The following is a 72089-nucleotide window of genomic DNA, read 5'->3' on the forward strand; positions in this document are numbered from 1 at the left end:
GCAGCTCCATGATCCCTAAAAACATAGAGAAAGTAGCATATTGACAAGTAAGACCATATTAGGTATTATGGTAAAAATCTCGCATTATGGGAATCTTCAAATCAAGCATATTCATGTAATTTGGGAATTTTGCACTTAAAGTGGGAAAAAATGAGGTAACTATATTCATCTATGGTTGGTAGCTATAGATGATAATCTTGTAAATTGTGGTGTTGTTAAACACAAAAACTTAAGAGAATACATAGGAAGGAACTAGAAAAAACCATGATTTAATTAAAGCAAAAAAAATACAATTATTGATCTTGGTTATAAATTGAGTAGTACAATGACAATATAAATTCCCATATATTTATTCCTCATTTGATGCCATATCAAGCCTTTGATTCAACATGGTTGATGTGCACGGGTTAGCTCTTCTTTGGCTTTTAGAGCATGCCTTTCAGGAATTTTAATTCTAGAAAATGTCCCTTGTTTGTTTGGTCTCCAAGATTAAACAATTGCATCAAAATTTTCCCACACTTGTGGGTCCTTGTAGTTTATAGCCCAAAAACCCTTCCAACAATTGATGTAAGCTTGAGCATCAGTCATACTACTCATTCTAGCACAAGATGCCCAATATTGAATCAAGGGCTTTCTATATTTTGGTGATGTAGGCTCTTTGTCAATGCGTGACAAAGCTATGGCAAGCCAAACAGGATATATTTCTGTGTCACTTGGAAGTAGCATTACAAAGTCACCCTATTGCACATCAATCATGGGGTCAAATTCTTCCCTTGTTTTATCTCGTTGAGGTCCACAAAAATGATTATTCAACTCTTCCAAGCCTAAGAACCTCTTTGTCCCTTGTTAAAAATTCATCACATTACTTTGTAATTAATGATGTTCTTGAGTTTTTGGCCAAAAATGTTTATACAACAATGCTTCTGATCAGATTTCTTTTCTAATCTCATCAATCACCTTACTCCAATAATCTATCATGGGTCTATAGTACCTTGGCACACTTATACCACGTCTTATATTTTGCCAAAACCTTATGTAATTCTTTAGTCCTAGAATCACTTCCTCATGGGCCTTAACATATTGCACCATTGGTACCAAAGTAATATTTCCTTGTGGTAACATTGGATTCCCTTCACTGTTTGTTTTCAAAGACAAATACTTCCACTCCAATCTGACATGTGCCTTATATTGCATTATTGGTGTTTTCTCTTGCATAAAGAACCTAAATTGAAGTGGTTTGGAGTGACCAACAAGTATCTCCTCTCCATCACATTATTTCTTGAAATTAGGAACCTTAGTGAGCAAGAATGGAGCTGGAGATGAAGATGAGCTATTTCTTAGTGTATCCATTAAATGTGACAAAGTATAAGTTTGTGTAACTCTAAACTTCTCTAAAAACCTGCTAAACATAGCATCTATGTCCTCATGTGTATGTCCAACCATTAAAAATCCTAGCTGGATGGTTTTGAAGACCATCCTTGCAACAAGCAATGGCAAGTAAGCAAATAAATATCGGTTTTTATTCTCCCCAGCACAATTATCCAGTTGTAGCAATAAATTCTCTGGCAACTTGCATAATGTTGACCGCAAATTATCATCTTCTACAATTTCAGGTGATTGAACAATAGGCTCTTTGCTGACACTCATGTTGTGGTAGTCTAAAGCATCCCTTGTGTTCAAAGCATGTAGTAGTGAAACATTGCTCTTCAAAAGTCCATTTGTTACCAGATCACCAATTGGATGCTTATCCATCCTTTCTAAGTTGTGTAAACAATTACCAATTGACCCAACTGTAAGATTTGGATCATCTGGCCACATACCATTCAAAACAAAGTGTCCATAATGACCTTCTCCATGTCCATGAGTGATCATGCCAATTAGTGCCACCTGCAAATTGTAACCTGAATCCACACCCTTGGGAACAACGCATAGTCTTGGAATTGATGTCTTCTTTTGATCCATCTTATCATGAATTATGCATACATATTTATCTGGTTGAGTTTTTGAAAATGTGAGCCATGCATAATATAGGCTTTTGCAACTCTTCTATTGTGCCATGTGAACTTCTCTCTCCCTCAAGAGGAAAGCTCTTTCTTCAAGGTTAGGTTTGGCTTCCAATCTTGCTTTGATTGAACTACAAATATTGCACTTAGAGAACTCACTTGTCTTTGTTAAGGTGACATGTGGGTACTCTTTGTTCCAAATTTTACCAAAAGAAGACTAGGAAAGCTTCTTCTCATACCCCATTTGTTCAAGTTTTGTGTTGATTTCCCTTAAAATATTCAATTGTTTGTATGTTGATAGAATTACCAATTGAGTGTCCCTTGAACCATCCAACATTGTTCTACTTCTATGCGGAATCTTCTCAGAGTTGCTATCCACAAAGTCATTGAGCAGTGCTCTTGCTAAGCTAGTATGTTGAAGTCCTCTTCTCAATGTACATGTGTTTCCATGCACATATTGATGCACATCGTTCTCAAAGTTTTCCTTGTAGTGGTAAAACGATGGCTTTGGTATTCCATGTAGCTCATACCATGCCCTACAACAAACAATAGTCCCATTTATCTTAAATTAGTACCTCGCCTTCTCATCTTTTTGGTAGCATATGGAGAGAACATCATAAACATGGTTTGTTCATGTCTTCTAAGATTCTACCCAAAATTATTTTTGTAACCTCAACACCATATCACGATTTGCATACTGACAACATTGTTTTGCACAACAATCAATACATGAAACCCTTTGAACCAATTCAGTTAAATAGTTAGAACCTAGAAGCTGGTTGTGCTTTTTCTTTTTAATCCCATTGATGAAAGTGTATCGTCTCTTCCTTGAACATTGAACATCATTACCCTCATGACTCATTTGAGCATTGTCTTCATCGGCATCTACATATTCACTTTGAGTATGTATTCCATCAATGGGAACAAAGCGTTGCAATGGGCTCCCATCCAACATTGTTGTGTGTTTGATAGGCCATTTCACTAATGTAATACTACCCACTTCAACTACATTCTCATTTCTTGCATTTGATCTTTCAATGGCCACACCCACACAAGCAAGGCCAAGTTCCTGGAATTTGACATAATCATGTGAAAATATATATAAAATGGCTCCCTCATTGACAATTTGCATCATTGTCTCATCCTTTAAAAGAACCCTTTGATTTTTCCAAGATTCTCGTATTGATGTTTCAAACTATGGGCTTGTAATTGGTACTGCATTTGTAGCTTGTGCATCCACATTCTCCTCTTCCTCATCACCATTGTAGCTTGTTATTGATATTGCATTTATAGCTTGTGCATCAACATGATCGTCTTCCTTATCATTGTATGTTTGCATTGGTCCAAGTAAGTTGGCATTCACTAGTGTATACAGTATTTGAACCTTTGGCCACCGAATGGAACTCCAAAGTGAGCCTTGGAGGGAATTAGTATCCATTGTAGGAAAAGGAAGGACCACATCCTTGAAGCATTCCTCTAGTAGTATGGATACATTTCCTTGGCCTATCTTTATACCACCACAAGTGGAATCTTCATCGGTGCTACACACACAACCAACACCAACAACTTCATTTTCAAATATCACATGCACTTTATTCTCAGATTGAAATTCCATTCTGCAAATGAAAAGATTCAATTCTTAATTGCAAAATCAAGTAGAAATTATATCAAAATTACATACAGAAGAATGTTTAAAAGTCAAAATTGAAAACCACAATTTATGTATTACAATGCACTCTAGGTTAGAAAAGTGGTGGGCGATTGCAACCAAATAATCCATGATACTTTAGGTGGGAGAAAAGGTGTGGTTGATCTTGCAATGGTTGGGAAAATAATCCATGATACTTATGGTTGGGTATATAATGAAGCTTGAGAGCAATGATTGATTGATATTAAAGATGATAAATTGGAGATATGATGGCCATACAATGTATCTATCTCTATTTGTATGCTTGAATATAGCAGTTTGGACAAGTGGTGGACCTTATGGCTCTTTATGATTCAATGGATAATAACTTGTACAATTAGTGGGCGACAAACATTATGACTCTCTATGCTTCAATGGAGATTAGCTTGGACAAGTGGTGGACCTTGTGGCTGTCTACGCTTAAATGGAGCTCAACTTCAACAAGTGGTGGACCTTATGGATATCTATGCTTGAATGGAGCATATCTTTGACAAGTGGTGGACCTTATGGGCCTCTATGCTTGAATAGAGCATAGCTTGGACAAGTGGTGGACCTTGTGGACTTGTATGCTTGAATGGAGCATTGCTTGGAAAATTGGTAGACCTTATGGATCGCTGCTTAAAATGAGCATACATTGGACAAGTGGTGGACCTTGTGGCTATCGATGCTTTAATGGAGGCAAGTGGTTGGCGTTATGGATCTCTATGCTTCAATAGAACAATGATTGAACAAGTGGTGGACCTTATGGGCTTGAATGGAGTATAGATTGGACAAGCGATGGACCTTATGGTTCTCTATGCTTGACTGAAGCATAGATGGAAAAGCGGTGGACCTTATGGTTCTCTATGATTGAATGGAGCATAGATTGGACAAGTGGTGGACCTTATGGTTCTCTATGCTTGAATGGAGCATAGATGGAAAATTGGTGGGAATTATAGCTCTCTATGCTTCAACAAAAAAAATATTCAACAAGTGGTGGACCTTGTGGCTCTCTTTGATGGAATGGAACTTAGGTTCAAGTGGTGGACCTTGTGGCTCTCTTTGATGGAATGGAACTTAGGTTGGACAAGTGGTGGACCTTTTCGCTCCCTATACTTGAATGGAGCATAGCTTGATGGACATTATGGATGGAGAGTAGCTTGGTGGATGTTATGGATCCCTATGCCTCAATAGAGCATAGATTGAACAAGTGGTGGACCATATGGTCCTCCATGCTTGAATGGAGTATAGCTTGGATGACTAGTTGACCTTATGGTCCTATATCCTTGAAGCAAACATATCTTGGACATGTGGTGGACCTGATGGCTCTCTATGTGTTGATCGAGTATACATTGGACTAATGGTCGGCCTTATGGCCCTCTATGATTCAAAAGAACTTAACTTAGACAAGTGTTGGACATTGTGGCTCTTTATGCTGTAATGCTTGGACATAACATGTTTATAACCTTGTTTCATCAACTCCCTATGACTAGCTTGCATAAATGGTGGACCTCTTTCTATGTTTCATATTGAAACCTATCATAGGATATTTCCTATCTCTAGGACTCAATTGAATTTTTATTGCACATGTGGCCAAGTGGTTCATCTTGAAACTTAGCTTCAACATAGAAGCACCCATTGTACAACTTATCATAGATCGAACACATCAACTCTCCATATTCAACACCCCAATGATGGGCGCAATGGGGATTCATGCATAACATCCTCAATCGGGGTCTTAAGCCAACGTCCTTGAGGGGGTACAGGGGCAACGCCCCCCGGTGGCGGGGTTCGAGGGCTGTCGGTAGACCCCAGCCCATACGATAGACCCTCTTTTTTGTTTTTTTTTTAAATTGCCAACTCAAAACGTCCAATTTGAAAGAAAACCTTTCAAATTTTAACCTTGGTTTCTAAGTTAAAAAAGCACGCGTTATAGATTTTTAGATAACCTAGTGTAAGAAGATAATGGAAAATAAGGAAACAAATTTTTTTATCAAAACAATAGAATAGAGACGAATCGCAAAACACAAGTGAAGCAGTAGGACAAAGGCTCTTTGGACAGAACAGATGCAATTCAGTAAACATAGAGGCGATTTAGCAGTACAAACGCGATTCAACAGTATAAAGGAAATTTGGCAAACACAGAGGCGATTCATAGCAAAAAGGGGATTCAACAAAAACAAAGGTTAATCAGTAGAACATAGGCAAAATAGAAGAAGATTTCACTCGCGACTAAGAGAAGATTTGAGCTCCTGCAAACTAGTAACCTGCACCTTCCGGATAGTCCTACATGTAGATCACATCAAAGCTGAATTGCACAAAGATTTTTCACATTGTCACACAAACAACATTTCTTGTTGTGTAGAGATCGAGAGTTTGGCAAGGTGCATGTATTACAAATCTCTCTCTTTGTCACTTTGTCTCTCTCTTTCTCTCACCCTCATCTGCATCGATTTTAGGGTTTCAAGAAACCCACATGGTTCTTTTCTTCTGTGTGCCTCCTTTTACGCACACACACAAAACCCACACATATTCTCTTTCTCTCAATATTCTCTTCACTCACATGCTTACCCACACAGACACATAAACACGCATAATCAAATACATACTCTTTCTCTCTCACACAAACATTCAGATGAAATTCAAAATTTTCAATTACGGCTCTGTCTATCCTTCTTGTGTAGGTACACCCATTGTGTTGATAATATTCATGCATTGTATGTATAGACATACGAGTGACTGTGCGATTATTTTTCCTATGTAAAGGTTCTATGTACATACTTAAACGTACATACTGATAGGTGAAAACAATAATGTACACGATAGTGTAAGTTTGAGTAGACTTACTTGTGAGTTTCGGTGAGGTTGATTCTTGCACTGAGGTATGCTTTGGTATTGTTTTTCTTCTTTCTGTCCAATACGTCTCAAACTTTGACTTCCATTCTTCTTTCTCAACAAATTTATTATAGCTCGGTGACAAAAACCTAGTGGGATAAAATGAGAAAAGATCTATACATAAAGAAAGACCAGCTACCATATTAATTTCACCTAGGCTACTAGTTGGCCCTAGGGTTTAGGGTTGAGGTTCGGGTTGAAATTGAGATTAAACAAATGGTGGAACTTGCTCTCGTGTTGTAATATCTCTGTGAGGCATGGTCTCATATGTTTTCTTCACAAGTGCTTGTATATTAAGGTTGTTCAAGTTGTGGATCTCGGGTTTGAGTTTCACTCTGTAAGAAACTTTAAATTTAGGCGGGAAAATTAGATTTCAAGCAATAAAATTCTAGCAAAAAATTTTGAATTGGAGCCGAGTAATTTGAATTCAAGTGGGAAAATTCAAATTATGGCGAGAAAATTTGAATTCGAGCAGGAAAAGTTAAATTTGCGTGAGAAAGTTTGAAAGCACTTTGTTCAAAGTTCCGATAAGGTGGATCTAGGAGAAGAGCTATCATATTAATTTCACCTAGGTTGCTAGTTGGCCCTAGGGTTTAGGGTTGAGGTTCGGGTTGAAATCGAGATTGGACAAGTGGTGGATCTTGCTCTCATGTTGTAACTTCTCCGTGAGGCATGGTCTCATATGTTTTCTTCACAAGTGCTTATATGTTAAGGTTGGTCAAGTGGTGGATCTCGGGTTTGAGTTTCACTCTAAAAGAAACTTTAAATCTAGGTGGTAAAGTTTGAATTCAAGTGGCGGGAAAATATGAACTAGAGCTTGGTAATTTGAATTTAGGTGAAGAAATTCGAAGTGAAACGGAAAAATTCAAATTGAAGCGAGAAAATTTGAATTTGTGTGGGAAGTTTGAATTCACTTTGTTCAAAATTCGAATGAGGTGGATCTAGGAGACACCAACCATTGCATCTACCTTCCAACACTTGGTTAAAATGGCCAAGTGGTGGATCTAAGTTCAAGGGAAGAGTGCTAAGAATGGACAAGTGGTGGATCTAGGGTCTAGTTATCCCGAACACTTTATTTGAAATTGGAAGGTGGTGGATATAGAAGATACCAACAATGGCATCCACCTTTCAAGACCTAGCTAGAATGGCCAAGTGGTGGATTTAGGATGTACCATTTTTAGACACTTTATTTGAAGTGTCAAGAATGTATCTACATTTCAAGACTTGGTTAATGGCCAAGTGGTGGACCTTTAATGCACCCAAATTCAAGAAATCATTAGATTAGCTAAGTGGTGGATCTTGGATGCACCCACCTCCCATACTTGGTTAGCATGGGTGAGTGGTGGATGTTGGATGCATCCACCTTCAGGGCTTGGTGAGAATGGCCGAGTGGCGCATCACAGGCTTACCTAGCCCACATATTTTGTTTGAAATTGCAAGGTGTTGGATGTAGGAGAAACCAACCACTGCATCCAGCTTGCAAGGCTTGGTTACAATGGCCAGGTGGTGAATCTTGAATGCAACTACATTCAAGACTTGGTTAGAATAGCTAGGTGGTGCATCTAAGGGCGACATATCCCACACGCTTGGTTTAAAGGTAGAAGCTTGTAGATTTAGGGGACATCCACCATTGCATCCACTTTCTAGAACTTGCTTAGAATGGCCTAGTGTTGGAGCTTGCATGCAATCGTCTTCTAGGACTTGCTTAGAATGGCCAAGTGGTGCATATAAGACCTAACATCTTCACACACTTTATTTAAAATTTCAAGGTCACAATAGTTAAGTAGTGGATCTAGAGTTTACTCATGTCACAAACTTTGTGTAAAATAAGAAGTGTTATGATGTTGAATACCATTAACTTTAAGACATGGTTAAAATGGCCAAGTGGTGGGTCACCCACCTACCAATACTTGGTTATAATGGCCAAGTGGTGGATCACCCTTCTACCAATACTTGGTTAAAACTTCCAAGTGGTGGATGTATGGTCTATGTTTCCTATAAACACTATTTAAAATTGATAGAGGGTGGGCATAGAAGAGACAAACCATTACATCCATCTTGCAAGCTTTGGTTGGAATAGTCAAGTGGTGGATCTTATAGCCACCTTTAAGACTTGGCTAGAATGGCCAGGTGGTGGATCTAAGGTCTATATATTGCACACACTTTTTTTTTAAATGGGAAGCTGATAGATGTAGAAGAAACCAACTATTGCATCGACCCTACAAGGTTTGATTAGAATGGCCAAGTGGTGGATCTTAATTGCATCCACCTTTAAAACTTGGCTAGAATGGCCAGATGGCAACCTTGCAAGACCTGGTAAGAATGGCCAAGTGGTGGATTTTGGATGCGACCACCTTCAAGAACTAGCTAGAATGGCCAAGTAGTGGATGTAAGGTAGACTACCTTTCTCACACACTTTGTTGAAAGTTATAAATTGGAAGATTTAGGAGACACCAACCATTGCACCCACCTTCTAAAACTTGGCTAGAATGTCCAAGTGTTGGATCTTGGATGCACTCACCCTCTAGGACATGGTTAGAATGGCACAATGGGGAATCTAAGGTCTACCTATTTCACACACTTTATTTGAAATTGCAAGGTGGTGGATCTACGAGACGCCAACAATTGGATCCACATTTCAAGACTTGGCTAAAATGGCCAAGTGGTGGATCTTTGGTGGATCTAAGGTCTACATATTGCACACACTTTGTTTAAAATGAGAAGTTGGTGGATATATGAGAAACCAACCATTGCATCCACCTTACAAGGCCTCGTTATAATGGCCAAGTGATGGATCTTGGATGCACCCACCTTCAAGGATTGGCTAGAATGGCTAAGTGGTGGATCTAAGGTCTATCTTTCTCACACACTTTTTTGAAAGTTGTAGGATTTAGGAGACGCCAAAGATTGCACCCACATTCCAAAACTTGGCTAGAATGACCAAGTGTTGGATCTTGGATGCACTCACTCTCCAGGAATTGGTTAGAATGGGCCACTGGTGAATTGAAGGTCTGCCTATTTCATGAACTTTATTTGAAATTGCAAGGTGGTGGATCTAGGAGACAGAAACAATTGGATCCACATTTCAAACCTTGGTTAAGATGACCGAGTGGTGGACCGTTGATGCACATACTTTCCAAATCTTAATCTGAATGGCCAAGTGGTGATCTAGGGTCTACTCATCCCACAAAATTTGTGTAAAATTACAAGTCTTATGATGGCCAAGTGTTGAATGCACCTAACTTTAAGACATGGTTAGAATGGCCAAGTGGTGGATCATGGATGCACTCACCTACCAATACTTGGATCATGGATGTACCCACCTACCAATACTTCATTAGAATGGCCAAATGGTGGATCTAAGTTCTACATATTTCACACACTTTGTTTAAAATTGGAAGTTGGTGAATGTAAGAGAAACCAACAATTGCATCCACCTTGTAAGATATGTTTAGAATGGCCAAGTGGTGGATCTTAATTGTAGCCACATTTGAAACTTGGTTAGAATGGCCAGGTGGTGAATCTAAGGTCTACATATTGCACACACTTTGTTTAGAATAGAAAGTTGGTGGATGTAGGAGAAACCAACCATTGCATCCACCTTGCAAGACGTGCTTAGAATGGCTAAGAGGTGGATCCGAATTGCAGCCACCTTCAAAACTTGGTTAGAATGGTCAGGTGGTGGATCTAAGGTGTGCATATTGCACACACTTTGTTTAAAATGGGAAGTTGGTGGATGAAGGAGAAACCAACCATTGCAACCACCTTGGAAGACCTAGTTAGAATGGCCAAATGGTGGATCTTGGATGCAACCGCCTTCCAAGAATTGTCTAGAATGGCCAAATAGTGAATCTAGAATCTACCTATCCTACATACTTTATTTAAAGATGCAATGTGATGGATCAAAGATACACCAACAATTGTACCCACCTTTCAAAGGCTTGCTTAGAATAGCCAAGTGGTGGATCTTTGATGTACCGATCTTTCAAGGCTTGGTTAGAATGGCCAAGTGGTGGATCTAAGATGGATAAAGTCTTGAAAATGTATTTCAAATGGTTTATTTAAAGGATTCAAAATAACCTACCTTGAAACACTTATTCTAAATGACTTATGGGATCTAAGATACACCTACTTTGGTTATCAAATATCTAAATTGGATCAATATTTAATTTTAAAATCTAAAAGTTTTTGAAGTGTGTAAATAAAATTTTATGTGTGAATTAAGTTTTATACGCTTTCAAAAATTTATTACATTCAACATGTCATTATAGATTCTAACTATTTATTTGTGTTTTCTTTGATTTTAAAGAAAAAATGGTTCAAAATGAAAATCTGTGACGGTTTAGGGTAATGTTGACTTTGCAAATGATGATAAGAGAAAATGGTACTTAGGCGTTTATGGAGTGCAAGGTGCACAATTTCAGAAAGTGCATGTCTTTGTTGCTAGTGACGAAGATGAGAATAGATTTGATGATCTAGGGCAGTCTCTGCAAGTGTTTCAACAATTGAAGGACGTCCTGACATTGAGTGCATTAACATTGGGATACCTGAAAATTATGAGTACCAACTATTGGCAAATTCCTATGTCGTTGAAAAAATGGTCAAAGACAAGGAAGAGACAATGTTTTCATACGGTTGGGATGTTAATGAAGATTTAGTTGATATCATTGCAGATAGGCTACAAGATGCAATTACTATTGCTTTAAAAGGCAAGCAAGTGAAGAATAAGAAATCAAAATTGAAGACCACAACCAAAAAGGCAAGGGGTGTTACAACAACTGGTGTTGCAAATGTAGATAAGGCCATTTTGAGATCAAAGGACACAAGCAATCAACCCTTATTAAGGTTTGTGGAGCCTGATCGCTTAGAGAACGAGGTCCAAAAAGCTAAGAAGAGTGCTATAGGAGGCATGGAAAAGTATTCCGCATACTTCCCTTTCAAGTATAAGGAGTACGAGATTCCCGTCACTAATTGTTTTCTTTCTCCTGATCATTATAATTGTCGCCAGCAGCTAAAGCCTGATCAAGTACAAAATTTTATGCTCTTCTTTGGAGCAAGTGCAAACCGGCCTTCATTATGTGCTTATCTAATTCCTGTAAAGAATTGTGGCCAAAATTATGGAGTTCCAATGACACGAACTAAGGTAGAAGAAGAAAGACTTGTTGAATACAAGTTTTGGATCATTAATGGCCAACACTCAATTTATGCAGCCAAAATGTTAAGATTTCATGATAAAAAAGGATGGTGGCTCCTAGGATCTAATACAAGTTTATGAGAAAAGAAAGGCCCAGATTGTTGTAGATCCATCCCCACAAGTTGCAACAGCCATATCAGCCATAGAAAATGAGGAGGCAAAGGCACTATATGTTAAGCAACCTTACAATGACATTCTCAAGCATCTTCGTAGTCAATGGATATTTCAAAAACTCCCATCACATCCAAACATTGGAGAAAAGGAAGGTGCAGAATCTCATACACCTTGGGATGTAAGTTTTCTTTTCCTTTCTCTCTCATGGTTATTTAATGATAAAACAACTAAAATTCTTATGTTTAATTTGTTTTTGGTTTTGCAAGCATTTCTCAAAATGTCAAGGATTTCTACTGGTGCATCATTCATCACCAAACAAGCTCATATGGTCACTTACTCTGATCCTATTTATGATGATCGATGGCTGAAGATCATAGAGCAATTAGAGAGAGAGAGAGAGGGAGAGAGAGAGAATAAGAAGCTAGGGGGTACAATTTTTAGATATTTATGTGATCTAGACAAAGATGAAGTAGAAAAGATTCAAACAGAAATAGAGACTGGAATGATTGTGATGTCAAAATTGCACAAAAGCATCAATTTTACAAAGAAATTCTCTGTGAGAGTAAAATCCCCTTAACTCTCAATCTACATGTCCAATAACATGAAATTTGGTGGGTTTGGTCAATACAACATGTAGAAGATGGGTATAATGCTGCTAGAATCACCCTTCAGACATCATACGCGTATGATGTCTGCTAATAGATTTTTGGACAGAATTCATTCACAATCATATCCAAGCCTCTAGCACTGGTTTTCAAGCACTTCTACCAATTTTTATGCAAAACTATGCTCAGAATCTCAAGTTTCTCTTTTTTCCGTTTCAGACACTCCGTCTTTTGTCTTTTCGGTGTCAAGAGGTAGTCAAAACTCTAGTTTCAATGTGTAATCAGGGTACAAACCCCCTTTTGAACATAGTGGTGCAATCAAAATTTTCAAATTTGGTCTCTAATGCCCCTTGAGACATTATACGCGTAAAATGTCCAAGTTTACAGAATGTTAGTTTTTGTTCACAGAACCCTTGCACATGCCCTCTTATATGCTCAGCACCAATCAGTCATGCAAAAATATCAACATAACTCCTTTTATTGCATTTTTTCTCAAAAGCAGACTTTTCAGAGATTCTAATTGCAAACAAGTACTTTAGCAAATAAATCAATCATGAATAGCTCTAGATTAGAATCATATTACTTACCTAAAGCTACTCCTACAAATCATATAGGGTTTTTCATCTATGAGTAGAAAAATGCTTCAATGCCACACATGCACTAGCAAACACTTTTATCACCTCACAAACCACTCGACCACCAAAAACTACTCTAATCTACAAATCCTAACTAAATCTATCTAGTTGCAGACCCTCGGCAAGACACATGCTTCCTAGCTATCCACTTGATCTCGGAATAACCTCTTCCAGATCCACTTAAGAAAAATGCTTTCTTTAGCCGAAACTAAAGCAAGCAACCATCACACGAGTGTTAATAGGAATACCTACCTAAGTCCTTGTATCCTCGGCAGCGGCGCCAATGTTGCGGGAGTGAATCACACCACCCACAAAGTGCATGCAACACAACCTAGATCAACATAATGTCAATCGAGGACACATATGATATGATAGGCACACAGAGGAAATTTATTTATCTTGTCAGGCTAAGACCATCCTACACATACAACACTCTAGAAGGCTAACTAAACCACAACCTAGAATCTCACTACTCTCAACTACACCACCCAAGCCACATACAGACAAACGGAAGGAAAATCACTAAACCATGCCAGAATCATACGAAACTTATGGAGCACCATCCCCTCACTAGGATACACCTGTCCCTAAGCCTCTACACCCAAAACCCTAGCTCTAAACCCATATGCGGTAAGACATAGCAAAATTTTGAAAGTGCTCGAAATTGAAATCTATGAGTAACTATGCGTAGCTTATGTCGCTACGATTCTAACGACTACTTGCAGGCAGAAAACAAAACATCATTTGATATACTTACAACCACAAAGAGCTTGTAGACGCATCAACGCACGTGCTCCATTCCACAAGGAATGCTTGGCGTCGATGTGCGTAGCTCTTGCTGAGGCTACAACAATGGTGCGGTCGAATCTCCAATGTGATGACGAGCGGGAAGTAGCACCAAGATGATGAAGCTCACGCTCTCTCTCTTCCTCTCTCACGCACAGTAGACGACAACGCTCAACTTATGATTATGATTAAGTGTCTTTACAAAAGTGACCTAGGTACCTTATATACTAAGGCCACCTTAGGTAAACCAAAAATAGAGTTTGAGGGGTCAAATGGCTTGGTATTTACAATCTGGAAGTGCCATTGCACCTCAGCTTCTGCAACTAGACTACCTACTTATTACAAATGATATTTATGAGACCATAATCTGCATCATTCCATACCTCTTAGAAAATAAGGCTTTGTTGAGTTATGTCGTGTTGTTGAACCAATCGTCAACACTGGCACAACTTTTGGTAGTCAACTCTCCTACTTACCATTCAATTTTTACAGTAAAATTGGCCAATTGAACAGTATCTGACCAACAAATGGAACCTTAGATAGACTAAGCCGCACCGTAATGTCCCGACATGATTATGACTTTCCTGTACTGCCCCGACGTATTTACGATATCGCTTTTTATAAAAAATTTCATTGTAAAATTCCCGTCTGGTCCCGTTTCTGCTCCAGCTGATCATTTTTAAATTCGACGGAGACTAAAATTAATATTTTTATGTTTAGGTCATCATAAAAATCACATTGCTTTTCAAAAACGCCGAAAAGCGCGAAAAGCTAAAAATAGCGTAAAAAACAAAAAAAAAAGAATTTTCTAAAATTGAACCACAGGTTCCACTCTCCAATGGAATAAGAAAGCGGACTCGCTTTTCACTAAAAAGCACTAAAAATAATGAAAAGCTAAAAATACGTGAAAAGCACTCAAAAAGCAATTTTTTATAAAATTGAACCATAGCTTCCGTGGAACACATAGATCAAGGATCCGGCCTTGCTTTTGACAAAAAAGCACCTAAAAGCATTAAAAAATGAAAAAGCTAAAAATAGCGGATTTTTCCAAAACTGAACCAAACGTCCGTCTAACCTACTGGAACATGGAAATGACCTTGCTTTTTACTTTAGAACCTTTCAATACTGTCAATTAAGCATCTTAAATCAAAATTTGATAAAATAGATATTGAAATCTAATTTTGTTATTTTTAAAAGAGACCCAAAAATTGGGGATCTTACATCCTCCCACACTTGAAAAATTCAAGGTGTCCTCACCTCGACATGAAATCTGGATAATTTAGTCTCATTACATCATCATGTTACCAAATGGCTTCTTTCTAAAGATACGTTGACCATTTAACATGGTGTTCGATAATGGTCAATTACGTAGAGGCTTAGTTCAAATCTCCTTCCAAGAAGATAATGTCGCCATACTTTAAGAGCATGCACGACGGCCAGTAATTCCAAGTCATGTGTTTAACTCATGTATACATAACTTACGAGATTAATAAGCTAGTGGTTTTCCTTCTTGAGATAGAACACCACCGATTGCTTGTCCACTTGCATCGGTGAGCACAGTGAATGTCTTTGAGAAGTCTGGAAGCTGTAGTATTGGAGCATTCACCAAAGCTTCTTTGAGTTTCTCAAAACTAGCTTGAGCACATTCATTCCAAGTAAACACTTTAGCCTTAAGTTAAGCGTATTAGTCAATGGATATGTAATCTTATCGTAGCCTTAAATAAATGTACGATACCATCCTGCTAGACCAAGAAAGCCACGTACTTCTTGTATTGATTTCAGTGTAGGCCAAGCTATAGCAGCTTCGATCTTACTTGGGTCAGTAGAAACACCATTTTTGGATACAATAAACCCCAAATATTCCACCTTGTCAATGAAGAAGGTGCATTTGCTACGTTTGGCATAAAGTTGATTTTGACGAAAAAGTTCAAGTACTCACCGCACATGTTGTTCGTGTTCTTCTCTGCTTCTTGAGTAAATCAAGATATCATAAAAAAGACAAGAACAAAATCATCAAGATGCTCTCGAAACACGTCGGTCATAAGACAATTAAAAGTTGCAGGAGCATTGGTAAGTCCAAAAGGCATAACTGTAAATTCATAATGTCCAAAATGAGTATTATCTTGTCTTTGGTATGTTCTCCTCCTTGATTTGGATTTAATAATACCCCAACTTAAGATCAATCTTTGTGAAGATAGAAGCTCCATGTAATCGGTCAAGTAGTCCATTAATCCTTGGTATTGCATACTTATTCTTGATTGTCACTTGGTTCAATCCATGATAATCAATTCAAAGACGTAGAGTACCATCCTTCTTCCGATTAAAGAGATCAGAAGTACTACATGGAGAAACGCTCGGTCGAATAAAGCCTTGTTCAAGGAGTTGAGTTAATTGCTCCTTGAGTTCCACAGATTTAGGTACTGACATTTTGTAAGGTCTACGGGCAACTGGTAATTGAGCTCCTGGAGTAAGCTCTATTGCATGATCGACATCACACTTGGGTGGTAACTGTGAAAGTTCTTTGGGAAATACATCGTCAAATTCTGTTATCCATTCGGGTTCAAGTGAATCTATCTTCTTTCCCTTAGGATTATGCTTTACTGCGTAAATCCTTTCATTTTTCTATGACTCTTCATAATTTTGGTAAAATTCACTAGTATGAGCTTAGGCTTCCCCCGTTTCCTAGTAACAGTAACCCTAGAGTTTTTGTCATTTTTCAAAGTTAATGAAATGTCTTTACAATGTATGTGAGCATCATTGGCTTTAAGCCAATCCATTCTTAGAATTCCATCGTAGATTCCTATGGGTAAGACTCTGAAGAAGGATTGTGACCATCCAAAACAAAATTCAAGATACCCACTGAAATAGGAGATCTAACCTTTCTACCCATAGCTAATTCTAATGTAAGGTCTGTATTAGGGTGTTCAGGCAAAATGAGGTTTCTAATGCACTTGGGAGATATGAAAGAATGTGTACTCCGTGAATCAATCAATAAGGTAAAATGGTTACCTTGATACTCTGTTGGGGTCTGAATTATTGAAAATTTTTCATTCACTCCCTGATGTTCAATTGCAGCATGAACATATGTGTTTGCCTGATTCCCTTCACCTCTAGCCCCTTGAGCTCTATTAACTTGAGGTCTTCCTCGAGGTCTTTCATTTCCTCCTCCTCCTAGACGAGGTTGACTGTTAACATTCCCATTGTTGTTATTGTTGATAGGTGGTCAATTCCGAAAAAAAGGTGGATTGCCTGGTCTAAAATTCCCTTGGTTTTGAGGTTGTCTCTTGGTTTGGTTGCTGATTGAAGTTCCTTTGAATTGCCGATGGTCTGGGTCTAAAATTTTTGAAGTTCCGATTTGGATTGAAGTTTCTATGTTCATTATTGTCCACCAATCTTGTGAAGCTTGAATTGTTGAATGAACAATCCTTGGATTGATGACCAGGATCAAGACAAGTGTAGCACAAATGATCCTGTCTCGATTTCATATGTAATAAGTTCTCTCTTCTTTGCTGTGGATTTCGAGACCTTTGTTCCTCCTCGGGACAAGGCTTTTTGATTTCATGAACAGGAATAGGTTTTGGTTTCCTCTTTCCTGTAGTAGATAACTCTATTTCAATGGGTTTGCCTACATCAAGGACATCTGCAAAATTGGTAAGTCAAAGACTTTGGAGTCTAGTCTTCATAGGATTATGTAACTCTGACACGAATCGAGCTACCTTGACCTCTTGAGTCATCCCTGCTGGAGCATACTTGACAAGGGTTAAGAAATGTTGATAGTATGATTCCAGGTCTTTGGTTCCTTGAGTATAGTCAAGAAACTCATTCATACGGTCTGAATGATAAAGTTTGTTTTGATAGTTCTTCTTGAGTTGGGTTTTAAGGTAATCCCAAGTTGAAGCATTAGGATAAACATTGTTTTCCGTGCAATGGTCTCTCCACCAACACTTGGCTGTTTTCTTTACTTTGAACTTAGCGATGATAGCTTTGTTTACTGCTGCGAATGAGCCAAATCAAAGTAGTCATATGTGCTCGTATATCGCACGTGTCTATGGAAGGAACTTGCCGATACACTGTGTGCGAGCCACAAATGGCTCCAAGCACACAACAAGCCTAAACTAGTAAGCTCAAAGATGGCGCTGGTGTGTCACTCACTGCTCTACGCTTGCTGTCGTGGAGGATTCCTGGCCGGGAAGAAGAGGGAGACGCCGCTACGCCGCGCTCAACCGCCTCGCCGCCGTCGTGCCGCCACAATGCTCGATTGCTCTCTCTCTCTCTCTCTCTCTCTCTCTCTCTCTCTCTCTCTCTCTCTCTCTCTCTCTCTCTCTCTCACTCTCTCACGCATACACACACACACACACAAGGACATGAAGAAGAAGAAGAAGATGGAGATGGAGCAAGAGCACTCTTCAATTGCACAAATGAGAGAATGAGTGAATTTTAGGTTTAGTTGACTTTTATATGAGCTCGCCCCATTCACACTTGGGCGCCCATGCTTAGCCAACTAATCCCTTGAATGTTCTAGTTAGAGTGCGCCTCTCATCGGTGATCACTCTTACCCTTTTCCTATTGGACCGACAAGCCCGGTACCTAACTCTACCAAATAAATAATACAATATTTGCGTAGGTGATAGGAATGTGCGTGAGGGTTAACATATCCCCCTTCCTGATGTAGATTTCGTCCTCGGAAGCTATTGAGTTGAAGCTCGTTTGTCAAGGTGGAAGAACTTTTGATATGAATGTCCTTAGCCTTCTTCAGTCTCACTGCAAAATCAAACAACATTGGCACAATAATTTCATTCTCAGAAACAATTAAAAAGCATATGCAGTTGTAGGCAGACAATTTGATTGGTAACAGAATTTTAAACCATTTGTCAGCAATAAACATTAAGTTGCAATATAATCAAACGCATAAACAGTTGTAAAGGTAAAAAAATTAAACAAGTCTGGGGTCGTTAATTTAACGATTGAAAGGCACTAAAGATCGACTATTAATACCATAGGTAAGCTTCTTAATTTTCTCTGGTCAATTAAGTTGTTTAATCGTGAGAGCCATGTATCTCATGTTCGAGGGCTGACTAGAGGCTATACCTAGAAGACCTTGTAGCTAAGCTACAATAAAAGGAATTTCTCATGAAATCATCGCCTGACTGATTACCTTTTCTTTGACCCCCCAAAGTCTTTTCACAGTGATTCAATTTTGATTTGTGTGCTTATTTTGTATGCCTTGGGTTTTTTGTTTTTCAAGGAAAAGCGCCCACATTGGGAACCTCTAGGGCTCTAGTACCATTGGTGATATATGTGAGTGAAGTACCCAATCAAGCTGAGATTTCTCTTCTAGCTTAAGATTTTACATTGTGGCACTTTGATTTTTATTTTTTTAATTCGTTTTCAGCATTTTAATTTTGTAACTTTGGGGGTCATATAACACTGTTACCCTCCCCAGGCTCATCACACTAGTAAAGTCCCTTTATAATACTTAAGCTAAAGGTCAATAGGGACTAAGCCCACTAGAAAGCCCTAGTAATTTCACACAATGCTGCCTAAATCGGATTAAGAACCTAAGTAACCATTGATTATTAGGAAGGCATTCCCCATGGTATTAAGAGAAGATCTCTAACGCCTAGCTTGGTCAAACTAGCTTAGTCGGACTGCTTGATTTTTAAGCCTAGACAAGTGATTATGACAAAAATTACATTGAATTTAATGTTTGATACTAAACAAAGACACTAAATATTATGCTACCAATCACAATTAAAGCAGACAAACATGGATGCAAAAAAGATAAGGGGCAATGCTAATGGACAAGAAACACTTGTTTGTGTTGATGGTCGTGCTTGATTTGAAGTGTGAACGAGAGAAGGATTCCATGAAGGTCCAAATCCTAACAACAGCAACACATTCCTGTACACACTAGGAAACACAAATAATACCTCTAGGAGGCACATCAGTGGAAAAAAGGAACTTTGCTAATCACTCAACTCTAAAACAGAAACACTCCTATCGTGCTAATCCTACCTACCCTCCATCACTCGAGTGATGAGGATCAAAGGTGTTTTATGACATAGGTTTCTGTTTCAATGTACTGGATGTGAATGTGTAGGTCTGGGTCAATGTTTTGACTTTTATTGTGCATATCGGATGCGAATGTGTAGGTCTGGGTCAGTGTTTTGACTTTTATTGTGCATACTCGTTTGGTAATTGCTCTTGCTCTTTATTATTTTTGTTTTTTGTGAGTATAAGGCTTTATATATACATTCCCTAAGATTGGAGATTGAGAGGTCAGGGAGGAAGGTTGGGAGGGAAGCAAGTGAATGATGGATGTTAGCAAACACTCCCCCCTTCCTTGGGTAGATCATACTGTTTGAAATGTGCTCTTCACCCTTTGAAACCAATTGTTCCAGTTGGTAATAGGTGAGGATTTTTGCCATTAGTTTTCTATTACCTTAGGTTCCACTTTGAGTTGCAAGGGTGGTAAGGTACTCTCCCAGGATCGAACTTGAAGTGGTTCATCAGGTGATTCTTAAACACTGGGAGGTGTGGAGTCCTTTGTAGTTTCATGGAGGTCCACTATTGTAGGTGGAGGCTGTGGAGAAGCTTTTACCTCTATGGATGCATTACATGAGGAGCTAGAAGCTTCATGGGACTCCCCTCTTCCTGAGCTAGGTGGAACAAATCGTTCTTTCTTCAGTACCCAAACTAGCTCTGGAGCGGGTGTGTAGCATTCTGTGATTTTTTTCTTTCCACGATTGTCAATTCGTCTTGGAGCTACAGTATTGGGCTCACATGGGCCCGGTGACAAGTAAGAACACAATCTACGTTTTGGCACCCAGATTTGAACATTTCCTTGATAGTAGCCTTGGGCTTCCAATAGTCATTTAGGAATCCACCGCCACGTTTCCTTACATTTCTTGGAGCGAGTGGGACGTTTCTTACAAGGCCTCTGTTTTTTAGCACTAGCTATGGTCGCTAAAGAAGCTTTAGGGACCCACTTGTATGTTTTCTTCATTATATTTGGATGAGTCTTGTTAGAAGCTATATGCAATGCTTGTAGCATATTTAAGGGTACAGGCATTTCATCTCCCTCAGGTGTTACCCAGGTCATCCCCCTATTTCCCCAAGTGTCTATGGTTGCTTCTAGGTGGACCCAATCCACATTGTCTGACTCAGTCATCCCAGGTAGTACATCCATATAAGGAAAATCTTCCCCAACATCAGTGTCCGCTTTACACGTGTAACAATACTGCAATGGGACCGAGTGAACTATGGTGTCAAATCTATGATCAATATAAACCTATTTCCTAGAGGATGTGCTCGACCAACCACAAGATCCACTCGAATGACAGAATCTTGGAACTGCAAGTAGACATGGTTTTTAGACCAGTCATGCACCATTTTTGCTTCCCTCATGAAAGGACGTCCTAAGATTATCTCCGATGCCATAGTGTGTTTGGAGAAATCCATAACAATGAAGGTAATCCTTATTTTATGTCCAAAGACCTTGATCTTAAGATCTTCTAGCATCCCAATAGGTTTAATAATAGACCCATTGGCCATCTTCACTACTATGGTTGTGGTCGCAAGGTGAGGTCTTCCCATCGTTTCCCAGCAATTTTTAGTCACAATGCTAACCCCAGCGCCACCATCAAGGATTCCCTTCATAGTTAATCCCTTAGTAGTGATTGTTATGGTCGCATTGGATTCATCACCCTCAAAGTATTGTCCCAACTTGTTAACATGTATTTCTATAACAAGGTTCTCATCTAGGCTGGATTGTGGATCTAAGTGTTCCTCCTCTGTTGGCATCTCCCAAGCTCCATCCATCTGTGAAAATTGTGGTAGCCCAAACTTTAGTTCTCCATTGAGGAAGGCTCGAAGAGCTGAGACTAGCTCAGGTTCTTTATACAGTTTGGACATGATGGTGGTTCTAACTTCTGAAGACATGAAATCCATCAGTTTGGCAATGTTTAACGGCACCTTTTGGGCTTCAATCCCTTGAGGTGGGGAAGATGGGATCTCCATTTCTTCAATAGGATCAGGTAGTCCCTCTGTAAACATTCTTTCCATCAAGAAGTGAGTACACCCACTATCCCATGACTTTAAGTCACTTTCTTCTTGGATGACACTAGGTATGGCTAAGGGTCTATGGACTTGGTGAGGTTGTTGTTGTGTAGGGAACACGGTGTCTATAATTTGCATCTACCTAGGTGCTGGTTCTAGATCCCTTTGGGTATCTTCTACCAAACTCCTTAATTGCTTGACTCGCTCAATCTCCTCTGTAGGGTTTGGATAAGTTCCTATCTTCTTCTTGGATCCTGGCAATTGTGGCTCATGAAGATCTTCTTGTTGGTTTCTATCTTAGTGGTCGTTTTTCTCTCCATGGTTTCACCTGAATCAGAATCCTCTTCAGCGTCGTTCATATATACGGAGTCGTCACCAGTCCCTATGTTGTTCTTTGAACTGGGGTCTGGCTTCGCTGCTTTTTGCGATCTCTTCCTTCGTGTTTTCTTCTTTTTCTGAGATTGGGCCATTGACGCCGTGTCTCTTTCCTCAAAAATATAATTTTGTTTTTGGAGCATCGATCGTGTGAGTACATTTACTGGTACCACATGCGTACTTTGTGATGGCTCCTTGGTAACTTCAATCAAGTTTAATGGGATGATCTTCGGTGCATTTGGATTATTTGGACATTGGGCAATCAAATGATCTATGCCACATCGATTACACATGAGTATCGGTATTGTAGACGTGCTTGCTTGAGTGGTTTGCATTACTGTGGCGTTCTTTTGTAGCCTAATAGGACACTCGGCTACACGATGTGGACCTCCACACTCATAGCATTGAAGAGGTGGTCTCTTAGCAGTGTAATTGATATTTTGGCCTCTTGTCGCAGGAGCAGCTACTTGATATACAGGTTTGACTTGTCTCCAATAGTCCTCCATGTAGTATTGTGGACTTTCTTCAAGCACATCCATCCCATAGGCAATATTAGAATCTATATCTTCCTCACAGCCTTCCAAAAAAGCAATAGATGACTCACAACCCACTTGATTCACAGAAGTGATTCTCGAATGTGGTGGTTACGGTCCTAGCACTGGAGTTGGTAAGCGTGTTGTTTGGACAACATTTTGGGCCCTGGGGACCATATGTTGTGCTGTTTGTTCAAGAGGTGGGGCCGGCATCAATGCAGGCACTCGAGGTGTGTCTGTCCATGCTAAGGTTGGTCTATTGGTCATCGCGCACTTAAATACTATGCAATCCTTAGCTTGATGACCATACCTTCCACAGGCATTGCAATTCCCATTGAATTTCACTCTAAAATTAGGGCATTCACTGGTACTATGCGGTCCATAGCATATTGAGCACCATTGTTGCTCCCTTCTTGGATACATATGATTGTTTTGCGGATGTTAACCCTCACGGCACACGGACACCCTATCACCTACGATGGACGCGTATTATGTATTTGGTAGAGTCAGGTACCGGGCTTGTCGGACCAATAGGGAAAGGTAGAGTGATCGCCGATGAGAGGCGCACTTTAACTTGGACATTCAAGGGATTAGTTGGTTAAGCATGGGCGCCCAAGTGTGAATGGGGTGAGCTCCTATAAAAGCCAACTAAACCTAATTTTTACTCATTCTCTCATTTGTGCAATTGAAGAGTGCTCTTGCTCCATCTCCATCTTCTTCTTCTTCTTCACCTCCTTGTGTGTGTGTGTGTGAGAGAGAGAGAGAGGGAGAGTGTGTGTGCGATCGAGCATTACGAAGGCACGACGGCGGCGAAGCGGTTGAGCGCGGCACGACTGCAGCTTCTTCTTCATCGCGGCGAGGAATCCACCACGAAGGCGAGCGTAGAGCGGTGAGTGACACACCCTTTGTTTTCTTGAGCTTGCTAGTTTAGGCTTGTTGTGTGCTTGGAGCCGTTTGTGGCTCGCATACGGTGTATTGGCAAGTCCCTTGCTTCGACAGTGCGGCAAGGAGCGCACATTTTTGGCGCCGCTGCCGGGGATATGCCCTACACTAAGCTCGGTTAGCACTTTACGCTTCCTTGTGGTGCAATTTCTATCATAGGAAAGGCAGGGAAGGAGTGTGTGGAAGATTTCTGTTTTTTGCGTTTTCTGCAATTGCTGTCCAGTTTCAATTTCTGCTATTGTCTGCGTTTTTTCAATTTCTGCAATTTCTGCATTTTCAAGTTCGGAAAAAAATTCGGAAATTAAAAACGCGAGCGAGCGGGCGGCGAAATTTTTCGAAAATAAAAAATGTGACTCTTAAAACGGACGGGTTGGTTTGTATAAAAGATAGATCGGGATCATTTTCCCAAGCCCAGGCCCAGGCCCAGGCCCAGGCCCAGGCCTCAGTCCTCAGTCTTATGATATATACTAAACTCACTCTTATATATATACCCTACTCCCTCAAGAGAGAATGAGGGCATGTGGGACAAGTCCTCCACTCTCCTCCTTTCTCTTCCCACTTGCACCCTTAGACTTTCTAGTTTGGGCCTAGTTCCCTACTGGAAATTGACAGTTTTAGGGATTTCGAGGGCATAGAGTGACCAAACGGAGGGCTGTAAAGCACGGCACGACCCTCTGACCGATACGCTCGTTTCGAGCTATCACACGACCCATTCCACGACACGCTCTAAAAAATATAGCAAAAAAACAAACAAAAAACACGCTAAAAACTAGTCACAAGGCCTCCTAGAGCAGCTTTTTGACACCTTAGGGTATCAAAAGCACATGCACTTACGCTCTGGGCGGGTGCTAGAACACGAGCATATTGAGGGTGCCTCTGTTCATACGGACACCCATTACCCATCCACGATAAGCTCTAGACCCTCAGCGGGGACACAAGGTAGCACCACCCAAGACCCTAAAATAGCCGCTAGTGATTCCTCCTCCGACTTAGAAATCATGGAAGCATACCCTAACCAAAACACTGAGAGAGAAGTCCATGCACCTCCCGAAGCTCCACAGCCTAGTACTAGTATGTTTAGCCGTTTCATGGAAACATTAGGTAGAGCTACTCGCTCGGAACCTGATGCAGATGAAGCACACGAAGGGGGTGGGGAAGTGGAATCTCCTTTCACATCGCACGTGGACCCCACACCCCCAAAGAGTGTCCATGTGGATATCCTACCAACTTCTTACCAAGAAGGCCCTGTTGAGCTGCCTCCTTCAGAAGTTCCCTCTAGAGTACCGTTGGTGGCAAGTAAAACCACGGGGAGCAACATTGCTTCTACCTCACAAGAAACCATAAACACGTCGACTCTAGAAGGATTGTTCATTAATGATCATTGGACATACGACCTCCACACTGAGGTGTTGACGGATCTACACTCTGGCCATGCCTACCATGTAGGATGGATAGAGATTGTACAATCCACCTCTAGTGCCACGAGCATCGAAGATCAACAGAAAATGATCTGTAATGTTATCCATGGCATTATTCAATCAGAAAGGCAAAACTGAGGGGTAAATATACTCTCAACTGGCCCCATGATATTTCTGGATACGAGCAAGGCTCAACAGCCTACTCTATCACCAATGGAGACTCCTCTAATGAGCCCCATGGACCCATCTTACGTCATTTCACCTGGGGTCTCTATGCAATCTGAGCCTCCGAGCGAAAACTTTAGCTTCCCTAACTTGGCTCAACCCTCTATCAAGGAAAACACAGTGCTCACTCCAGGGATAAGCCTGACAGAGAATGTACCGATGACATCTACGGTTAGCGCAGTGCCACTACCTAGTGTCGTAGTACCTAATATGGGGCCTCGACCGTATGTGCCTCTAGCCCCTTATGCACACATGGCCCCCACACCTCCAATTGTACCACTTGCTTATGCTCCTCGAGTGCCGCTCCCTAGCTCTTATCCGAGTGGACCTATGCCCGGTTATGTTCCATATCCTGCATCATCCACACATATGCCAAGACCGACACCCGTCCCTCTCCCACATATGATTCCAAGAGTACCTCCACCGGCCCTGCCTCCTCACATAGGTGACTTGGCAGCGTTTGCTCAAACCATAGGTCGATCTATCGCGGAAAATATGCGTCACGCATCTGATAGAGAGCCTAGAAGTAAGGCAGTACAAATTGCCAAACTCACGCAAAAATTCAATGGGGACGAAGATGCTAGGAAACACATTGAAGTGTTTGAACAAGTATGTGATTCCTTAGGGGAACGCAACGAACTACATAAGTGCAATGCCTTAAGCTTGACATTAAGTGGGAAGGCTGGAGATTGGTATAGGACCCTAAGGGTGGACGAGAAAACAATCTACCCTACCCTTCGAAGGTTGTTTCTAAAGGAGTACATACGAGAAGGTGTGCTTTGGGGTGTAGCATCTCAGCTACAGAAGGCCGAACGTAAGGAAGGAGAGTCAGTAAGGGACTTCATTAGTCGTCTAAAGCACTTAAACTCTCGTTGCCCTGTAAATGAGCGCTTCAACAATAACCAACTGCTTGATCGATTCATTCGAGGGTTGTGGAATGAAGGAATCTATAATGGACTAGTGATTAGAGGTATCACAACCTGGGAAGATGTCACTGCCAATGCAATCCAATTAGAGGACAACTTGATGATAGCAGGCATGAGGGTGTCTACTGACACGAGATCCACTAGCTCACAAGCCATTGAGTATGAACCCATGACTGCAAAGCCCATTGCCAATGAGCCAAAGGTATTTGAGACATTCTTGACAGACCTCACCAAGGCAATCCAAGAGTCTCTTAAGGATAATCGACCCCCTCAAAATAGTCACATGTATCCAAGAAGGGAGCAACAATGGTGTTCCATTTGCTTAGGTCCACATAGCACTAGTGAGTGCCCTACGTTTAGAGTAAAATTTAATGGAACTTGCAACGCATGTGGTAGGTATGGTCACCAAGCTAAGGATTGTTTAATGATCAAACGTATGATGGCAAATAGACCACCTGTAGCCTGGACGGATGCGCCTCGAGCTCCTGTATTGATGCCTACTCCACCTGTTGAGCAACTACCGCAACACATGGTCCCTAGATCTCAAAATGTTGTACAAGCTACACCGCTACCACCTCCTGTGCTAGGACCGCAGCCCCCGCATCCAAGAGTCGCCCCTATGAACCAAGTGGGTTGCGAGCCATCAAATGCTTATGCAGATGGTTGTGAGGAGGAAATAGACACTAGTATTGCCTACGGACTTGATACATTGGAAGAGTGTCCTATATACTACATGGAAGATTGTTGGGGACAAGTCAAGCCGGTTTATCAAGCTGCTGCTCTCGCATCCAGAGGTCAAAATATCAACACCCAGGCTAGGAGGCCACCTCTTCAATGCTACGAGTGTGGGGGACCACATCGAGTAGCGGAATGCCCTATTAGGCTGCAAAAGAATGCTGCACAGATGCAAGTGAATCAAGGGAGCACGTCTGCAATGCCAATACTCACATGTAATCGTTGTGGCATAGATCACTTGATTGCCCAATGCCCCTATAACCCAAATGCGCCTAAAATCACACCCCTGAATTTGGTCGAAATTGCTAGTGTGACATCACCAATACCACCCGTTGCACCCGCTTATGCGATTACACGGTCCATGCTTCAAGGGCCAGGACATATCCTCGAAGAGAGAGATACCGCGTCAGTTATCCAAGCAAAGAAAAAGAAGACACGAAGGAAGAAGTCGCAGAATACGGAAAATTCAAAGCCAAGTTCCAAAACAAACATAGGAACAGGAGATGACCCCGTGTATATGAATGACCTCGAGGATGATTCAGATTCAGTCGAGACAATGGAGACTAGAACCAATACCACAAAGGGAAAGACCGACAAAGAAAACCGTAACATGGAACCAAATGAAAACCGAATGAGAGAAAACCATAAAGAGCCTCTGAAAACACCACAAGTGTTTCCAAATCCAATCCAAGACCCCCAAGATAAACCGCAGGGGCAAAAAGGAAAAAATCGTAAAAAGAAGATTGGGACGTATCCAAACCCAGTAGACGAGATTGAGCAGGTGAAACATCTAAGAGGTTTAGTGGAGGAGACTCAAAGGAAACTAGAACCAGAACCCATGCAGGTCAAAATTCATGACACAGTGTTTCCCACGCAAGTTCATCCACCCCACATGAACCATAGACCGTTAGCCATATCTAGTATCATCCAAGAAGGGAGTGAGGACAGGACATCAGAAAGTGAGCATACACCTTTCTTGTTGGAAAGGATGTTTAACGAAGGAATACCTGATCCCATTGAGGAATATGAGATTCCATCCTCACCAGTTCCTAGTCAAGGACCTACACCCTGCAAAACGCCAATGAATGTTGCCAAACTAGTGGACTTCATGTCTTCTGAGGTCCGAACCACGATCATAGCAAAGCTGTATGGAGATCCTGAGTTATTCCTTGCACTTCGAGCATTCCTTAACGGAGAGCTACAAACGGGATTACCGCAGTTTGCGCAACCAAATAGGCCTGACTCGATTATGATTGATGAGGAAAATCATGTGCAATCACTTGACTTAGATGGACACGAGTCTGTGATCGAGGTACCCATTAACGAATTAGGCAGTATTTTGAAGGCGACGAGTCTAATGCGACCCTACCCATCACTACCAAGGGATTAACTATAAAGGGAATTCTTGATGGTGGTGCGGGAGTTAGCATCGTTACAAAAGATTGTTGGGAATCCATGGGAAAACCCCGCCTCAGTGTTACTAACATTGTGGTAAAGATGGCAAATGGTACCATAGCCAAACCTATGGGGATGCTCAAGGATCTTAAGATCAAAGTTCTAGGACACAAGGTACAACATACGTTCATTGTAATGGATTTCTCTAAACACCTTATGTCATATGAAATGATTTTAGGACGACCATTCATGAGGGAAGCACAAATGGTTCACGATTGGTCTAAAAATCATGTCTATTTGCAATTCCAAGACTCTGTCCTTAGAGTGGATTTGGTGACTGGTAAGGTACACCCCTTAGGGAGTAAAACCATTATTGATCATCGCTCTGACACCACAGTTCACTCGGCCCCACTACAATATTGTTACACTTGTAAGAAGGATACAGACATTGGCCAAGATTCTCCTTACATGGATGTGTTACCGGGTATGACGGAATCAGACAATGTGGATTGGGTCCACCTAGCATCAACCATAGACACTTTGGGAAATAGGGGGACGACCTGGGTAACACCTGAGGGGGATGAAATTCCTGTACCCTTAAATATGCTACAAGCAATGCATATCGCTTCTGACAAGACTCATCCTAATGTAACGAAGAAAACATACAAGTGGGTCCCTAAAGCTTCTTTAGTGACCATAGCTAGTGCTAAAAAACAGAAGCCTTGTAAGAAACGTACCACTCGCTCCAAGAAAAGTAAGAAAATGTTGCGATGGATCCCTAAACGACTATTGGAAGCCCAAGGCTACTATCAAGGAAATGATCAAATCTGGGTGCCAAAACGTAGATTGTGCTCTTACCTATCACCTGACCCAAGTGAGCCCAATCCCTTAGTTCCAAAACGAATCAATGATCGTGGAAAGAAAAAAATCACAGAATGCTACACACCCGCTCCCGAGCTAGTTTGGGTACCAAAGAAAGAACGATTTGTTCCACCTAGCTCAGGAAGGGGGGAGTCCCATGAAGATTCTAGCTCATCATGTAATACATCCATAGAGGTAAAAGCTTCTACACAGCCTCCATCTATAGTAGTGGACCTCCATGAAGCTACAAAAGAATCCACACCTCCCAGTGTTCAAGAATCACCTAATGAACCACTTCAAGTTCGATCCTGGGAGAGTACCTTACCACCCTTGCAGCTTGACAAGGCACCTAGGGTAATAACAAACTACTGGCAAAAATCCTCACCTATTACCAACTGGAACAATTGGTTTCAAAGGGTGACAAGCTCATTTCAAACGGTATGATCTACCCAAGGAAGGGGGGAGTGTTTGCTGACAGTCATCATTCATTTGTTTCCCTCTCAACCTTTTTCCCTGACCTCTCAATTCCAATCTTAGGGAATGTACATATAAAGCTTTATACTCACAAAAAAAAAAAAAAGAGCAAGAGCAATTAGCAAATGAGTATGCACAATAAAAGTCAAAACATTGACTCAGACCTACACATGTCACATTTGGTACAGTGAAACAGAAACCTATGCCATAAAACACCTTCGATCCTCATCACTTGAGTGATGGAGGGTAGGTAAGATTAGTACGATAGGAGTGTTTCTGTTTTAGAGTTGAGTGATTAGAAAAGTTCTCTTTTCCCACTGATGTGCCTCCTAGAGGTATTGTTTGTGTTTCATAGTGTGTACAGGAGCGTGTTGCTATTGATAGGATTTGGACCTTCATGGAACCTTCAAATCAAGCGCGACCATCAACACAAACAGGTGTTTCTTGTCCATTAGCATTGCCCTTATCTTTTTTGCATCCATGTTTGTCTGCTTTGATTGTGATTGGTAGCATAATATTCAGCGCATTGGCTTAGTATCAAACATTTAATTCAATGTAATGTTTTGTCATAATCACTTGTCTAGGTTTAAAAATCAAGCAGTCCGACTAAGCTAGTTTGACCAAGCTAGGTATTAGAGATCTTCTCTTAATACCATGGGGAATGCCTTCCTAATAAAAAATGGTTACTTAGGTTCTTAATCCGATTTAGGCAGCATTGTATGAAATGTACTAGGGCTTTCTAGTGGGCTTAACCCTATTGACCTTTAGCTTAAGTATTATAAAGGGAGTTTACTAATGTGATGAGCCTGGGGAGGGTAACAGTGTTATATGACCCCCCAAAGTTACAAAATTAAAATGTTGAAAATGAACAAGCAAAAAATCAAAGTGCCACAATGTAAAATTTTAAGCTGGAAGAGAAATCTCAGCTTGAATTGGTACTTCACTCACATGTATCGCCTATGGTACTAGAGCCCTAGAGGTTCCCAGTGTGGGCGCTTTTCCTTGAAAAGCAAAAAACCCAAGGCATACAAAATAAGCACACACATCAAAATTGAATCAGTGTGAAAAGACCTTGGGGGGTCAAAGAAAAAGTAATCAGCCAGGCGATGATTTCATGAGAAATTCCTTTTATGGTAGCTTAACTACAAGGTTTTCTAGATATAGCCTCTAGTCAGCCCTTGAACATGAATACTTGGCTCTCGCGATTAAACAACTTAATTGACCACAGAAAATTAAGAAGCTTACCCATGGTATTAATATTCGATCTCTAGTGCTTTTCGACCGTCAAATTAGCGACCCCAGACTTGTTTAATTTTTTGCCTTTACATCTGTTTATGCATTTGATTACATTGCAATTTAATGTTCATTGCTGACAAATTGTTTGAAATTCTTTTTCCAATCAATGTGTCTACCTAAAACTGCATATGCTTTTTAAGAGAATGCCATTACTGTGCCAATGTTGTTTGATTTTGCAGTGACTGAAGAAGGCTAAGGACATTCATCTCAAATGCTCTTCCACCTCGACGAACCAGCTTCAACTCAATAGCTTCCGAGGACGGAATCTACATCAGGAAGGGGGGCATGTTAACCCTCACGGCACACGGACACCCTATCACCTACGATGGACGCGTATTATGTATTTGGTAGAGTCAGGTACCGGGCTTGTCGGACCAATAGGGAAAGGTAGAGTGATCGCCGATGAGAGGCGCACTTTAACTTGGACATTCAAGGGATTAGTTGGTTAAGCATGGGCGCCCAAGTGTGAATGGGGTGAGCTCCTATAAAAGCCAACTAAACCTAATTTTTACTCATTCTCTCATTTGTGCAATTGAAGAGTGCTCTTGCTCCATCTCCATCTTCTTCTTCTTCTTCACCTCCTTGTGTGTGTGTGTGAGAGAGAGAGAGAGAGAGAGGGAGAGTGTGTGTGCGATCGAGCATTACGAAGGCACGACGGCGGCGAAGCGGTTGAGCGCGGCACGACTGCAGCTTCTTCTTCATCGCGGCGAGGAATCCACCACGAAGGCGAGCGTAGAGCGGTGAGTGACACACCCTTTGTTTTCTTGAGCTTGCTAGTTTAGGCTTGTTGTGTGCTTGGAGCCGTTTGTGGCTCGCATACGGTGTATTGGCAAGTCCCTTGCTTCGACAGTGCGGCAAGGAGCGCACAGCGGAGCACGATTGTCTCTAAGACTCTCTTGAATAGCCTTGGTGAGATCTGCTAAAGTCATCTCAGATATCTTTGGCTCCTTAGCAATAGGCTTTAGGGTCATTGGCTGATGCCCTGATGCTTGTGAGCTAATAGATTTAGGCTCAACAGACACTCTTTCTCCTTGAATCATTAAATTATCCTCCAATTGGATCGCATTGGTGGTGACTGCTTCCCAAGTGGTGATACCTCTAATGACTAGGCCATTGTAGATATCCTCATGTCGTAATCCCCTAATGAATCTATCAAGCAATTGATTATTATTGAAGCGCTCATTTGAATTACAATGAGAATTCAAATGCTTCAAGCGACTAATAAAGTCTCTCACCGACTCTCCTTCCTCTCGTTGGGCTTTCTGGAGTTGAGAGGCTACTCCCCAAAGCACTCCCTCTCATATGTATTCTTTCAAGAACAGTCTCCTAAGAGTAGGGTAAATCGTTTTTTCTTCCACCCTTAGGGTTCTATACCAATCCCCTTCCTTTCCATATAAGGTTAGGCTTAAAGCATTACTCTTATGCAGGTCATTGTGTTCTCCTAGAGAATCAAATATTTGTTCAAACACTTAGATATGCTTTCTCACATCCCCGTCTCCACTAAATTTTTGTGTGAGCTTGGCTATTTGTACTGCCTTACTTCTAGGCTCTCTATTAGGCGTGTTACGCATATTCTCAGCAATAGATCGACCAATAGCTTAAGCAAATGTTGCCAAGTCACCTAACTGAGCAGGCACCGTGGGTGAAGGTGCTCCAGAGACTACATCTAGAGTAGGTATTGGCATTGGGCTTGGCGCATAGGAAGCCCTTGGGTTCCACGTTGGGTACGATGTTGTGCCATGTGGTGGCCCAAAGTTCATATGTGTGGCCCTAGGCATAGCAGACATCGGATGTGACATGCTAATGCTAGCCGGTATGGTCCCATGGAAATAATAACTTGGGTGTTGTGGTTGTGGAGCATAGGTAGTTGAAACAATGGGAGGGGTAGGGACTACATGAGTGCAATGATCCATAGCTGCATACGATTGGTACACACATGTAGGTACTATTGCAGGCATTGAGCTACCATGTAGCAGTGCTTTACTAACAAATGAAGTCCACGGTGTGTTTCTTGGCATGCCCATCATTGGGGTAGGCATGGTAGCCGTGGTGTCATCAAGGGAAAGATGAGCTAGACTTGGAAAGGTAAAGATATCACTTGTGGGCTCAGATTGCACTGAGAACCCTGGAGAAACAACATATGGAGGATCCATCGAACTTATCGAGGGAGTCTCCATTTTCAATAAGGTCGGTTGTTTAGCCTTTTCTGTATCTAAGAATCTCATGAGACCCGTTGAAGGCATGTTGATTCTCTTGTTCTGTCTCTCTAACTCAATCACCCTATGGATGACCTCACAAATTCTTTGTTGTTGATCCTCCACACTAGTAGCACCCATTGTGGATTGTAGGATATCTAACCAACCCACGTGATAGGTGTGACATGTGTATAGGTCGGTCAGAGTTTTCGTTTGTAGTTCGTACTCCCAGTTCTCATTTAAGAACGCTCCATCTAAGATTGAGGTGCTAGGGGTGTCCTTTGAGCTAGATGCAATGTTGCTTTCTAGGGGTTGGCCCTTAGCGGTTGCTAAGTCAGGAGCACTCGATTGCTCTCTTAGCAAGGATATTGACATAGGGGCTTTCGCTTTTAACTCTCTTCGTTGCTCCGCCTTGCGTAAGCTCTCGACTTCCTTTTCCCTTTCTACAAGGATATATCGCTCAACCTCTTGCACTTCGGCAAGGCTTCTACCATCGGGTAATATGACCTCGGAGGGGAATAGCTCTGAAGAATCAGGAGGTGCAATGAATGAAGTATTCACGTGCACATTCTCTAAGGGCATAGGGTCTACGTTGGTCATGAATGGAGAATTTACTTCCCCACCCCCCTCATTTACATCATTAGCTCCATGTTCGGAGCATGTGTCTCTACTAAAGGTTTCCTTCAAGCGGCTGAGCATGCTCGGCCCAGACTGCGGGCCCATGGCATGTATGTCTTGGCTTGAGCTATCGAGATTAAGCATTGGGAAACCCTCCATGACGTCGTAGTCAAAGGAAGAGTAACTAGCCGCTATGTTCGGGTCTTGGTTTGTACTACCTTGGGTCCCCGTCGAGGGCCCGGAACCTAAGGTAGATGGATAATAAGAACTCGCGTAAGTCAAAATTCTCTCTAGTTGCTCCGTCTCTAGCACACGATCAGAGCATAGATGCATGTGCCTTTGACAACCTACAAGCGTCGGCGAATAACTTCGAAGGGTAACCGCTTACTTTTTTAAGCGTCCGTTTTCACTTGTTTTTTTTATATGTTTTTTAATGATCGATTTTTTGATTAAAGTGTGTGATAGCTCGAAACAATCGTATCACTCAGAGGGTCGTGGTGTGCTTTACAGCACAACGTTCGGACACCTAAAGCTCCGTTGGTCCTTAAAAAAAGTCGATTTTTAGTTATGTGTGAAGCTAAAATACGTAATCTCAAAGGGCGAGTGAGGCTTGAGCCTGAGCGTGAGCTTGGGCTTGGTTCTAGGAGATATTCCCGATCCCGGTCCTACCTTTAAAGGTAAGGTCGCCGCAGCCTGCGTGCAAGCACACACACACACTCTACCTACCTTTTTACAACTAATACACCTACTGTTACACACTAACACACTTCATTAGCTCTCACAGATCTACTTCCTACTTACTATACTTTACATTACACAGAACTAACAACCTTAATACTAAGACCTTATCACAGAGAAAAAACACAGTACCTTTGAAAACTCCATTAACAAAGAAATACACAGTAGCAACACAAAATCCTTCTTCTCAACACACACACCCTCCTTCCTTACCTTTCCTACACTTGAAATTGCACCACAAAAGAAGCACAGAGTGTCATTCAAGCTTAGTGTATGGCATTCCCCGGCAGCGGCGCCGAAGATCAACATAATGTCAATCCGAGGAGCACGATCCGGCTAGGGCATGGAAACACACAAGTGGCGTTGTGCGTGCCAAACGGAGGATTAGGAGGTGAGACCTACACACAAAGAAAGCTACGGAGCGGGTGTGATGATGCTACGAGGAGTGAGCACACTACTAACTCTACCATTCGGCCTAATCTCTCACACACAAGCTTAATCAAGCACTACTCTCTAATCAACCACTAATCCAACTCTAATCAAACAAACCATGAGCATAGATTAGCATAGAATGACCACACCGGGCACCAACGCTCTACACAATCCTACACACACTTAGTAGCATGCTTAATCAAGAGGAAAACATGAAAAAGAGAGAGATTAATCACAAAATCAGCCACTAATCTTTGATTAATCGAGGCATTGATTACACCAAGAGAAAATGAGAGAGAAGAGGTTAGAGTTTAGCTATTGGAATGTAGCCGATTCGTCCATGTGCGCGCGTAGAGAGCTCAAGGACTCCATAGCCATCTCCTTCTTCACAAAGCTTATCTCAAGTGAGTCCGAATCCCCTTTCAGATTGTGCATTTTGAGTTATATACTCACTAGACTTTTTAGAAGTGGTCGGGCGCCCAAATGGCCAGACTCACTTAATCTGCTATCTGCACTGCCTAGGATCTAAATATAACTCAATGTTTACAACTTGGAACTCTTAATGAGCCCAAAACATGATTACAATCCGCATTTGCGGTCATTTGTCGGAAAATCCTAAAACTTAAGTGACCGTCACTTGTGACCGTAACTTCATGGATAGTTGTTAATTCCGACTCTTCTCTGCATTTGTAGCTTGCGTTGCTTCATCTTCATCTTTACTTCACATCCGCATCATCTGGCCTCGTTAGTATTTACTAAAAATAGTAAATAGCATCTTTGACTGGTCCGTTTGGCCATTGTTGACTTATCCGCCAAACACTCCCCCCATCCGATTTGAGTGCACGTCCTCGTGCGCTGCCTGGTTGGCTGGCACTTGGAGAGTTTTGAAATTGGTGGTGAATGTTGTCTTGAAGAGCTGTAAGGTGTTTGGTTGACTTGTGGGTGTAATATGAGAATAGGCATTTGGGTTCAAGTTGAATCAATTGGCTTGGGTTATATGGGAAAAAGTGAGATAAAAAGACTATGTACATTACATTAGGGTCTGGATACCCTGGATTACCAATGGGGTAAAACCTCATGGGAAAAAGTGCCCAAAGGTATATGATCTTATTATGGGAAGATACAATGATGGGTGTTGAGGGACTGAATTGAGTGGGCTTATATAAATAATGTGAAAGTGAATTGTTTAAGCCGTCTGTCCCTTCAAAAGTGTCGATGATCTGCCTTGAGTCTGGAGTTGTTTTGTTGCTGCTTGTACCTGCAAGGTGAGTGCATGGGTGGAACAATAAAAGGTGCCTAATGCAAATGTCCAATTATGGGACATTCGAAATGCTTGCACAGATTTATGCATGGGTAAGATTATGATGTGCGAGAGAAGAGTATTGATGGGTGCTCCTCAGAGTTAATGTAGCTAACAAAGTAAAATTAACTTCGCTTCACAAGCTTCCACTACTCTTGAGAAGGGCGTTTGATGCACTCGTTTCCACTCTCCTAATGTGCACAAGTGCGTGTGTGTTTTGTTTTGAACACTTCGCCTCTCCACCATGATTAAAATAATACATTGACTATGCTCACATATCCAGCATGAGCGACTCGATATAATTACGCTCAACTCTTCCAGCTTGAGCTATAGCCTAATTAGCTAGACTCGTAGACCACAGAAAAATATTATGACTTGAAGCATAGGTCTAATGCTTTGCTCATTTATCGGCTCAGCTGCCCGACTCTTGACATTTTTTTTCGACTTGACTACTGTCTTGAGCTCTCAGCAAAGTATATATCTAGACATTCAGAGCTCGGATCCTCAAAAAGAGGGTTATTAAAGGACCATATTGGCAAAGTAGGTTTTTTATGCCATACCTGTGTGACCTTGGTTGTCAAAATTGTTTTTTTAAACTTTTGGTCCACTATCTAAGAAGATTGGCTACCTCCTTTTTGTTGGAAGTTGGGGATTACCTCAATCTTCTTCTGCTCGTTTGTCTGTTTTGGCACCCATATGTATCTGCTACTTGATGTTGGCTTGTTTTTGCAGACGACATATTGACTTTTTGGACTTTTATCCTTGATTTGTCGTTGTTTGTAGCTGTAATGATCTTCAAGTTGTGTAAAATCTGGTCTTGGTGCCTTGGGTAGCCAGATTTGTTTGTGTCCTTGGTAATATCCTTGCGCTTGAAGTATATCTGATGGCACAAATCTTGTTGCCTGTACTTTGGTATTCACATGTACCTGTTCCTTGCCATCTTTGGGAATCACGGGTGGTAAATTCCCTTGAAGATATGTAGGCCTTCTAGATTGAGAATCGTTTTTGAACCTGTTTCTAGCCCTGTTGTTCGATCTCCTATTTTGAGTTGAATTTGATCTTGATTTACCTATTTGTTGTTTTGGTTTGAAGCCATTTGCTACTGTGTAGCCTGATATTTTTGGTTTAGGTAACCAAACATTTGGATGACCACTGTAATAGCCTTGCTCTTCTAAGCTGTAATGGGAGATAATCCATCCCATTTGTTTACCTGAATTGTTTGGACTAGGATCATTTACCCAAACTGGATCTTTGACATTGATGTCATTGGCCGCCACATAGGTTTTGATGTGCCTGTTGTGTCTTTGTTTACTCATCGTTGGGTATTTTGGCTGAAAGACCTTTTTACACTCTTGTCGAGGTTGTTGGTCTTGATTTCTCTGGGGTGTTGAATCCACTGCTGTTTGCTTTGATTGTTTGACTGCACTTGTGATCTCCTTGTTGGACTTTTGTGATTCAGAGGAAGAGGTTAAACTATCTTGGACTTTTGCTTTTCCCTTGTCTTCTACTGATAAACGTCGAGTTTTAATGATTTGGGAAGTTTGTACCTTTGCTTGTGGATGACATGCTTTGGTGATTTCAGCGTCTAAACTGACTAGAAAAATCTTTTCTTTCTCTATTTTTGACCACTTGCTTGAGTCTTTACTTTCCTCTGCCGGCCGGACAGAAGTAAGTTGACTCTTTTCTTCAGATGCAATGCTTACCATGGCCATTGGTTCACATTGCTCTTTACTGATCTCTTTGTTCATCTTTTGATAGGCTCCATGTGCTTGACGCACCATTTGCTTCTGATTGTTCAAATCAAACATGATTTGTGTCACCTTTGTGTCTTTGGCATCTTCCACTGGCGAGACAATGTTAGGATCTGATTTTATGACCGGCTCTGCCTTTTGATTTAAGCCAGCCTTTGAACACATTGAGATGTCTTTTTCTTGGCTTTGAGACTTGATCTCTGGCTTTGTTGAATTCTTGGGTACATCCTTTAGCGATGAACTATCTGTGTTATTAGCAACATTATGTAGAACCTTTGATTCCACATTCCTGCTTGTTGAATTCTTCAATGGCAAGTCCTTGACTGCCCGTATCTGCTCTGGTTCTGGGTCACAGATAATTTCTTCATCTACTTCCTCTGATATTGAATCGTCTACTATATCCTTGTTGGATCTTTCAACCTCAGGCTTGAAAAATTCCAAGCTATTTGAGACCATCTGACGTAGCTGATCCTTTTTGGCAGCTTGATTTTCAATCGAAATATCATTGGCGCCTTTGTCCTTCAATATTTTAGTCATCAGTTTGTCTCTGGTATCCTTTGACAATATTTGCTTCCTTTCTAGCGACTTTCTATTTGGAGATGTCTGCTTTAATGATTCAGCTGCTTGCAGTCTAATATTGTCTCGTTTTTCCTGCTTCATCATATCTAAGTGCAACTTTATTGGGCAATCAAATATTAGATGATCAATGCCACGTTTGTAGCAATGCCCCTCAATTTCTACTTGTTCCATACCTAGTCGAGGTATCTGTGCATAATACTGTTGGTATTCGTTGCCCATAGCATCTTTGAACAAGTATGTCATCAGCATGACATGTAGATACTTATAAACCAACACTGACGCTGGCTTTGACTGATTGCCTTTATCTTTGATTGTGGCATCTTCAAGAAGCTTGTAATAGCTTCCATTATAACCCTGGTAGATGGTCGTTCCAACCCCTGCTTCAGTGACCAACTTTAATTCTATGTCTGTTATGAACATGTGATCCTTTATCTGTGGCTTATGTATAGTCTTGGGACTATGTTGTCGACTCGATCCTTTATGTGGCTTCTGTTGTCCGTTGAATTGTAAAAGAGGATTGTGACTCTCCTTCTTTGTTTGCAGTTGGTAGGGTTTTCCTGATGGCAATAAGTGAGGTGGAGATTGGACTCCCCCCATCCGAGTGTGTTCCCTATCTGTAAGAGGCATCTTTATTATGCCAGATGTGGATATTCCAGCTTTGTCATCTAGCTCAGCTGATTGAGCTAGGTCTTGGTGAAGTCGTGCTAACTCATTAGCTGATACTTCCATTGATTGTACGTGTGTTTGTGTTGGTGCATTTTGTGGTGCATGTGCAGTGTTCTGTACATGTGAATGTTGTGTTGTGGCACTCATTTGTGTAAGGAAAGGAGTTGAATTGTGCTCATACAAATTCACATTCTGATCCTGTGTCTGTGGAAGCCTAGGGCTTTCAATTTGCACTTCCCTATCTTCTAGCAATGGACTTTGTGCAATAGTGGCAGTATGACGAAGATTTACCTGGTTGGATATCATTTCGTCATGTTTCTGTCGTTCAATTTGGTCTTGTGGAGTTGCAGGTGATAAGATGAAAGCTACAGCTCCTTGTGAGAATTTATCTGCCATACAATCCATATCATAGTATCTTCCATCTATATCGTAGCTCTTGTCTCCGATGCGCGCTGCCCATAGCGTCCGAGGAACAGACTCGCTAAATGTCCTTGCCCCTGTGATTTGAATCCATCTTTGACAATCAGAATCCACATAAATTGGATCTTTCCATCTCGTTTCGTGGATCCAATTGAGAGCTATCGCTTCAGGTTGCTTGTTGACTTCCGAAGTTGTTGAAGGCAATTGTTGTTTGCACATGGCCTCAAGGAATTCTTTCCTGCTGACTGTATCTTCATTTTTTGGCAGATTGAGTATAGTAAGCCCCGTCTCTTGAGTGATTTCTCTGTTCTGAGCCACCGCTGTATCTGCATTGGAAGCTAAAGGTAAGCTCATTATCAAGCGGTAAACATTACCACTTGTCGACACGTATTTGTAACCCAACTTTGAACCATCTTCATGAGCTATGAAGCATTGATCTGGCTCTTGCGTTGCTTGATGAGTTGTTTCCGCTTTGTACCATCTACCTTCCATGTCTCGATAGAGACTGCTACAGTTTTTGTCTTTGTAATTTGACTTTATCAAGTGCACTGTGACTCGAAAACAACTAACCTCTGGAAGATCTTGCCTGTGCAATTTTGTTATGTCCAGCTCACTGCCTGGTTTGAGCTTCATGTACACCGATCCCAAACAATCTTCCATTAAGTTCTTTTGCAAATTTGCCATGTTGGTAGCTTCTTCTACTTCCAAAACCTGTATTGTTGGACTTTTCAGAGCATTTTGCTTAGATTTTAGATAGCGATTGTCTGCATCGTCCATGTAGCATGGAAAGTCTTTGAAATGACCTATTAACTCCAACCTGACGCCAACTGAATTGACTGTTATTAATGAGCTTGAAGCTGCATCATAACTGCTGTGATTTGTCGATGTTGCCATTAACCGTGGCTGTGGCATCTGCTGCTCCATTTTTCTTTCAACCCTGTTATTGACTTGTTGAGCACTTTTATTCCCTTTTTCTAGCCTCTCCCACGGGCGACCAGTGGTTTTCCTAATTCAAAGCTCTCTGCTAGGCTTAACTGTGATCTCGACGATCTAATTTACCTATATAGCTGTAGCACTAGTTGGCAAGATACTTACCACTGTACTGCAACGACTACTCGCCTTTGTGATACCTCGATTTCAGTTGATTGAGCTATGAAATTTTCTCTTAATCTGCAAAATTGTAGATTAGCAAAGTACTTTTGATGTGAACTAAAACTCAATTTGCATGTTGATAGCACACTTTATATGGCATTTAATTTAAATTAAACCACCACACAGGTGACCATAGGTCATCCGACTTCTGAAGTGTATCTGTCCGCAACTTTTTCTTTTCCGGCCTCACTGTTTCTCTTATCCCTGACACACTAAATTTTTTCCGCTTCAATTTGCTCTTTTGATGACTTGCATGGAAAATGCTGCCTGGCAATGCTCAATTTCCAGCCTCCTTATGGCCACTACCAGTTACTGCAGCAAGTGTTAGCTACGCGTACGACGAGTCCAAGTGTATGTGTATGTGTTGGAGCTGCACAGCAGGTGTTGCAAAGGTGTGTAGTGAAGGCCGGAAATGTCGAAGATGGGCAATTAGGGATGGGGCTGACCAGGTCGAATGCAGGCCCCGGGCACTGTCTGCAGCTAGCCAACGCGCTCTGCCGTTTCGAGCATCCCTCGAGCCCGGCCATCACTGCACACGCCATGGCTCTGTGTGTGTTTGAAGGAGTGTGAGCCTCAGCCAAGTTGTAAGGTAAATGATGCAACAAGGCTTGGTGCAGTACAGTCCCCAGTTTCCAAGTGGAGCAGGGACTCGAGACTCAACAAGAGAGGGGGCCAGGGCTGCTAGAAGGAAGCAATATGTTTCGTTGATTCAGGGCCGCTGTGATTCCGCAAGACTTGCAAGGTCATGCTTGCAGCGTGAGAGAAAAGGTGTGTGTGACATATGTGATGAGCATGGCTCTGATGATGGCCCCCCCCCAACCGCAGAAAATCTGTGTATTATAGTTGTGTGTGTGTGGCAGTAAGCGCGCCGTAGTGAGTGTGAGCTGAAGCCTGAGAGCCTCCAGGGCGTGTGTGTGTGGGTTCGGCTTTTCTTTTCTTTCTTTTTTTTGCTTGTGCTCAGTCAGGACTCAGGAGCCAGATTCTGGAAGACGAGGGAGAAGCGGCCTTGTGAAAACGCCAAAGTCGCAGTAGAAGAGGCCCAGAGCGCGCAAAAAGAGCAGCCGAGGCTTGAGCCTGAATGTGTGTGTTTGGACGCCGTTGAGCCTCAAAAGCCGGGTTGATTGGTGGCTGCAGTCTCGGGAACGTGAAAACTGAGAGAGAGAGAGAGAGAGAGCTCAGACTCCTCCTCCAGAGTTCAGACTCAGCCTCACTGTGTTGGGTGACACTAGCCCCTTGTTGTGTTTACGACATCGTGGTCCCACCGGGCGTATGATGAGGGGACCCCGGCCACGTATCAAGAGTGAGAGGGAGCGCGAGCGCGTAGCAAGACTCGCCGGGCAGTGAGCGTGTGAGGCCATATGAAGGCAAGGGCCCGTGAGAGCGTAGGATGTCTTGGCCAGGAGCAGAGAGCGTAGGATGTCTTTGCGCACACGTATGAAAGCAAGGCAGGGAGCGTAGGATGTCTTTGCGCACACGTATAAAAGCAAGGCAGAGTCGTGCTTAGCGCGTAGGTAGGTAGGTCAGGGCCGCATAATGGCAAGCGGGCTCAGCACGAATCACGGCGCTAGCGGCGGTTCAGCTCGGATTGCGGCGAGACAGCAGGCGGGCAGGCTAGCTTTGGTCAACGTGGGAGCGGGAGACAGGTGAGTATAATTTTTTTAAATTTTTTTTAAAAATATTTATTTTTAATTTTAAAAAAAACAAAAAATAATAAAAAAAATCACACAAATAAATAATAAAACACACATAAATAAAAATAAATAAATACAAAAATACACTAAAAATTTCAAAAATCATACAATAATTCAAAAAACTCACAAAAAATTCAAAAAACTCACAAAATAAATAATAAAATACACAAAAAATCAAAAAACACATACAAAAATACAAAAATGAACACAATTAATAAATAAAAAACACACAAAAAAAATCAAAACATGCATAAAATTACTAAAAACCACGATTAAAATATAATAAATAAAGAAAATACCATAAAATATAAAAAACACCCAAAGATAAGAAAAAACACGAAACAATCACAAAAACACAAACAAAAATAGACAAAACACAGAAAAATAATAAACTACGTAAATATAAATAAATAAAAAATCAAACCTTATCAAACAAAAACCTAAAAACGTTAAAAAAAATTAAACTATCACGCAAAAACACTCAGAAAACAAGAAAATTTGCCCTGGCACTCCACAATTTACCTGAATTAGGCGATTTATCAATTTTCTGAGTATAATTAGCACATTTGGGTAAAAATTAGCAAAAAATTGTCAAAAATTACCAAAATTACCAGAAAATTCCCAAAAATTCTAGATCAACCCATCGACCTAAACGTTCGCAATCAAGCAATCGAAACGTAGAAATTGATCACTTACTTAATCAAAATCGCACAAAACATCATTCTTTAAGCATACAAATCGTCTCGAAACTGCGCTTAAATGAACAAAAAATCACCCTCTCTTGCACGATGACTAATCGCACTCAAAACAGCATTTTGCATCAATTAAACATCAATTCGAGCATCCAAATCTCAAATTTAATCAATCATTAACACGCTTTTTGCATCAAATCATGCACATAAGCATACATAACCAAATTTGACCGAATTTCGACAGCATTTCGGCATCACAACGGAATTAGAAAAACATAGCCATAGCTCATTGACGACCATAAGCAATCACATGCTTTTCATAAGCAACTTGGACTCCAAAACAGCCCCAAATTGCCCCAAATTAGGCACTTCCGCCTACACACAAGTGCGCATAAACCGCACCTAATTTTGCATTTTATGAATGCACATGGTTCATGAACCAAACCTGCACATAAAATCAGAAAATTAGCATTAATTTCAGAACCTTAATTAGCCACAAACTCAGCGATTAAGCACTTGATTAGTGCCCAACACACTAGAGTGTGTGTGTGTGTGTGTGTGTGTGTGTGTGTGTGTGTGTGTGTGTGTGTGTGTGTGTGTGTGTGTGTGTGTGTGTGTGTGTGTGTGTCGATCCCATAAAATCACCTACACACAACCAACAAAAATATCAATGTGTAGCATCGTTTAGCATGAATGTAAACACATAATCATCATGGACATGCATCAGATAATCAATCCAAATCAGCACTTTGCAAAATGCCCAGATAATTAGTGAATGTAATTAGTGAAAATTAGTGATTAATAGGTGATTTTGGCTACGATTTGCGCACAAATGGAGTAGGCTATGAGTGTGTGGATCACATAGGCATGTTGTCCATACACCCAACTCACTTTCTACTTGTGTGTAGCACAAAAACAATTATCAATCAACGGGAAATTAGCATCAAAGTTAGGGAAAATTACTGAAAATTAGTGAATTTGATGGTCAATATTAGTGATCAAAATCAAGAACTAATGATGTGTGTGGGTTGTTTTGTGATGTTCTAAGCATAATCAATGCTAACTCAAGCACTAGTCACACTAAAAACCACTCAATTAATCAACACACCTAATCTAAAAACTAACAAAATATACAAAAAATTAGGGAAATTAGTGTCTCCTAATCGCACCAATGGCACCTCTAGCTTAGGCAATCGATCCCCGGCAGCGGCGCCAATGTTGGGTCGTCATCCTAGCATAGGGGGAAGATCAACATAATGTCAATCCGAGGAGCACGATCCGGCTAGGGCATGGAAACACACAAGTGGCGTTGTGCGTGCCAAACGGAGGATTAGGAGGTGAGACCTACACACAAAGAAAGCTACGGAGCGGGTGTGATGATGCTACGAGGAGTGAGCACACTACTAACTCTACCATTCGGCCTAATCTCTCACACACAAGCTTAATCAAGCACTACTCTCTAATCAACCACTAATCCAACTCTAATCAAACAAACCATGAGCATAGATTAGCATAGAATGACCACACCGGGCACCAACGCTCTACACAATCCTACACACACTTAGTAGCATGCTTAATCAAGAGGAAAACATGAAAAAGAGAGAGATTAATCACAAAATCAGCCACTAATCTTTGATTAATCGAGGCATTGATTACACCAAGAGAAAATGAGAGAGAAGAGGTTAGAGTTTAGCTATTGGAATGTAGCCGATTCGTCCATGTGCGCGCGTAGAGAGCTCAAGGACTCCATAGCCATCTCCTTCTTCACAAAGCTTATCTCAAGTGAGTCCGAATCCCCTTTCAGATTGTGCATTTTGAGTTATATACTCACTAGACTTTTTAGAAGTGGTCGGGCGCCCAAATGGCCAGACTCACTTAATCTGCTATCTGCACTGCCTAGGATCTAAATATAACTCAATGTTTACAACTTGGAACTCTTAATGAGCCCAAAACATGATTACAATCCGCATTTGCGGTCATTTGTCGGAAAATCCTAAAACTTAAGTGACCGTCACTTGTGATCGTAACTTCATGGATAGTTGTTAATTCCGACTCTTCTCTGCATCTGTAGCTTGTGTTGCTTCATCTTCATCTTTACTTCACATCCGCATCATCTGGCCTCGTTAGTATTTACTAAAAATAGTAAATAGCATCTTTGACTGGTTCGTTTGGCCATTGTTGACTTATCCGCCAAACAGTATGTCGCACGTGTCAATGCAAGGAACTTGCCAATACACTGTGTGTGAGCCACAAATGGCTCCAAGCACACAACAAGCCTAAACTAGTAGCTCAAAGATGACGTTGGTGTGTCACTCACCGCTCTACGCTTGCTGTCGTGGAGGATTCCTCACCGGGAAGAAGAGGGAGACGTCGCGCTCAGCCGCCTCGCCACCGTCGTTCCACCGCAATGCTCTCTCTCTCTCTCTCTCTCTCTCTCTCTCTCTCTCTCTCTCTCTCTCTCTCTCTCTCTCTCTCTCTCTCACACGCATACACACACACACACACATACACAAGGAGATGAAGAAGAAGAAGATGGAGATGGAGCAAGAGCACTCTTTAATTGCACAAATGAGAGAATGAGTGAATTTTAGGTATAGTTTACTTTTATATGAGCTCGCCCCATTCACACTTGGGCGCCCATGCTTAGACAACTAATACCTTGAATGTTCCAGTTAGAGTGTGCCTCTCATTGCGAGTGATCACTCTTACCCTTTTCCTATTGGACCGACAAGCGCGGTACCTGACTCTACCAAATAAATAATACAATGTCTGTCGTAGGTGATAGGAATGTGCATGAGGGTTAACATCATCCATGCACTTAATCCAATCTTCAAGAACTTTGCCTACGTCTTTGCCTTCCCCGCTAAATTTCTAGGTTGAGGGTTGCAAAGCATAGAATTGATGTCTCTATCTATGATGGTGTATTGAGGAACAATAGGTGCATTTGCGTTAGCAGTAGACGTATTTCCTCTAGGAGGCATGGTAATTTATTGCACCATATCAATCAAGGTCACACTTAGTAAAATATTATAATCCGCTCAAAGTCCTTAAATCAAATAGAATAGACATTTGAAGATAGGATGAGAGAGAAACAAGAGAAAGAATAACAAATAATTTAATCCAATTTTTATATCACAAAACTTTGGGTTTTTGAAAAGTCTACAAGTGTCTCGAAAGCTTCTAATAAATCCTAATGGCTCTGACATAATGCACTTGGTAATATCCATTGTGACATCCTTCCACCAATGGAGTATAATTGTCCCATTCCTTGAGTATATCAGATGGGTGATCCCAATAATCCTTTGTGATCTTTGGCTAGAACAATTCTTCGTTGGCGTGTGACTCATACCATTCTTGAGTAAGAGATTTGTTCGTTATAGATAGTACCCCCATTTCGGTGTGAACATTTACCTTCTTGTACCCAAAGTAGTCATTGAAGTAAGCAGATTCTTTTGGAAACACATCCGGCGTGTCCCATCCAAGTGAACTGTGTATATTTGCAAAATTTGCTAGACATTGAGGTCTATTGTAGGCATTGCATAAAACTTTTACATGGCGAGGATTGTGGATTAGTGACTTTCCAAATAAGTCAAAGAACAATTTCCAAGGTATCGGGCTAAAGGAATGTCGCTCGGTGTTTTTGTATTGATGGCCCCATACATTAAACATAACAATGTTGAAGCATCCCATAGCCATTACTAAGGAAGTATGTTTTTGGCCATCCATGTTTCCTTTGTCGGTCTTAGGGTAAGTTCATAAGCATTTATGTACAATATTTGATTAGTGACAACAATTTCCTTTCCCAAATTGGATTGTATCCGCTCGATACTCCGAACAAGCAAGGGTTTATGCTCAGGTGGTCTAAACTCGGGGTTCCCTGCAGCGTAATGATACCAAGCTCGGAATGTATTAGGTGCAGTAAAATATGTATACATCAACCTTTTCTTCTCTTCCCCGTTATGCATGGTATTCACAAGCCCTTGCACTTCCACTCCAGTTTGGAAATGCTCCTCCACCATAAGGCGGGCGAGTATATCCGCCCATATCCCTTGGGGTAACATGTCAGTCATCTACACACACACCCCATCACTCATGTTAGTTAGAATGATAAACCAAGATTCAAACTCAAATATTATATCCTCAAAATAATATGTGTTACATCAAAACCAAATTTTTATAACCGCAGGAGATCAAAAAGGTATATAGTGTTTCTAGGGAGATACATAAATATGAAAGGGTCCTATGAACCAATTCTTGGTTCCTACAACTGAGGTTCTACCCCTCTATTTGTTCACATCTTGAGTATCAAAGATTAGCACTGCAACTTGTGCATTGAGATTCACGTCTTCCTTTTCGTACCATTGGACTCTCCTCGTGATCCGTGGGTGGTAATCCATTAAAGCAGTTTACATGAGCATGCCGTTCATTTACATCATCTTTGTAGAAATATCTACTTGAGTTCACTGCCATTGGTTGTGCTTGGGCAAAGTCACTAATGCACATGGGCGTCTCGTAGTCATCAAAGGTAACGGTGACATTGTGAGGGTTGTATTTGAGCATAGGTCCATTGTCATAATAACTAATATCTAATTCTCCTAAATGATTTTCTCATGTTAAACTGATTATTTAATATGGGGAAGTACCAGGGGAGAAAAAGCTAGAATTAAGCTGGCAGACCGACCACAATAGGGATCCAAAGGGGGGGGCCATCTGCAAAAGAGCAATGTGCAACAATGGGCTTTAAAGACCCAAGGTTCAGCCCATTAAGACTTCCAAAATGCTAAGGTTCCAAAATTCAAAGGTTGTGACCAATGGTCAAGCTTAGTGAAATTAGATGCTTTGTGAGTGTGCCAAAAAGTCTTCAAGACTCCTACATAGGAGGGGGCAAGCCCGGTAAGTAGGGGATGCGAGAGAAACACACACACACACACACACACACACACACTCTCACAGCCCATTAAGACTTCCAAAATGCTAAGGTTCCAAAATTCAAAGGTTGTGACCAATGGTCAAGCTTAGTGAAATTGGATGCTTTGTGAGTGTGCCAAAAATTCTTCAAGACTCCTACATAGGAGGGGGCAAGCCCGGTAAGTAGGGGATGAGAGAGAAAGACACACACACACACACAGGCTCCCTTTACACAAGGGGAATAGGGGACACATGTCAACTCCCTAGGCCAATTGCCCACAAGGTGCAGTCAAATCCTATTGGATGGCCATAGAGGTGGACCAATGAGAATTAGGCTAGATTAAATCGAGTTTAATTCATTTAAAAACACTTGATAAAAGAACCAATAAGAATTAAGCTCTCTAGAAGACTATTGGACAGTCTCCCAAGGGGTCCAATGAGCATTCAGCAGCCCAATGGCTTGCCTGATTCCTATTGTCCAAAAGACAACTTGGGGTCCAATGAGAGTTTAGTTGCATTATTTAATTACCTAAAGCTCTCACAAAATGGGAAAGGGGGACACTTGTCACAAGGCTATCACTTATGCTTCATAAACCCTATTGGATAGTCTTGGAGAGGTCCAATGAGAAGCCATCAAGAGGATTTAGCAAGAGGGGTCGACCAAGAGAGAGAGGGGCTGATTTTTCAAAGGCATTATCACATACACACTCACACAATCTCATGTGTGAAGCAAGAAGACTCTCTCTCTCCTCAAGCTTTAACGAAAAGCTCATCACCTACTCCAAGCTTGTGAGAAGGGAGGCCTACACCAACAACTATTGGCTTTGTGATGCAAATCCAACCAAGATCCAAGATTCAATGCATGCTCATCTCCTCTACCAAGCTAATTACTAAGCTATGCTAAGCTATTATGAGTGATTAAGTGAGGAGATATACTTGTTTCTTGTAAGACTACTCCATCTTCCTCTCAATCTACTCTCATACCCCGCTAGCTCTCACCATCTTCGAAGGTGTGTGAGGTCTTGGGTCTGAGACCGTGAGGGAATTGATGTTGTGTTCTATAAGTTTTTGCTTAGTGCTTGAAATTTCCATCTTCATTGCACTGCTATTTATTGAAGTAACACAAAGAATTGTATTGTAAAATGTCTCCCTTGATAGGGGTAACATATAATACAAAGCCTTGTGGAGGGGGGACCAGCTCCATATAAATCGGTCCTCAATTGTTGTCAATAGCTTAATTTCTCTCTCTTTTAAAGTATTGTTCATGCCTATCTAACTAGGTGTTATGCTTTTTGTTGCTCTCTCCATCCAAGCACTCTTGCTATGCTCATTAGGAATCTATTCTAATGAAATGCTCACTATGTCTATGTTATTTACCACTACACACAAGTTACTAGGCCATTAAATGTTACATTGGTATCAGAGCACAAGGTTTGTCTTTTCTTTCTCAAGAAGGGAGGTCCTCAAGCTAACTATAAATGGTTGTTGTTATTAATTGAAATTGAGTAAGTACAATAGGGATTTTTCATCCTTGCAGTGCGCTTGCCTTCGTGCAGATAACGGGGCATCACCGTCAAGAGCTAATGGTCTTAGTAGTTGAGTCCTATGGGGATTGCCTACGGCTTAACCACTATTGAGCTATTAGAAGCTTGACAGGAGCCGGTGTTGTTTTGATGTTGAAAGATGCTCTCTTCTATTCCTTGTAATTAATAATATTCAAGCCACGCGTAAAGTAGCTTGAGTGCTTTTCTAAAGGGGTAAAGAGGAGCAACAACAACTAGGGCTTCAAGTGCCAAAGTACACCTAAAATTATTACACCTAAAAATTGTTAGAATGGCTAACAATAGTAAAGAGAGTGAAATTAGTGTTGATAGCTTTGATTTTGCTAATGAGCAGGCTATTAATGATGCCCCTATGCTTGTTAACTACCTTGTTTCTAGGCTTCAACAAGCCATGGGTAATCCATCCCTCCAAAGTGAAGTGCAACGGGAGCTTTGTGCTCATGGGATTCTCCAAGCTCCCCACCATGACGAGAGAGTACCTAGGAAGCCTCCTTGTGAGACTTCCAAAAGAGGCCTCTCTCCGATTCGGGAAGAAGAAGAGGATCCATACGAAGGGCTCAAAAATTTTCTTCTTGATGATGCATGTCCTTCCCAAAGGAGAATTCAAGAGCCCCCACCAAAAGAACGATAAAGAAGTGAGTCTCCGCCACCTCGGCGGAGATGGCTCCATGAAGACGACAGGCAAAACGCTCTCCATCACCTCCTAAACGGAGAAGGCCATCGCACACCTCTCCACACCATAATTCAAAGAGGGATGACAAAAAACAAGAGAAGAAAAAGGTGAGAAAGAGGTCACCCTCTTCTCCATCTTCTTCATCCTCTTCCTCTTATGAAGAAAGTGATGGTGCAGACAAGGAGGACCAAGGCAAGAAAAAGGCGAGAAAGAGGTCGCCCTCTTCTCCATCTTCCTCAAATTCTTCATCTTCTTAAGAATGTGATGGTGCAACTTTTGAACCATAAAAAAAAAGAGGCCATAGGAAATCCTATGCCGCATGGAAGAGATCGTCCAAGCTCAAGAAGTTCAAAGAGGAGGGAAAGAGCATCTCTTTCCTTACCTACAATGGCACCTTTGGTGCTATGAACAAAGTCTTGGCTTTCATCCAACATTTCGATGCGGCGTTTGGAGATGAGGGCTTCATGGAGTCCTCTAAGCTATGCCATGTAGCTATGCACTTTCAAAAGTCCGCCAGGAAATGGTGGTCTAGCCTACGGGCAAACGTGAAGCCCCACAAAAATGGAAATCTTTAAGAGCTTCCATTATGAAGCAGTTTTTGGCCATCGATGCCAAAGACAAAGTACTCATCGAATAGCAAAGCTTGAAGCTCTCTCCTTACAAATCCATTCATAAATATGTAGACAAGTTTTGGGACCTACATCTCAAATCCACTGTCTTCAAAAAGATGGATTTTGGAGAGCAAAAACAACAATTTTATGCGGGCTTAACTGAAGAAATGGTGGAGTATGTCAACTCCCAAAGGTTGCGCACTATATTTGCGGTTATACACCATACCATGGTGGCTTCACGAATCAATTTCCAAATAGAGGCTAAGAGAAATCTTAAGCCAACGGAGAACAAGGACCGTAACAATGAGCCTAAGGGGAAGGACAATGTCCAAAATTCTCCTAAAGGCAACGTCAACAACAACAAAGCTAAGGAGAAGGGAGTTTATGAAGGCAAAAATAAACTCTCTCCTAAAGAGCTTGGGCGTTATCCTAAAGATAACCGTTCTTTCAAATGTAGCAACCAAGGGCATGCGTATCGTGCTTGCCCCAAGAAGAACACCCACCATGAGCCTCCTAGATCTACCTTGGTTGAAATCCAAGAAGAGGAAGCTCACCACAAAGGATCTCCTCTATGCCATGCTTTTATTCTCTTTGACCCTAGTTCTACTCACAATTTCATATCCGTAGAGTTGGCCACCAAGCTAGGCATCCAAGCCTATGAGATGGGAGATGTCCTACCTGAAGATGGTGCTTTCAAGGGGAAAGAAGCCTCAGTCACTCCCTTAATCGGGAAATTGAGTCTCCACGTCCAATGCTATGTGAACAAAGAGGACTTCTTTATCTCTCCTCTCAAGCACAAGGATGTAATCCTAGGGGCACCATGGTTTGATCACATGGCTGCCAATGTTAAATTCCCTGAAAGGAAAATCTACTTTAGGTTCAAGGAAAACAATATGTACATAGATGCTAAGGAGCAGGGTAACACCATACCCATTGTACATACGCAAGATTTCAATAAGTCAATAAAGAGCTCTATTTCAGTGTACATGATTTTCGTTAAAGATTCTCAAAATGAACCTAATGCTTTAGAAAAAGAAAATATAAACAATCACAAAGAATTAGAGTTATCCAAATTTCTAAAGGGATTTAAGATGTCTTTATTTGCAGCTTCCCTTGTGAATTACCTCCTAAATGAGGCAATGATGACCATGCAATTGAACTTCTTCCAGGAAGTTCACCGCCTAATAAACCTCCTTTTAGAGTTTCTCAAGCTCAACAAGAGGAGATTATGGGGCAAGTGCATGAGTTAGTTGAGAAGGGCATGGTTAGGCCTAGCCATCTCCATTTTGCTCACCCGTGTTATTAGTGCAAAAGAAAGACGGCATATATCGTATGTGTGTCAACTATAGAGCACTAAATAGGATCACTATCAAAAATAGGTTTCCCGTTCCACGGGTAGAAGACCTATTTGATAACCTGCAAGGGTCGACCTCAGTAGGATTGACCTCAAAAGTGGCTACCATCAAATAAGAATAGTTGATCAAGATATTGTAAAGACCGCATTTTGCACTACATTTGGTCTTTATGAATACATTGTCATGCCTTTTGGCTTGAACAATGCACTAGCCACATTCAACCGCTTGATGGAGACGCTACCAGGCCTCACTGAACCTCTACGCTAATTCACTAGACGAACACAAGCAACACTCCAGGTAATATTTCAAGTCTTAACAGAGAATAAACTTTATATTAATCGAAAGAAAAGTGAGTTTTTCTTACAAGATATTCAGTATTCAGGTCACATTATCTCTCAAGATGGAATTCAAACGGATCCATCCAAGCTAGAGGTAATAAAAGGATGGCCTAATCCAAGGAATCTTCATGAACTAAGAAGCTTTATAGGTATGTGTGCATACTATAGATGCTTCATAGAAAAGTTCTCACTAATAGCAGGACCATTACATGACCTAACAAAGAAAAACATTAGGTATACATGGTCTACCAAGGAGACAAATGCTTTCAAAAAGCTCAAAGAAAAGCTTATTTCTCAGCATGTGCTTACACTGCCGGATCTCTCAAAGCCATTTGAGGTCCAATGTGAGGCTTGTGGTGATTGCCTTGGAGCTCTTTTGAAGGCTCGACCCTATTGAGCAACCTTTAAGCATATATGAAAAGGAACTCCTCGTAGTTCTACATGCCTTAGACTCATGGAAGCACTATTTATTGGAGACTCCTTTCATTCTGCGGACGGATCACCAAAGCCTTAGGTACTTCATGACGTAGACCAAGCTCTCCGACAAACAAATGAGGTGGGAAAATTTCCTTTCGCAATTTCATTTTTATATTGCTCACATTGCTGACAAGCATAATCAAGTAGCCGATGCACTCTCAGGATGGCCGAGAGTGAATGCGGTTTCCATAGCAACTCACAATGATCTATCTTCTATGATAGATGAGTATGCTATTGATCCCGATTTTAGAGATGTGATTTCATCCCTTGCATTAGGGAAGAAAGAGGAATTTACTTTACAAGATGGTTATCTTCTCTATGGAAATAGACTATGCATTACCAACTCACTACGTGAGAAAGTAATGTATGAATTTCATGTTCCTCCTTATGCGGGGCATAGAGGGATTCAGTCTACCTAAAAGGGACTGAAACATATTTCTATTGCCCTACCATGAAATCAAACATACAAGAGTATGTTTCTAAATGTGTGGTATGCCAAAAGACGAAGTTTGATAGAGGGAAGCAACCTAGATTGCTTCAACTTTTGTCAATCCCTAATTCACCATGGGAGAGCATATCCATGGATTTTATCTTTGGATTGCTTAAGTCTATCCATGGGAATATGGGAATATAGACAATAGTAGACAGGTTCATCAAAAAATCTCATTGTATACCTGCCAAAAAGACTATCAAAGCCCATCAAATGGAAACCCTCTTCATATCCCAAATATTCAAGTACCATGGCTTGCCGATGTCCATAGTGTCGGATAGAGATCCTAGAATGACCAGTAATTTCTGGGAGGGTCTCTTTGAGAATTTAGAGACAAGGATAAATTTCTTTTTGGCCTATCACCCGCAAACAGATGGCCAAAGTGAAATAGCTAACCTAACAATTCTTGATCTACTATAAGCCTACGTAATGGAAGTAGATCAAAGGTCCCAATGGGAGAAGTACTTACCCTTAGTGGAGTATGCCTACAATAACACTGAATATACTTCCACGGGAAAAGCACCTTTTGAGGTAATAGAGGGAAGATCCAAAAGTCCCCTGCTACTTAAAGTACACGGGAAGATCTTCACTGTAGATGAGTATAGTCGAGACCTACAAGAATCTTTCCAAAAGATTAAGGATGCTATCTCTATCTCACAACAAAGGCAAAAGGCTGCTACTGATAAGCACAGAAGAGCCCAAGCCTTTAACAAAAATGGTTGGGTCTTACTTAAATTTCCCAAGGCTCGATTAAGGCACACCAAGGGCAAGAATCCTATGGGACACCAAAAGTACTATGCTAAGTTAGCAAAAAGGTACTATGGTACCTTCCACATTCTTAGACCAATCAATGAGATGGCCTATCAACTCAAGTTGCCCAGCCATTGGCGCATACACAATGCTTTCCATGTGAGCCTACTAAAGCCTTACAAAGGAGAGCAACCTCAAGAACCAACTATTGAAGACCCACCGGAGATCAAGAATCGAGAAGAGGTCTGCAGCCCAAGTCCATTCTCCGACATGAAGACAAGGTATTAAGAGGTGGTAAGACTATCCGACGATATCTTATTAAGTTTAAGAAATATCCTTTTGAAGATGCTAGATGCATGCAAGGCATACAATTAAAGGATAACCTAATCCTTGTCAATGCTTACAATGCTTCCCTAGAGTAAGCAAATGTACAAATGTTTAAAATGAACAAAGCTTTTGTTTTATAAGACTCTATTTTTCTTTATTGTGCACAAATGTTAAGTAGAATGCATGCTTAGAATCAAGTTTGTGGAGACAACGTCTTCCAAACACCAAGTAGAGCTTGTCACTCTACTATGGAAGATCGATAGGACTAATGTGCAGACATGCTTGCGGTAGCTTAGGCTCTCAAGCACCAAATTGATTCGTCATCCATTCTGGAACGATGTCGTACGGTAAGATAGGGATCCTCTACCCACTGGAGAGGGGGAATAAGGAACACACCAAACACACAAACTACTTGCCTCTCTATAGCCCAGGGATTCCACAGCACCTCTAACCTCTCAAAAAACACCTTCAAATTGGCTTATTTGCACTAACAACTCTGCTTTAGCATACAAAACAACTACCTCACACCTTGCAAAAAAACACCCACAACACAAAAACACCCACACTACTCAACTCACCCTTCCGAATCACAAAACACTCCTAATCTGCCCTCTTGGTAGCACTTCTCAAGCTGCAGGCAAACCCTCTGCAAGCAATGGCCAATACATGAAGAGCGAGAGAAGAGGTGGGGGATGGGGAGAAGCAACACAAGAGATTGGAGCAAACGAGTGGTATTATTTCATAGGGAGTAGTACAACCAATGTATGCAGCTTCAATGGCAAGCTTAGCAACACACAAGCTCAAAGCTTCCAATCACACACACAGGCAAAAAAACCAACTGGTCAAAAGACCCTCAAAGATGAACAAAAACCTCCTTTTATAGGGGTGTGCCTAGGAGTCCCAAAAAAAGAAAAAATGGGTGAGTCTTCCATGTCGTGCACTTCATTTGGAGATTCTTTTAGAATGTTTATGCATTGCCAACACTTGGCTTAGTTTATTTTGGGAAAGCTTTGCATGGTGGACACCTTCGGCTTTGGTCCGCCTAATTTGGCCGGCTGGACTTCCTCCTCTCTTGGCCTTGCATTTGGATTCGTCCACTTGACTGCTCTCGGACTCTCCTTGCAGTGGGACCCCTCTCCCTCGTCGAGCCAATAGCAATGTTGCTATTAGGGGGGGGGGGGGCTTCCCCTCAAAAAAGTTTTTCCGCTTACGGGCACAGGCATAGCCCCTTAATTGCCAGCCACATCATCACAGAATTCCACCATCGTGCGGCCGCCCACGAGCACGCCACCACGCCTGCTCCGCCCAAAATCGCCACCGGACCGGCCACGCAGCGCCTGCGCCTCACGCGCCATAGCCATGGAGCTCCCCTCCACCTCTCTTGGATGCTTATGGGAGAGCCACGCCCCAGCTTATATACGGTGCTCCCGGCTCTATACCGTGCGCATGTGGGTTATACCCGACGACACGTGGCAGCTCGAGAGGTCCACTGCCTTTTAAGACTTCAAAAGAACAAAAAACCCATTATATTTTTTTTAACCAAAAAACTTTGCAACCTGCCTTTGCCTGACTCCCATTCTCTGTTCCCATATCATACTGCTGAGCCGCAAAGCCCGGGTGAAATCTTTCACTTCCGCCTTGCTTCTCCATAATCTGCACCGCTATTCAACCCTTTCAGGCCCAAGATCCGAGGCCACCAAAACACGCTCAAATCATCTGCCATCAACTTTGGGCAAAGCACGCCAGCTTCCGACTGCCATAACTTCTTGCTGCGGGATCCGTTTGATGTGCAGTCACTTCTTGCTAGCTCCTTATGATGTACAACCTGCTCTAGAACTTCGTCGAGGCTTAGAAGATGCCAGATGGCACATTCTCCAATGCGGCCAAGTGGGCTCAAACCTGGTCCCCAGAAAAACTTCAACTGACCATCTTCCAAACCACGGCTCCGATCCGCAATCCGAAAAGATGGGTAGGCTCCATGAATTTAGCTCTACACATATATATCTCAAGCTCCACTTGAACCACCTGTTTGCCACTGCCTTGTCTGGCAAGAATCTGCAAACCACTGAAACTTCAACCTTCAATAACTTGGGCTCCGTAGCTCGGTTTGATGAACCTTCTGGACCTGCTCCTTCAGCACTTCAAGCTCTTCACTCTGGACCCAAAGGCTGCACTTTGCATCTCCTTCACCTGCTACCCAATTAGCCCATTGTGGAGCCTTCCTTGGCCTATAAGCCGCATCATGCATACACTTCCACTGCTACCTGCTATCCCATGGTTTTCCTAGCTGCTCCAGTCCTTTGCCATACTTCTGCTTGTCTGTACACACCTGTCCATGCCACCTTCTAGAGTCAACACACTTTGGCTGCACTATCATTGCCCACCCCCCTGTTGAGCATTTATGCTCAACCACATAAAAGTTTTATTCCACTATAAACTGCAAAACCTGGGACACACTATGAGAAAACTCAAACCATATGTACAATGTTTTATTGCATCCTATTATCAAACCTTCAAGTGGGTTGCCCCACCCCCTGCATCACATAGCTTCCACCTAGATCAAACACCTGGATTTGTTCACTTTCATCCATCTGTAACAACCTCCAATAGTGCCCTACCCAAGCACGTAGCCATCCATGCACACACAAGGCCCATAGCACTTTAGCACCTCTTTGAACATCATCTTACCTCATCAACCTATATGGCTCTGCAATCCCATTACCTGAACAAACCAAAAGAACTGGTTCTGCAACCACATCATCTATACGAACCAACACTTCTGACCCTCCCTCCCAACCATGTAAAGTAGAGCTCCTCTCAAAGGAACCCCGTATCTGATGGATAACATACTGCACAGTTGCACTTACAAGCATACCTTTCAACCATGGGTTGCATATCTCTTTTGAAAGCTTGGACACATCCTGGGAACCTCCTCCATAACCCTGCCTATCCTGTTGCTCATATGCCCTCTCTCTCTCTGCCCATCCACTCAGCTCATGCTCAAGAATTCATGCATATAGCCTAGCTAGAGTGTGACCAACCATGATGGTTTGGTAATTCCCGAGAAGCATAGGATCTTCCGACTTGAAGATAGGCACAATAGTGGACATACTCCAAGTCTCAGGGAAATCCTCATACATGGCTCTATTAAACATCATAGCAAGAGGCTATGCAAGCATATCTCTAGCATGGATAAAGTGCTCTACTACCAAACCATCATGATTCTGTGCTCTTCCTATCTTCATCTTGTCAATGGCTTTCCTTATCCTCTCAGAAGTAAATAAAGTACATGTTTATGGGCATGCCTCTGGAGGGTCAGGCAAAGGTGGCTACCCCGATGTTGTGTAGTATGTGTGTGTGTGTGTGTGTGTGTGTGTGTGTGTGTGTGTGTGTGTGTGTGTGTGTGTGTGTGTGTGTGTGTGTGTGTGTGTGTGTGTGTGTGTGTGTGTGTGTGTAGAGAGAGAGAGAGATAGAGAGAGAGAGAGAGAGAGGAGAGAGGAAGAGAGACAGACTGAAGGAGTGAGAGATAGACATAGAGAGAGAAATAGAGAAAGGGAAATGTAGTGGGAGACAGAAGGGGAGTGAGAAAGAGTGAAGAGAGAGAGAGAGAGAAAGAGAGAGAGAATTAAAAAAATCTTGCTCCAAAAACTCTTTTTCGAGCAAGCTGTCAAAGCAACCTTTTTTCAAAGATTTGGTCAACTGAGCAATATGTGAAAAGTGCTCGCTTGAAAAGCTCGCTTCAAACTTCAACTCTTTCTTAGAAGAACATGGTTTTGTAGTTGGGGGCAATGTGGGTGGTGTAATGTATAAAGCGTGACCCACCAGCTTCCTCCCTATAAGGTTTGATTAATTGAGGCGAAAAAGGGTTAGTTGCATTCATGGTAGTGAGAATTTCATAATAATTAGGAGCAAAACAAATTAGAGAGAGAGAGAGAGAGAGCACTCAATGAAAATAGACTTGCTTGATTAATAAGGATGAAAAGAAAAAAATACAAGCTAAGCAATATGACTTTATATAGGCTCAGAGTGGAAAGGTGGCATTTAATGCTAAAAAGTGATTTCCATCACATGTGGGAGAAGGGTCAAATATCATGTGCCTATAGTGAATAGCATGTGACTATAAAGAAGCATGCAATTACAGAATTCTATGTAGTGGGATGCAAACACGCACATAATGGTGCATGGTTGATATGCTTCAATTTAGGGGTTGGTCAGGCTTTGAGTGTAAGCTAAATTGCTTACCCCAATAGACGCCCTTGCAAACTGAAGCTTACACAAAGTGCATGGATTCTAACCAAGGCTAATATGGGTTATTTAGGGTAACTTCATATAGCTCATAAGGAGGAATCTAATGCAAGAGAGGTTAGGTCTTACCTCCAAAATTTGGGTTTGGGGCAGTATCTAAAACCCATTGCAATGCATCCCCATAATAGATAGTGTTGACTTCCCCTTTCTTCTTCTTCTTTTTCTTCTTCTTCTTTTTCTTCTTCTTCTTCCACAATGTGTACTTTACCTTTGGAATCTCTAGGATTCTTTTTGTTCTTGGCATTCAAGGTTCGCATCAAGGCTTTCCCCAAATCGGATGGCGGTTTTACAATGCTACAAAGATTTTATTTTTTCATGATCACTCCTTTGACCTAGGTCTTCCAGGAGTGAAACCTGACACCGTTGAACTTATCGATGTGTTTGGTGGACATCACACGGACCTCTTTTAGGCCATGTGCCTCAAAAGGGGAGGGTCCCACGTGGTCTTTGATGGCTCCTTGACTTCAACGCCCCTTTCAAAATGGTACACACACACACACACACACACACACACACACACTCAGGCCTTCAAATGGTACACACTCTTCAAGTGGCACACACACACTTGATTAATTGGCATAAATTATGCAAGATTAATCAAGGTGCCATTACTTAGTGATTTCCTCAATCAAATTATGAGTACATTCATCCAGAAACTCTTGATGAGGGCTTCACATGCACATGTGTATTTATATATAAGCACCCATTGCTATCAAACAAGTCAAACAACAAGTAAAAAAAGAGAAAAACAAACAACTAGCACTCAATTCAATTATTGGTAATCATCGATGAGAGTACTGGCCGTGTAGACTTTCCCAAAACCAATAATGGAGATGATTAGAATTGAGTTATACTAATCTAATCCTAAAAGAAGTATGAATCAATTTAGTGCTTAGGGAGAGAGAGCACTAAATCTAGCTTAGGAATTTAATTAACGTAATTAGGAGACACTAATTACTTACAAGCTCTGATACCACTTGTCAGGTTTGATTAATTAAGGAAAAAAAGGGTTAGTTGCATTCATGGTAGTGAGAGTTTCATAATCAATAGAAGAAAAACAAATGAGAGAGAGATTTTCTCGCTTCCAAATGACGCATAGCACATTCATGCCACTTGTGATTGGCCGGAACCTCAAGGCCAAGGTACCAAAGCTCTCAACAACTTTAAGTGTCTCATTGTTGTACACAATGCAAGGCTTCTCCTTATGGTTGGTTTTCACAAGCATAACCTTTGTTTTGGATAAACTCACAATCAGCCCACTATGCAAGAAAAACTTCTCAAGGACAACCATAAGCTTTTGTGCATCCTCTAAAGTGTGTGATAGAAGCACTACATCATCCGTATACAACAAAAGTATGATTACCACATTGCAAATAGTGACCTCTTCCATGCCTTCTTCTTGTATAAATTCAAGTACAACTTGTTTAAATTGATCAATGCATAGATCAAAGAGAGTTGGTGACAATGGAAATCCTTGTTCAACTCTAATAGTGCTTGAAAAATAATTTGAAATTCCTCTTCCCATGAGCAATTGACATATCACCTTCTCATAGATTTGAGAAATCACAAGCATAAACTCACTTGGCACTTGAATTTCTTTTATTCTTCTCCACAAAGGCTTTCTTAACGTCCTCAAAGCAACAATACAATCGCCTGCCTTTCAACCGACTTTCCTTCATGAGAACACAAAGAGTGACAAGATGATCAATGGTGTTATGGCATTGACAAAAACCTGCTTGTCCTTTTGCATGCTTTCCATTCTCTTCAGCCCAATCACTCAAATTTTTCTCCATTATGCACCCACACCACTTTGCCATAAGAGACCCAATCATTATTGTCCGGTAGTTATTTACATTCTTTACATCCCCTTCTTTATACAAAGGCTTGACCCAACTAGTACTCCAATCATAAGGCATACAATGGTGGAGTGTAAGGTTGAACATATCACACATACACTCATGTGTAAAATCTCCCATTGATTTAAGCATTTCTGGCTTGATAACTTGAAGATCTCCCCCTTTGCAAGTGGCCAACTTTTCGAGCCCACCACATACATCCTCAATAGTAAAAACAAAAGAGGGCCTACATGAGAGTGAACCATAAAATGGATTTTTTCTAGCATGTGTACATATCCACAAGACTCAAGTTACCAAAACTCTCAACCCGCTTGCCCCTCAAGTTTCTCCAAAATCTTCCGTATGCACTCTTTTCTTGGACTTGAAAAAATTGATGATTTCCTTTCTATCTTCTTCTCTTTCCTTGACTTCCTCTTCAAGTTGCATCAAACGTGTTTTTTGCATCTCAAGTGTACTCTTGAAATTCTCATTATCAACCACAAGAATCCTCACCATGCCATTCTCCATTGTACGTGCCCGTAACTCTTCACCTTGTTTGTTTGTGGTCTCTTGTAACAATTCCAAGTATGCCATGATCATGGTTTTTGATGTCATTGGTTTAGTGGTTGTGTTGCTATGTCCACACTTAGGAGATTTTGGATCATTTTCTACAATGGTTTTGGACCTTGTTGAAGAAGAAGAATCCTTGCGAGTGCCAAAAGACATTGTATGTAAAATAAGAGATGAGAGAACTTCCTTGAACCTATTCACTTCAAAAATGCTGTTGCAAAAAAAATACTTCCATCAATCTAAATTTTTTTATATTTACAGCAATGTGTAGAGGGCATCATGCTCTTCGATTGAGGCTATCAATCACCCATATCGGAGTTTGGATGAAGAAGTTATGATCAAAAGAGTGAACTGTTGTCTACTAGGTCAAAAATGGATACACTAAAGAGGATTATGCAAGAGAGGGAGGAAAAGCGAGGAAATAGGTGTGTGTGTGTGTGTGTGTGTGTGTGTGTGTGTGTGTGTGTGTGTGTGTGTGTGTGTGTGTGTGTGTGTGTGTGTGTGTGTGTGTGTGTGAGAGAGAGAGAGAGAGAGAGAGAGAGAGAGAGAGAGGATTATAGAAGGGAGAGAGGGAGAGAGGAAAAGAGAGGGAATGGGTGAGAGAGAGGAAAGAATTAGGTTAAAATGAAATATGGTGGCCAAAGGAGGGAGAGAGAGAAAAGAAGCAAGCTAAAATGACATGTAGAAGCCAAAGGAGGAAGACAACAGCAAACGTATGTAATGGGCAAAGGACATGTTTGTGAGATCAAGGGAGTGAGTGAAATCATAGGTGGATATGATGTGTGTGTGTGTGTGTGTGTGTGTGTGTGAGAGAGAGAGAGAGAGAGAGAGAGAGAGTGGGAAGAAGTGTCATAATAACTAATATCTAATTCTCCTAAATGATTTTCTCATGTTAAACTGATCATTTAATATGGGAAAGTGCCAGGGGAGAAAAAGCTAGAATATTGGTCAAGCTGGCAGACCGGTCACCGTAGGGATCCAAAGGAGGGAAAATAAGGATCCAAAGCGGGGGCCATCTGCCAAAGAGAAATGTGTAACAATGGGTTTTAAAGACCCTAAGGTTTGGCCCATTAAGACATCCAAAATGCTAAGGTTCCAAACTTCAAAGGATGTGTCCAATGGTCAAAGCTTAGTAAAAATGGGATGCTTTGTGTGTGTACCAAAAGTCTTCATAAATCCTACAAAGGAGGGGGTGAACCTTGCAAGTAGGGGATGAGAGAAAAACATACACACACACACACACTCACAAGCCTCCTTTACACAAAGGGAATGAGGGACACATGTTAGCTCCCTAGCCCAGATGCCCCACAAGGTGTACTCAAATCCTATTGGATGGCCATGGAGGTGGACCAATGAGAATTAGGCTAGATTAAATCTAGTTTTATTTAATTTAAAAACACTTAATAAAAGAACCAATAAGAATTAAGCTCTCTAGAAGACTATTGGACACTCTCCCAAGGGGTCCAATGAGCATTTAGCAACCCAATGGCTTGCCTGATTCCTATTGGCCAGAAGACAAAGGGGTCCAATGAGAGTTTAGTTGCATTAATTTATTACCTAAAGCTCTCACAAAAGGGGAAAGGGGGACACATGTCAGAAGGCTATCACTTATGCTCCTGAAATCCTATTGGCTAAGCCTGGAGAGGTCCAATGGGGTGGTAGCATGAGCAAACAGGAAGAGGGGTCAACCAAGAGAGAGAGGGCGCTGAATTTTCAAAGGCACTATCTCACACACTCACACACAAGCTCATGTGTGAAGCAAGAAGACTCTCTCTCAAGCTTTAATGGAAAGCTTATCACCTACTCCAATCTTGTGAGAAGGGAGGCCTACACCAACAACTCTTGGCTTTGTGATGAAAATCCAACCAAGAGCCATGCTCATCTCCTTTACCATGCTAATTACTAAGCTATGCTATGCTAATATGAGTGATTATGTGAGGATATGTAGATCTTTCTCGTAAGACTACTCCTTCTTCCTCTCAATCTACTCTCATATCCCGCTAGCTCTCACCATCTTCGAAGGTGTGTGAGGTCTTGGGTCTAAGACCATGAGGGAATTGATGTTGTGTTTTATAAATGTTTTGCTTGGTTCTTGAAGCTTCCATCTTCATTGCATTAGCTAGTATTGAAGGAACACAAAGAATTGTATTGTAAAATGTCTCTCTTGATGGGAGAAACCTATAATACAAAGCCTTTTGGAGGGGCAACCGGCTCCATGTAAATCTGGTCCTCAATTGTTGTCAATAGCTTAATTTCTCTCTCTTTTGAAGTATTTTTCATGCTATCTAACTAGGTTTTATTATTTTTGTTGCTCTCCACCCAAGCACTCTTGTTTTGCTCATTAGGAATCTATTCTAATGAAATGCTCACTATGTTCATGCTATTTTCCGCTACACCCAAGTTACTAGGCCATTGAATGTTACATTGGTATCAGATCACAAGGTTTCTCTTTTCTTGCTCAAGAAGGGAGGTCCGCAAGCTAGCTATAAATGGTTGGTATTATTAATTGCATTTGAGTAAGTAGAATAGGGACTTTTCAACCTTGCAGTGTGCCTGTCTTTGTGGAGATAACGGGGCATCACCGTTGAGAGCTATGGTCTTAATAGTGGAGTCCTACGGGGCTTGCCTACAGCTTAACCACTATTGAGCTATTAGAAGCTTGACAAGAGCTGGTGTTGTTTTGGTTTTGAACGACCCTCTCTTCTATTCCTTGCAATTAATGATATTTGAGCCATGTGTACAGTAGCTTGAGTGCTTTTCTAAAGGGGTAAAGAGGAGTAGCAACTAGGGCGTGAAGTGTCAAAGTACACCTAAAAAGTTTACACCTAAAAGTTGTTAGAAATGCCTGACAATAGTAAAGAGAGTGAAATTAATGTTGACAGATTTGATTTTGCTAATGAGCAGGCTACTAATGATGTCCCTATGCTTGTTAACTACCTTGTTTCTAGGCTTCAACAAGCCATGGGCCATCCATCCCTCCAAAGTGAAGTGCAATGGTAGCTTCGTGCTCATGGGATTCTCCAAGCTCCCCTCCATGACAAGAGAGTACTCTAGCAAGCCTCCTTGTGAGACTTCCAAAAGAGGCCTCTCTCCGATTCGGGAAGAAGAAGAGGATCCATACAAAGGGCTCAAAAATTTGCTTCTTGATGACGCATCTCCTTCTCAAAGGAGAACTCAAGAGCCCCCACCAAAGGAACGAGAAAGAAGTGAGTCTCATGCCACCTCGGTGGAGATGGCTTCACGAAGACAGCAGGCTAAACGCTCCCCATCACCTCCTAAACGGAGAAGACCATCGCACACTTCTCCACACCATAATTCAAAGAGGGATGAGAAAATGCAAGAGAAGAAAAAGACGAGAAAGAGGACACCCTCTTCTCCATCTTCTTCATCTTCTTTCCTCTTATGAAAGTGATGGTGCAGACAAAGAAGATTGACGCAAGAAAAAGGCAAGAAGGAGGTCACCCTCTTCTCCATCGTCTTCAAATTTTTCGTCTTCTGAAGAAAGTGATGGTGCAACTTTTGAACCATCAAAAAGAAGAGGCCATAGGAAATACTATGCTGCGTAGAAGAGGTCATCCAAGCTCAAGAAGTTCAAAGAGGGGGGAAGAGCATCTCTTTCCTTACCTACGATGGCACCTTTGGTGCTATAGACAAAGTCTTGGCCTTTATCCAACAATTCCATGTGGCGTTTGGAGATGAGGGCTTCACGGATTCCTCTAAGCTATGCCATGTAGCTATACACTTTCAAAAGTCCACCAGGCAATGGTGGTCTAGTCTACGGTCCAATGGTGAAGCTCCACGAACATGGAAAGCCTTAAGAGCTTCCATTATGAAGCAGTTTTTGGCCACCGATGCCAAAGACCAAGTACTCATCGAATGGCAAAGCTTGAAGCTCTCCCCCTAAGAATCCATTCACAAATAAGTAGACAAGTTTCAGGACTTACATCTCAAAGCCATTGTCTTCAAAAAGATGGATTTTGGAGAGCAAAAGAAACAATTTTGTGCGGGCTTGACTGAAAAAATGGTGGAGTATGTCAAACTCCCAAAGGCCACGCACCATATCCGCGGTTATACACCATACTATGGTAACTTCTCAAATCAATTTTCAAACAGAGGCTAAGAGAATTCTAAGCCCACGGAAAACAAGGGTTCCAATGAGCCTAAGGGGAAGGAAAATGTCCAAAAGTCTCCTAAGGGCAATTCCAACAAAGCTAAGGAGAAGGGAGTTTACAAAGCCAAAAACAAACTCTCTCCTAAAGAGCTTGACTGTTATCGCAAGGATAACCACAATTTCAAGTGCAGCGAGCAAGGGCATGTGTATCGCGCTTGTCCCCAAAAGAACACCTGCCATGAGCCTCCTAAAGCTACCTTGGTCGAAATCCAAGAAGAGGAAGCTCACCACAAAGGATGTCTTCTATGCCATGCTTGGGGAAAGGTAAGAGAACATGCTTCTTTTATTCTCTTTGACCCTGGTTCTACTCACAATTTCATATCCACAGAGTTGGCCACCAAGCTAGGCATCCAAGCCTATGAGATGGGAGATGTCTTACCCGCAGATGGCGCTTTCAAGGGGCAAGAAGCCTCAATCACTCCCTTAATCGAGAAATTGAGGCTCCATGTCCAAAGCTATGTCGACAAAGAGGACTTCTTTATCTCTCCTCTCAAGCACAAGGATGTGATCCTAGGGGCACCATGGTTTGATCGCATGGCTGCTAATGTTAAATTCCCTGAAAGAAATCTATTTTAGGTTCAGGGAAAAATATATGTACATAGATGCTAAGCAAATGGGTAGCACCATACCCATTGTGCATACGCAAGCTTTCAATAAGTCAATAAAGAGCTCTATTTCTGTGTACATGATTTTTGTTAAAGATTCTCAAAATGAACCTAATGCTTTAGCAAAAGAAAGTATAAACAATCACAAGGAATTAGAGTTATCCAATTTTCTCAAGGGGTTTCAAGATGTCTTTATTGACGACATCCCTTGTGAGCTACCTCCTAAACGAGGCAATGATGACCATGCAATTGAACTTCTTCCAGGAAGTTCACCGCCTAATAAACCTCCTTATAGAGTTTCTTAAGCTCAACAAGAGGAGATTATGCGGCAAGTGCATGAGTTAGTTGAAAAGGGCATGGTTAGGCCTAGCTCATCTCCATTTTGCTCATCTGTGTTATTAGTGCAAAAGAAAGACGGCACATATCGTATGTGTGTCGACTATAGAGCACTAAATAGGATCACTATCAAGAATAGGTTTCTCATTCCACGGGTAGAAGACCTATTCGATAAGCTACAAGGATCGACCTACTTCAGTAGGATTGACCTAAAAAGTGGCTATCATCAAATAAGGATACTTGATCAAGACATTGTAAAGACCACATTTCGCACTACGTTTGGTCTTTACGAATACATTGTCATGCCTTTTGGCTTGACCAATGCACTACCCACATTCAACCACTTGATGGAGAAGCTATTCAGTCCTCATCAAACCTTTACTGGAGTGTTATTTGATGATATTATCATCTACTCTAATTCACTAGATGAACACAAGCAACACCTCCTCAAATTCTAAGAGAGAATAAACTTTATGTTAATCGAAATAAAAGAGAATTTTTCTTGCAAGAGATTCAGTATTTAGGTTACATTATCTCTCAAGATGGCATCCAAATGGACCCATCAAAGTTAGAGGTAATAAAAGGATGGTATAAACCAAGGAATCTTCATGAACTAAGAAGCTTTATAGGTATGTGTGCATACTATAGATGCTTCATAGAAAAGTTCTCACAAATTGTAGGACCATTACATGACCTAACAAAGAAAAACATTAGGTATACATGGTCTGCCAAGGAGAACAATGCTTTCGAAAAGCTTAAAGAAAATCTTATCTCTCAACCTGTGCTTACATTGTTGGATCTCTCAAAGCCATTTGAGGTCCAATGTGATGCTTGTGGTGATTGCCTTGGAGCTGTTTTGCTCCAAGAAGGGCACGCCATAGCCTATGAAAGTTGAAGGCTCGACCCTGTTGAGCAAGCTCTAGGCATATATGAAAAGGAACTCCTCGCAGTTCTACATGCCGTAGACTCATGGAAGCACTATTTAGTGGGGACTTCTTTCATTCTGCGAACGCATCACCAAAGTCTTAAGTACTTCATGATGCAGACCAAGCTCTCCGACAAACAAATGAGGTGGGCAAATTTTCTTTCACAATTTCATTTTCATATTGCTCACATTTCTGGCAAGCATAATCAAGTAGCCAATGCACTCTCAAGACAGCCGAGAATGAATGCAATTTCCATAGCAACTCACAATGATCTATCTTCTATGATAGATGAGTATGCTATTGATCACAATTTTAGAGATGTGATTTCAGCCCTTGCATTAGGGAAGAAAGAGGAACCATTTACTTTACAAGATGGTTATCTTCTCTATGGCAATAGACTATGCGTTACTAACTCACTACATGAGAAAGTAATGTATGAGTCTCGTGCTCCTCCTTATGCGGGGCATAGAGGGATGCAGTCTACCCTAAAGGGGATTGCAACATATTTCTATTGGCCTACCATGAAAGCAAACATACAAGAGTAAGTTTCTAAATGTGTGGTATGCCAAAAGACAAAGGTTGATAGAGGGAAGCAACCTGGATTACTTCAACCTTTGCCAATACCTAATTCACCATGGGAGAGCATATCCATGGATTTTATCTTTGGATTGCCTAAGTCTATCCATGGGAATACGGGAATATGGACGATAGTAGACAGGTCTAGTAAACAAGCTCATTTTATACATGTCAAAAGACTCTCAAAGCCCATCAAATGGCAACCCTCTTCATTTCACAAATCTTCAAGTACCATGGCTTGCCAATTTCCATAGTGTAGGATAGAGATCCTAGAATGACCAGTAATTTCCGGAAGGGTCTCTTTGAGAATCTAGAAACAAGGCTAAATTTCTCTTCGGCCTATCACCCGCAAACGGATGGCCAAAGTGAAATAGCTAACCTAATAATTCTCAATCTACTAAAAGCCTATGTAACGGAAGTAGATCAAAGTTCCCAATGGGAGAAGTACTTACCCTTAGTGGAGTATGCCTACAATAACAATGTACATACTTCCATGGAAAAAGCACCTTCTAAGGTAATTGAGGGAAGATCAAAAAGTCCCCTGCTACTTAAGGTATACGGGAAGACCTTCGCTGTGCAGATGAGTATAGCCGAGACCTACAAGAATCTTTCCAAAAGATTGAGGATGCTATCTCTATCTCACAGCAAAGGAAAAAGGTTGTTGCAGATAAGCATAGAAGAGCCCAAGCCTTTAAAGAAAATGATTGGGTCTTACTTAAATTTCCCAAGGCACGATTAAGGCACGTGACGGGCAAGAATCCTACGAGACACCAAAAGTACTATGCTAAGTTAGCAAAACGGTATTATGGTCCCTACCAGATTCTCCCACTTCAATCCTTAACATTCTATACCAATCGTCAGCCTTCTTGCTCAAAATCAAGCTTAAAGCCAATCAATGAGATGGCCTATAAACTCAAGTTGCCCAGTCATTGGCTCATACACAATGCTTTCCACTAAAACCTTACAAAGGAGAGCCACCTCAAGAATCAAATATTGAAGACCCACTGGAGATCGAGGACCAAGAAGAGGTGTTGCAGCCCGAGTCCATTCTCCGACATGAAGACAAGGTATTAAAAGGCGGTAAGGCTATCCGATGATATCTTATTAAGTTTAAGAATTATCCTTTTGAAGATGTTAGATGGATGCAAGGCATACAATTAAAGGATAACCTAAACCTCGTCAATGCTTGCAATGCTTCCCTAGAGTAAGCAAATGTACAAATGTTTAAAATGAACAGAGTTTTTTTCTTATAAGACTCTCTTTTTCTTTATTGTGCACAAATGTGAAGTAGTATGCATGCTTAGATCAAGTTTGCGGAGACGACGTGTCCCAAACACCAAGTAGAACTTGTCACTCTACTATGGAAGATTGATAGGACTAATGTGCAGACATGCTTGCGGCAGCTTAGGCTCTCAAGTGCCAAATGGGCTAGTCATCCATTCTCGAACGATGGCGTACGGTAACATAGGGATCGTCTACCCACTAGAAAAAAGGACTAATGAATAGGCTTTATCTTCTCTACCTCATAGTCGAGGACGACTATGATTTCAAGAGAGAGGTAATGTCATAATAACTACTATCTAATTCTCCTAAATGATTTTCTTATGTTAAACTGATCATTTAATATGGGAAAGTGCCAGGGGTGAAAAGGCTAGAATATTGGTTAAGCTGGCAGACTGGCCACAATAGGGATCAAAAGGAGGGAAAATAGGGATCCAAAGGGGGGGCCATCTGCAAAAGAGCAATGTGTAACAATGGGCTTTAAAGACCCTAAGGTTCAGCCCATTAAGACTTCCAAAATGCTAAGGTTCCAAAATTCAAAGGTTGTGTCCAATGGTCAAAGCTTAGTAAAAATGGGATGCTTTGTGTGTGTACCAAAAGTCTTCATAAATCCTACAAAAGAGGGGGCGAGCCTTGCAAGTAGGGGATGAGAGAGAAACACACACACACACACACACACACACACACACACACACACACATACACACACACTCACAAGCCTCCTTTACTCAAAGGGAATGAGGGACACATGTCAGCTCCCTAGGCCAGATGCCCACAAGGTGTACTCAAATCCTATTGGATGGCCATGGAGGTGGACCAATGAGAATTAGGCTAGAGTAAATCAAGTTTAATTAATTTAAAAACACTTAATAAAATAATCAATAAGAATTAATCTCTTAGAAGACTCTTGGACAGTCTCCCAAGGGGTCCAATGAGCATTCAACAGCCAAATGGCTTGCCTGATTCCTATTGGCCAGGAGACAAAGGGGTCCAATGTGAGTGTAGTTGCATTAATTCATTACCTAAAGCTCTCACAAAAGGGGAACGGTGGACACATGTCATAAGGCTATCACTTATGCTCTTGAAATCCTATTGGCTAAGCCTGGAGAGGTCCAATGGGGTGATAGCATGAGCAAATAGCAAGAGGGGTCGACCAAGAGAGAGGGGGGGCTGAATTTTCAAAGGCATTATCTCACACACAAGCTCATGTGTGAAGCAAGAAGACTCTCTCTCTCTCTTTCTCAAGATTTAATGGAAAGCTTATCACCTACTCCAAGCTTGTGAGAAGGGAGGCCTACACCAACAACTCTTGGCTTTGTGATGAAAATCCAACCAAGAGCCAAGCTTCAATGCATGCTCATCTCCTCTACCATGCTAATTACTAAGCTATGCTATGCTAATATGAGTGATTATGTGAGGAGATGTAGATCTTTCTCGTAAGACTACTTCTTCTTCCTCTCAATCTACTCTCATATCCCGCTAGCTCTCACCATCTTCGAAGGTGTGTGAGGTCTTGGGTTTGAGACCGTGAGGGAATTGATGTTGTGTTTTATAAGTGTTTTGCTTGGTGCTTGAAGCTTTCATCTTCATTGCACTAGGCTAGTATTGAACGAACACAAAAGCTCTTTTTCAAGAGGTTAGGTGGATGTCGAAAACAAAGGGTGTGATTCACAAGACTTCATTGAGAAAATAGTAGAGGTAACCTTTAGAAGGTAGGAGTTGAAGATGTTGATTGCAAATAATGTCCCTTTGTTTCTTAAGCAAAAGACATTAGTGACAAACCAATTTTTCTATTTTTCCATGCATGTGGCAAGCTTGTTCGTAACACATGATAATTTGAACTCATCCTTGAATATCATTCATGTCCTAGATACATAATGCTTTTGACATACGAATGTGACTAAATCTTGTTCCTCAAAACTTGAAAAGTATTTTGAATTTTGAAGCCCAAGGGATTCACTAGTAATACTAGGGAGGTGTCACTTGTGTGCACCAAAATTGTCTTGTTTACCCCTATTTAAGAGACTCTCCTTTGAAAAATTTGTCTTTTTTGCCATATAAACCCCTTATTGTACACTCATGTGATATAACTCAAGTTTTGAATGTTCTCTTAAATTTACAATACACTTGTAGCCTTTTCATTTGTTTGAATTAAATATATGTTTTGAAAGGTTCTACCTCAAAAGATAGTAACGAAAGTTTGTAGCTTTTACATTTTTCCATGCATGTGGAAACACGCCTACGGCCATGATAGAAAATAAATTTTTTGAGATACAATGTTTGTAGCAAGTTATCTAGTCCATTGGTTATCTATATTTTAGTATATAAGGTGAAAGTTCACTATGTAGGCCATAGGAGAACATAGAATTATGTAGGCCATAGTGAACTTTCAAAAAATTATGTAGGCCATAGTGAACTTTCACCATAGTTATCTATATTCTAATGGCTTCAAAATATATATATTCGCTAGCTATATAGTACAAGGACACATATATTCGCTAGCAAAAGAAAAACACATATGTATCAATGTATACTCGACCATCTCTTTATATATCGACACTAAAAGTCTTTTGACTTTTCATTTTCATGGGTCTTTTCATTTCATAAATTCGCCTTTCACTTA

The sequence above is a fragment of the Adiantum capillus-veneris genome, chromosome 21 (genome assembly GCF_014529385.1).
Source record: "Adiantum capillus-veneris isolate H3 chromosome 21, ASM1452938v2, whole genome shotgun sequence".
Classification (NCBI taxonomy): Eukaryota; Viridiplantae; Streptophyta; class Polypodiopsida; order Polypodiales; family Pteridaceae; genus Adiantum; species Adiantum capillus-veneris.